Source organism: Lycium barbarum, chromosome 5 (genome assembly GCF_019175385.1).
Source record: "Lycium barbarum isolate Lr01 chromosome 5, ASM1917538v2, whole genome shotgun sequence".
NCBI classification, from domain to species: domain Eukaryota; kingdom Viridiplantae; phylum Streptophyta; class Magnoliopsida; order Solanales; family Solanaceae; genus Lycium; species Lycium barbarum.
Window position 1 is genome coordinate 61061521 of NC_083341.1, and position 72089 is coordinate 61133609.

General features: G+C 40.0%; 1 long non-coding RNA gene across 2 annotated transcripts; it reads right to left on the reverse strand.

Annotated features, from left to right (window-relative positions):
* Positions 1 to 31371: 31371 nt before the first annotated feature.
* Positions 31372 to 33184, reverse strand: LOC132640894 (uncharacterized). 2 transcript variants are annotated; one of them, XR_009582475.1, is made up of 2 exons: positions 32816 to 33184; positions 31372 to 31513 (listed from the first exon to the last, which is right to left on the reverse strand). It is a non-coding gene; the product is annotated as an uncharacterized LOC132640894 (long non-coding RNA). The 2 variants fall into 2 exon arrangements; XR_009582474.1 differs by having other exon boundaries at positions 31372 to 31518.
* Positions 33185 to 72089: the final 38905 nt, after the last annotated feature.

Here is a 72089-nt window from a genome sequence, read left to right on the forward strand (position 1 = left end):
TGCTTGGGAGACGGCCAATTGTATCGACGGTCTTTCTTCGGACCCTTGGCCAAGTGTTTGGGTCCCGGAGAGACGGAGTATGTGATGAGAGAGGTGCACGAAAGAACCTGCGGCAATCACTCCGGTGCCGATGCTCTGGTCCGAAAGATTATCAGGGTCGGTTATTATTGGTACCAGATGGAGGAAGACTCAAAGAATTTTGTTCGTAAATGCGACGGGTGTCAGAGACATGCTCCGATGATTCATCAGCCCGGGGAGTTGCTGCATTCGGTGGTGTCGCCCTGGCCTTTCATGAAGTGGGGAATGGACATCGTCGGTCCATTACCATAGGCACCAGGTAAATCCCGTTTTATTATGTTTATGACTGATTATTTCTCCAAATGGGTCGAAGCGCAGGCCTTTGAAAAAATCAGAGAGAAGGAAGTCATTGACTTCATATGGGACCCCGCTGAGATAACTTATGATAACGGGCCCCAGTTCGTGGGTGGCAAAGTCAACAAATTCCTCGAAGGGTTGAAAATCAAGAAAATTGTATCAACTCCGTATCACCCATGTGCGAACGGACAGGCGGAATCCACGAACAAGACAATAATAAAAAATCTGAGGAAAAGACTTGAAGCATCAAAGCATCATTGGAGAGAAATATTACCGGAGGTATTATGGGCTTACAGAACCACATCGAAATCAAGCACGGGGTAAACTCCTTTCTCGTTGGTCTACGGGGCTGAAGCCCTTATTCCTGTGGAAGTCGGAGAACCGACCCTCCGGTTCCAATATACAACCGAGGAGTCAAACGAGGAGGCCATGGCCATAAGACTCGACCTCACGGATAAACTTCGCGAAAGCGCGTCGGTCCGTATTGCAGCCCAGAAACAGAGGGTGGAAAGGTACTACAATCGGAGAACCAATTTTCGTCATTTCCAGGTTGGGGACTTGGTGCTTCGAAAAGTTACCTTGAACACCAAGAATCCCAACGAAGGAAAAATGGGTCCGAACTGGGAAGGACCGTACAAGATAACCGAGGTAACGGGTAAAGGATCATACTAGCTGGAGTCCATGGACGGGCAACAGTTGCGCAATAATTGGAATGTGGCTCATCTGAAAAGATACTACTGCTGAGGTATGAACTCCCCATGCTTTTCTATTTTGACCCTTCTTTTTTGCAGGAAACCGAGTACCGGGCAAAGAAAAGAACCTAATTCTGAAAACACGTGTTGCACTCTTTTCCTTAGTGCGGTTTTGTCCCAAAATGGGTTTCTCACAAGGTTTTTAATGAGGCAACAAGTACAACGTGTTACTTGACAAAGATAAAGGACAAACGTTCGGATTCTCGGGGTCACACCCAACGAATGGGGACTTAATAGCACTCACCCAATCTTGCAGCTCGGCTAAGAGCTAGGGGACTATCACACCCACTCCGGAGTTTGCCCCGGTTAGCCGAAACCGGAGGCCGCCCTCAACAAACAAAATCGGACCAAAACTGTTAGGTTCCGATGTAAGGACCAAACGATCAAAATGAATCGTGTCCAAGCAATATTTGATATGTCAAAACAAAGAACCGGACCTTCTGCATTAGGTTCCGATGTAAGGACCAAACGATCAGAATGAATCGTGTCCATTTAGTACTTGCTACGGCAAAGGCAGGAGGGAAAAGTTCGTTCTCATGTATATAAATACTTGCAATACAAAAATTATCGAAAGTTTGGATAATATTCTCGAAATGTCCTACTGGTAAAGCACTTTACCCCGAGGATTACTGCCGTATTTCGGCACTACTTCATTCATATGCCCGATACCGGGCGCTACGGTCGAAATTCGACAAAGGCAACAAGGTCATAGCGAACCGAGCCAAAATTGTTAACTCCACAAACGGGGACTTTTACATCAAAATCCAGCTAAGGCTAGGTTCAGGTGTTCGAAAAATATCAGCCCTAAAACGTAAAAATAGCCGAAAAATTCCGGCTCTAAAAAATGCCCGACGTGATTCGGAGACGTCCGAATTCATAAAGCATTAATAAGTCCCACGGGCAAAAACTCAATAAAATTGTCGGACAAAATGTACCGAATGAGGTAAAATGCAGATATATAGGCACAGTCAGAAACAATGACTCCTTAAAAACGAAACCGACAATTCGGGCGGGAACCATAACTAACATTCAAGCGAAGTGAAGAGACAAGGAAAATACATGTTCCATTTATACGAAGGATTTTTACATTGAAAATTCCTACAAAGGCAAAAAATAACAAAAGGCTAAGTACAGGCCCTTATCTATCTGGAATGGCTGGAGCCGGAGTGCTTGGACACTGTCCGCTCGGAGTCATCAGAGTCGGTTCCGAGGGCACCCTTTGCCTCTTCCTCGATTCTTTTAGTCTCGAGAATAAGGGTCGGCAGATCCGTAAAACCATGCTCGGCTTGCTCAAGGGTGATCCTCCGAGACTTCCATTTTTCGTATTCAGCGGCAATGGTAGCATGAGCCTCGGCGGCCTCGACGCTCTTCAAAGCTTCATACAAATTAGCCTCGGCCTGGGATAACTTCGCCGCTAGAGCATCCCGAGCCTCTCCAAGAACATTCTGCATTTGGATGGCCGATTGAAGCTCGGCCTGGAGAGTGTCATTTGCATTGGCCGTCTCCTTAAGCTCGTTTTTCGGATCATCACACCTCTGGGACCTCCCCTCCGCGCGAACACCCTTGCACGCTCTTGATATCGAGCGCTCTCAGATTCGAGCAGCCGATTCTTCTCGGCCAAGCGCGCAGCATCCGACTTCACTAAATCCAGTTCCCCCCGGAGTTGGGAGAAGGTAGTTTCGAGCTCACCAAGCCTCGAGGAAATTTGAGCGTTGTCTCGGCTAAGGCCGATCTTGTCAGCTTCGAGACTCTGATTATATTCGGCCATCGCGGCTAGCTCACTTTTTAACTGACGGTTTTCGGCCTTCGCTGCGTCAAGCTCAAGTCGGAGATTGGAAAGGGCGACTGCTCGGTTCAACTCCTCCTCCTTCTCCTGAAGAAGGTGCAGATATTTCTCTGTTTCCCGGCCCTGGGCACCCAATTGTCCCTTAAGATCGTCCATCTCTTGCTGGGCTCGGATAAAGGCTTCGTTGACGAGCACCACACTCTGCAAATGAAGCAAGTTAAAAACTTGAACAAAGCAAGGCTAGAATTCTCAGTAAAGTTATGCAAGGACGGCTAAAAATCTTACCCGATTGCCCGCATGCATACCCTCGTTAATGAGTCACTGCCAAGAGACCCCGTTCATCTTTCGCTTGTCCGAATCCGAGACAAGAGGCCTCAAATAGCTGGCCACGCCCACCGGGCGAGAAAGAAAGCTGCAATCCTCGGGGACGGTGACAGTAGTCGATCCTGTCCTCCTTAGCTCCACACTTGGGGCTGGAAAGATACGCACCAAGCTGTCCCTGGCACCGGATTCAGATGACCGGCTAGCCGTACTCGTGGCCCGAGGGATCTGGAGATACCCAAAAGCCGCGACTTCGCCGGTTGCAGGAGGAGTGCTCGAGAACATGTCCTAAAACTCGTCCGGCCTCGAAACCGGAGTTGGGGAACTCGGAAGGACTTCAGCTGCTTCTGCAAAAGCAGGGATCTCCGAAGAAGCAGCAGGCTCGTGCTCGGGCATCGGATGAATGACAAGGGGGATGTCACGACCCAGCCCCGTGGGCCGCGACTGGCACCCTACTTGGGCAGCCAGACCGATTCGCATATCCAGTTATCAAACCCAAACTTAGCTCAAATTTCATAATAGCCATTTTAAACATAATTTAAAACAAAACTTATCTTAAGCGGTCACGCGTACCAAAATATCATATCCGAACAGAAAGGAGCGGCGGAATGCACATCGCCGGTCATATGTACAAATATAAACATAAGGGCCATTTTGGCCACCAGAACAGAGACCGCATTAAGACACAGACCGTAACCCAAACAGACACATATAGGACCCTCGACCCACATATACGACTACAGGCCTCTACAAATTTAAAACGAAGACATATGGCGGGACAGGGCCCTGCCGTACCAAAATAGTCAGATATACAGAAGTATATGTACAGCGAAAGACATATATACCAAAATGTCGGCTCCGGATGAAAGGGAACACTCCGAAATAGCAGAAAGTGGAGCCTACGGTGGTGGATCACCGGTGTTTGTACCTGCGGGCATGAAACGCAGCCCCCGAAGAAAGGGGGTCAGTACGAAAGATGTACTGAGTATGTAAAGGATAGAGTATAGAAATATAAGCCACAACTAAAAACAAATAGGATACAAAAGGGGAAATACTGAACGGTATATCAAAATCTGTACTGAAAACATATATACATAATGCAGGTAAAATCATGCTAAAGCTCAGGAACGTGGTCACCACTCCGACGCTGGTGCCACACACAGCATAACACCAGAGGGTTCAAATCTCCGTACTCCCCGAACACACATATCATCATACATATCACCAGCCATATCACAGCATAACTCCAAACGGAACCCGGCCCTATGGCGAGGTCTCGGGAACCGTGACACAGCATACGGCCGAATGTATCATAGCGCGCACGAACCATAACCGGCCCGGGAACCGGTGAACGAAGTCATAATAAGGCACGAGCAGAATCGTGAGCAAATAATGCAATTTATTTATTAAAACACCTTTTGAAACTTGATAGAATCATATATTAACCCAATAGTCAATGCGGGGTTCATTTCACAATAGTACTTCCAAAATGGTATTTATAGTTCAAAATATAATTTAGAATATCGTGGCAATCAAAACATTATTTTATAATAGCCAAATTTATACACAAAGACTTCTTGCCGTCATTATACAAAAATGGCCCTAATAGAGCAAACAAAGGAGTCTCGGGGTTAGCGGGCCCACCTCGGATCAAGTCGAGGTGACGGGCATGAATCACGGACATTTGGGGTCTATGGGATCATACATTCGAAGCAATTCGATTACATTTGCATAAGTTTCGGACATTTGATTACTTTTCAGCCAAAATGAGAGCTTTAAGGTTCAATTCAATTGAATGAATAGTGCTCGATTTCCAATTCGGATTTCCAAGAACAGAATTGCCCCCGGGGCTCCGATATCAACCTAGTATACCTAAGACATGCCAAAAGAAGGAATAGGATAGCCTTACATACCTTGTAAGTGTCTTACGCTCGTCAAAACTCAAATCCTGTTTCGCTAAGAATCTACAAATGGTCAAAGTTACCAATTAGGAATTTCAAGACTTCAAGAATTCATTTAACTATGTATTTGTCTACCGAAATTTCGGCAGCACTTCCCCTATACATATAACATCCCCGAGATTCCAATTTAGTCAAAACATTAATCGAAATACCAACAACAACAATACCAACAATTTCATATCAACTAGAATTAAATCCATTCTTAAATCACTTTCCAAAACAGCCCAATATACATTCTTATACCGATGCTTATATATACTTCTTATTTTCGTATAGCAGCAAACACGACGACAACAACTACAGCCAATCTCACGATATTCTAGTCCACAAAACGATTCATGACAACCACCAAACAACCCATATGATAACCACAATAATTTATCCGATTTCCCGCAATTAATTTCGTAGTTCCCATGTCACAATTTAGCTATACCGGGATTAATTTAAATATATCTAGTAGAGTAGAATTATTACCTCATATGCCAAAAATTAATCTTCTTCGACCTTACTTCACTTCGAAGAAAGCCCGAATTTAGCACCATGACCCAAAGTGAAACAACGAGATCGAAGCGGTGAGCAACACCCGAATATTATTCTTGAAATGCAATATATTTTTCTTCCTTGAAAAGGAAATCACGTTGCTGCTACATTAATATAACATGGAAATAATGTTTTTCTTCCTTCAATCGAACCCCAAAGACCAAAATGTATGCTTGCTCTCTTCTCCCTCGTGAAAAGATTTGCTGTACGTTTTTCATTCTTGAAAAATAGAGGAGCTTTGTTGCTGTACGTTTTTGTTCCCCCCCCCCCCCCCCCCCCTTTTTTATTATTGACTAAACAACAAGATAAACTAAACAAATATATATATTGGCAACGTTATAAAACTAGTAGTATATATAGTTAACACGTATGCCTATACTATAGTCATTCACTTGTTTTAAGTCACTTGATGAGAGTTACACGTAGCTGGTCCTTTGACCATGCAATTTATTAACTTTGCTGCCACTTGTCCATAAAATACATGGACCATGTCCATATATTAATTACCCCACAATCTTCAATTAATTTCTTGATCTCAATTCACTTAAATATCGATCACCTTTAACATAATTCATATACTCATTATCATAATCATGTGATAGAATTCTAGTCCATAGCACCTTTGTACATGCACCAAGTATTATTCCCAATCACCATCGTCACACTTGTTAAGTCCTAAATTATTTCGGGACCTCAAACTCTTTGTGCACCGAGCTCTCGATTTTTATCCTTGAATGTAATCAAATTCTCTGGGCTCGGGTAAATTTGCTTATGTTGGATGATTAAATTTTATAGTCTAAAAATACGGAATATTATAGCTTGGACCGTATTCCATTCAAATAAATTTCAAACCTCGACGAAACTTATTTTCTTCGATTGGTTAAACCTTAAATCCTTACGGTACATGTGTACCATTACTTTAACCACCTATAAGCTTGGGGAATAACCTTATGTCTATTACTAACATCATTTAACTTGCACGCTTTCCGATGTACGAAAATACGGGATGTAACAGGGGACTTCGGTCTCTACGACCGGTTCGGTCCTTTGACCGGTTTCGGCAGCAACTGCCTCCTTGGATCTTCTTGTCCTTTGAAGGGGGGTCTCCTCGGAAAAAGCGTCGCCTGAAATATCGATGAATTCAATCAACCTTAGAGGAGTTGGGAAATGAATTTCTTCCTCACCTGTGTATAAGACGGGAGCCGAGGGTCCTTCCCCGGTCGAAGGATGGGAAGAAATAGTGACGACCCCTTCCGGAATAGGGGCCACGGAAGGGGCCGCACTGATACTTCGGACGAGGAGCTCGGGCTCTGCTTCGTCCCATAAAGTCCTAACGACGCTCCTCGCCCTTTTCTTAGCTTTCTGCCCTTTGTCCGAGGGCCTTTCTCTTTTGGCAGCAGCAGCAGCAAGGATGCGAGATGCACCTGCTGAATCAAACTCGGGTGCCGAAGTTGTGGGTTCGGCTGCCGTCTCCGGTCTGGGATCCACCGAGCCCTTGGGCAAACCTGAAAATCAAAGACATAATGAATACGGGTAGTAGAAGATACAGTGAACACAGGTAAAAGCAAAGTATTACCGCAGTTCTGGGCGACCCACCGGCCGCGTGACAGGTGGCCCCACGTCCGGTCGTCGTGGATATGTTGGCTAAGGATACGGTGACCCATTCGTTCAGATTCCGGACGACCGGAGGAATGTATCCATTGGCTAAATATAAACAAGAAAGGCGGTGAGAAAGTGGGATCGAAGTTTGACAAAACATACAAAGGCAATTACTTAGAGTTGAGGCTTACGCTTGTTGTTCCACGCTTTCGGAAAAGGCATGTGACTATCCGGAATGATATCCGAGGTCCTCACCTGGACATATCTCTCCAACCAGCCCCTGTCTCTATCCTCGTCCATTTTCGAGAAAAATGGATTTCGGCTGCGCTTGGCGAGTTTTATTACGCCACCCCGGAATACCCTCGAGGAATATAAGCGTATCAAATAGGCTAGCGTGAGCTCCTTCCCGGCATTGTTGGCCAACAACCGGAGGCATGCCACGACCCTTCAAACGATTGGACCAATCTGTGCCAAGGTCACGTCGTAGGTCCGGCACATGTCCAAGATGACCGGATCGATCGGGGGGTCGAGCTTAAGGGTGAAAGGATAAGTGTACACGTACAAAAAACCTTCCCGGTGGTTGGTGACTGACTCACTTGGCCCGGGGGCAAAAACTTGGACCGAACGGGTGTCCCACCCGCAATCAGCCCGGACTAAGTCGAGCTTTTCCTCAGTAATGGATAAGGGATATCGCCTCACATCGAACCCCCTATCGGATACCGAAGAAGGTTTTTCGACCTCGAGGTCTTTGTTGAAGTTGGGCTTGGCCGGTATAATATCCGAGGCAGTGGGCTCGAAGGTGCTCTTTGATTTAGCTGGAGATGAAGGCTCGGTTCCTTGAGATGAAACCGAGGGAATATCGTGGGAAGTGGTTTCAGACATTTGAAAGTATGAAGGGAAGAAGTTGAGTGGATTAGGAAAGGAGGTGAAAAAAGAGTAAGGAAACAGATGGTTCGAGAAATGGCAGAATAAGAAGCAGCAACACTCAAACAAGAACGACGAGTGGGGAAATTGGCAGTGTCATTTCTGCAGTGCATGCAGCAGATCAGCAAGAAATGTGGGTTCTTCAAATGATTATGAGTGAAGTTTATGGAATGTGTAAAGAGGCGAAAGACTTGAGGCAGAGAGTTTGGTTGAAGAGGTAAAGCGTTCAAATGAGGGGTAAAAGACCGTATATAGGCATGGGGCTGTGACGGTTACAATTCCCCAGCCAACCGGGGAGTGCCATGTGTCCCCGTAATTAATGAGGAATGACTTGAAACGACGTGCGTGCGACGGTTGTCAGAGCGGACCATCCGGGATGAGACACGTGGCCGACGGCAGAAGAATGTGGCGTAACTGTTCCCGCTAAAAATGAAAAGATAACAACGGGCGAATGGAGTCACCGGTTTCGTGATTCATCCACTCCCCGTCACTCCGACAAATCTACGATCCGGGAAGTGTGGGGACTATCTGTATACGGTAAAAATCGGATATATGTTAAACCGATGATATCAAAGACTGAAGGAAGAAAAGAACAAGAACGTGCATGAAGGCTTCCATTCTAAACCGGAGGAATGTTTGGACCGGAGCAAAGGAAGGGCGTCATTTGGTCCGGTTCCCCCATGACGGGTCGATCGTTGCCATTGGTCGGTTTGGTCGAGGCCGTTAGCCCGTTTGATCATGGCCGGTGGTCCGGGAGATCCGTTGCGCGGTTGCCACGCGTCGATAGCGTTCTGCCATGTTCAACTGTCAATCGTACGGGTGTCAGATCGTACGGTCAACCTAATCCAACCTAACCCAACTCAGAGCTTTTTCATTATTATTTTATTGTTCATGTTGTATGAAGCCCATAGGGCACTACTATAAATAAGGGGCATTGTCCTCCTCTTAAGGGGTTGGCTCCTTGATATCAAGAACTCTTGTAATAGCAAAATATATATAAATCTTCCTCTCGAACATCAGATTCGATCCACATTTGTTGTGCTTATTTCTTACGTTTCTTAAGTCAAATAACGCTTATGCATTAGTAGATACACGAGTCTATAGCAAAACCGTTGATTATCAGTTTTTTCTCTACAGCGTATTCATACACTTCTTCTCTCTATCAAATAAGTTCAAGATATAACCACATATGCTATACATCACCTACAATTTTAATTGATTATCCAAAATGGGGGAAAACAATAGGTGAACCAGCTGTAGAAATCTGTCGGTGATTGCAATCATTTTCTTACAACTCCGCCACAGCATGATTTAGATTAGCCGCAAATCATAAGAAAATGACTAAACTAAATAGTATCCTCAAACAGATTCCAAAGCCGTAGCTAGTTTTTGCGCGTCAACTAGCACTGGGCCCATGCACTTATTCAATAACGGCTGCCCATAATATACTGTTCCATTTTCACGCTTCTTTGGATTCAAGATTTAAATTATATAAATTAAATTTTAAAAAATTTAATATTAAATTCATTATATTTTTAATATTATGCGTACATATCTATTATTTATTTTAATTTTAATAACTTTTATTACAAAAATTTATGTTCCGTATTGAAAATCATGTGTTCAATTGAACCTATATCTACTAGTACTAGATATGCCTTTGCTATTCCCTAATTTCCTTTATATACGAACCACCAATTCTTATTTCTTTCTTCCTCAATATTCTATTCAAAATTTTCCTCTCTTTTAAAAACCCCACGAATTTTATTAGCAATGGCCAAAGACTCCAAAGCTCAAATCAGTATTGAAAAAAATGCAATCTCTCAAACTAGGCCGTACTTCCAACGTAATGGCCATCAACAATTCTTGCTCGGATGATGATTCATATTCCTACGAAAGCAATTGCTCCAACAATAAAGACCTACATCCAGTCTACGTTGGTAAATCACGCCGACATTACCTTGTTAGCTCCAACGTTGTCTGCAATCCACTCTTCATGGAACTTGTCGAAAGGTCAGGCGATTCGGAAGACTCCATCGCCATTGCCCGTGAAGTTGTTCTTTTCTAACAATTGCTTTGGATGCTCGAAAATGCTGATCCACAACTCAAGTCATTGTTTGAGCTCGTCGAGTTTTACTCTTTCTGAAGTATTTTTTGTAATAACTGCTAAAAAGAAAACAAAGAACAACCTCTTACATGGTTGGAGTGATCAGCCACCATGTGGTATATAGTAGTCAATCTTTTCCTAGAATAGTTAAAATTTGATAAGGTAGAAATCCACCGGTGAATTCAGAATTGAGAGTCACTGAATTCAAAATGAACATGATTTTATTATATAAGTATAATTTGTTTTTCTTATGTATACATGATTTGAATCCTCCACATTCATCGTGGTTCTTTCAAGAATTTCGTTCAGGGGCAGAGCTAGAATCGGGAATATGTTAGAATCATAAGATGAATCAATTTGCAGAAATAAAAAAGGATGAAACCCTAAATTGGGAGAAATAGGAGAGAGAACAGACGGTTCCTTTTACTTCACACAAAAATGAATTCTCATTATTGTTCAATCCGGAATGTTCCAATGACTCTATATAAAAGTAAACTTTCTAAACTAGAGGGACTAACTAGCAATATATGAGAAATGTTATTGGATCCGGGTCACATATTTGGGTCTGTGTATGAATTGGGCCTAAGTCAACACCCCCCCCCCCCCCCCCTCTTAAAGCTAGAGGGTGCAAACACACCATGCTTGCCCAATAATGAATGGTAAAGTGGCCCAGGCAGCACCTAGGTCATGATTGTTATACCCCTTTTTAACCCGGGTTAAATTAGAAGTACGACATATTGGAGATTCCTGTTTTTTATTTATTTGTTTTAAGGAGTCGCCACCTAATTATTTATGGTGAATTAGGACACCTAAAGTTTAAAGTTATGTTTAAAGTTAGTTCTGTTTAAGGTCTGCGAAACTTAAGATTCTAGGTAAGGGTTCAATTAGTCTAAAGGGAAGGTATTAGGCACCCTTTAAGACCCATTAACAATGGTTAACCGGCCGGACTTGCGATTAGTTAGGCTAAGTGTAAATAAAGTATTATTAAAAAGAACATAGCTTTGTAAATAGGGCTAAAGTTATAGATAGACATGTAAGAATGTTATTTAAAATAGGACTTGTAGAAAAATGATAATTTGTATAAAAGAGTACTTCTAATGCTATTTTGAAAATACGACTTATAAATATTGTTAAGGTTTTAAACGAAAGTATAATAGTGTTGTTTAAAATAATACTTGTAGAGGAGATTCAACAAACGTGAACTTTAGATGAAAATATTGTAGGAATATGGCTATGTAGAAAAAAGTTTAGACTTGTTTTATAAATACGATGTAAAAGAGGTGAGTTTTCTTTCTCTTTCATTAGCTTATTTAACTAAAATATGCATAATTCTTGAAAATGTATTCATAAAATTACTCGAATTCGCATTTGTGTGTTAGTGAATATTATAAATCGTTTAGAACGTAAATAGGTAATGAAACCCACGGAACTAATTGTTGGTTCTCCCTAAGTTAACTAACCATGACTTCTAAAACTATCCATACTAATTCCTACAATTCTTTTAAGCTAAGGAAAAACAACAACAAATAAAAAATAAAAAATAAAAAAAAAGAGTGTTAGTCAAATAATACAATTTAGGCATAAAATAAAGCTGAAGCACAAAATAAAATAAAATGGTTTTAACCCATTTTTTCATGGACTGCTGCTACAGTCTGTTTTGCTGGTGGGCTTTGGCCCAAATTTCATGTATTGCTGCTGTTCGCTACTGTAGGGGGCTGACTCGATAGAGAAAGTGTGTTGGGCTTTTAGCCCAACATCGAATGTGGGAGATGACGAGTCCCTTGGACTCGTATGCGAGATATCATGCATAAAAAATGAAAGAAAGGATTAGTATATATAATTAATAACGAGACTAAAGGTATGTAATGTAAAAGAAATAGACCAATGAACTGGGCGTATATCATGTATATTCAAACAGATTCATTATCTAAGCAGTGTCAACATTTAGCAATTAGGCCGAATCATTGGGCATCACGTCCAGATCATAGAACACAAAAGCAGAGGGATGAAAGAAAGAGTTTAGAAAAGGACAAAAAAAAAAAGCAAAAGAAGAAAGCAGCAAGCGTCATGGAAGCAGGTTTGGCAATAGGTGAATATATTGGATTCAAGTCATAGTAAAGGTAACGGAATAGTGTTGTATGCATTTACTCCATTTATCCAAGTCTACAGAACATACCAAGAAACAGGGAACGATACAAAGAGAGAAGAAAGAAAGGCCTATAGGGTTTTGATGTAAACGAAAGAGACAGTATTATAGAAATGATGCATAATTTTCCTGACAGGTTACATATATCATGAAGGTGTGATAAATATAGCATCCGAGGAAACGAAGCATAGAGCAACAAAGTTAGAATTAATAGGAAATAGCCCGAACAATATGAAGCAAGAAGAGATGTGTTGTGACTCAAGGGAACCAGATTTTAGATCTGGGGACAGTTTAATGTAAGCAGTGCAAGATCAACATTTTGGTTTATGACAAACATTTCATTCACAACTATGAAGAATGCAGAAATGGGTGGTCTTAAGCACAGAATCTAGACAACCAAACAACCTCTCCAGGCACTAGTTAACGCATAAGCCTAAATCCAGTGCTACTGTATGCATATATGATCCCATATGAGTCAAATTGAGGGAGCAACAAAATCATGACATGCTACAAGAGAAATGTTTCGGGTGGACAGATTGACAATGGGGTTACCAGAGAGATATCATACATTTAAGTAGCCCAGATAATCGTACAATGAGCATGAGACATGAATGTCTTGTTAACAGGAAATATAAACTTAGTGAATGAAACCTGAAATATGAATAATGACATACAAGGTGATACACATAGAATGCAGATAGAGTAAGATGTTTTAAACAATGCAAGGGTTGAATCAAGATATATCTTCAGGTATGCTGCCTAAGTGTTCTCAGCAACTCTGATTAACAAGATATCCAGACCAACACAATGCAATCAAACTAATCACTTATACAAGTAGGCAGATTCCTGATGGACATTATTCATGAAGAAACAGATACAACATGTTTTCCCACACATTCCTGAGTTTATACGACATACGAATCTACACATCTAACAGCTATATATGTTGAGTTTAGTCCATTAATATTACTAGATAATCGCACATACAGGGCAAATCCAGGCAACTCAAAAGCAGGGCTATAAATCGTGCATGAGTCTTTATTATAGGTTGTATCTCAATCCTATTTAAACCATATAACAAGTATTTTAAATGCCAAGCCCAGTGCTCAAGTAACAGATAGGCAGACCTATGCTTGGCTGGAAGTTAACTAATGGACATACTAACCCTATAATTAATAAACTAAACCCACAGTCAGATCCAAATAGCGAACTAATCGACTAAAACAGAACTGGATTTGGTCACATTACGCACTCCTACTAATAGTAATAATGTCACTGCTACTGTTTTTATATTAGCGTTAACCAAAACAGAAAATTTAAACCTACAGATGAAAGACAATCATAGAGATGATTCAGTGTCGGTCTGTTTTAATCATATAATTAATATACCTAAGATATACGCACCATGGTGTGTGTATCAGATGTATATCGAATGTATATCTTCTTCTTATCTTGATACCCCACTGTATATCCTATGTATATTCGGTTTTACATACGTCCTAAGTCCTGGAAATTCAGTCTTAAGCGTCCGAACTACAATAGACACCTTTCAAATTCAATTAACGATTAATATCCTATCCTAACAGCTCCCAAACATCAAACAAATAACGCGACGACAAAGAAACTACATAATCACTAAACATACTGCAGAATAAACTAAAATCTTAACCAAAACAGAAACTAAGGACCATGAGTAATAAAGGTATCGAAGTTTACCTCTTGCAAGTGCAGTGAAGTGAGGCATTGACGGCGTCGAATATACTCTCTCGTTATGAGTAGACCCGAACCTTGAGCCAAACGAGTTCGAATGAAAGTATTGCGGATTTTTTGTGAACTAAAGTTTTGTATTCACTTTTGGGCGAATTGAATGAAAATGCTAGAAAGGCCCTTTATGAACTAAAGTTTTGTATTTGTGTTTTGGGCCATTAATTTGACTGAAAATTGTTGATACTTCCTCCTCTATTTGATTATTTTTGGATTTCTAATTAAATAACTAGTACAACATATACTATGTAAAGACAATTAATAATTAATATATAGAAAAAATGAAGATTTTATAAAGTGTTGTCTTGTAATTAATTTAACTATTCCAAACCCGAAAATGAAACGAGGGCGAACATTTAAAATTTGTGATAAAGTAATGCTCGTAATGTTGAAAAATAAAAGTAGTGGAAATAATAGTAGTGAAAATAAAGTATTTAGCTCGTCGATAAATTTAGACGCCTGAGTGAATAAAATTAAGTAAAGGCGGGACAAAATTGGGTGTCAACAATGATATCAGCTAACTGGTCAGCACTGCGCACATGATGAAGAGAAATAGGATCAGCCAACAAACAATCACGCGCATAGTGACAATCAATCTCGATGTGTTTTGTGCGTTCATGAAATACGGAATTTTTGGCTATGTGTAAAGCAGCCTGGCTATCACAAAATATTTGCACTGGTGCAATAATGGAATGGCCAATATCACCATGAAGTCGAACCAACAATAAAACCTTAGTAACAACTTTTCTCAATGATCTATACTCAGCCTCGGCAGATGAAAGTGAGATGGTGGGTTGTTTCTTACTCTCCCAAGATATAGGAGAAACACCCAAAGTCATAAAAAAAACGGTTATTGATCATCTAGAAATGGGACAGGCAGCCCAATCAGAGTCAGAGAAGGCAATGAGAGACAAATCAGGGGATGAAGAGAGTAAAATTCCTTGATAAAGTGCATTGAGGAGATATCTTAGTACATGTAAAGCTTCAATCATATGGGGAACTCTTGGAGTGGTAAGAAATTGGTTCAGGTGTTGGACTGAGAAAGAAATGTCAGGCCTAGTATGTTGACGAAAATTAAGTTTACCAGTGAGATGTCAATATATGGTAGGGTCAGGAATAGGACCACCAATGTTAGGAGACAACTTAGTAGAAGTATCTAAAGGGGCAGTTACAGGGGAAAATTGAGAACAATGGAATTCCTCTAGAAGATCAGAAGTGTATTTGTGTTGGTTCATGAGATAACCAGAAGGATGTGGAGTGATTTCTAATCCGAGAAAATAGTGAACAAAGCCCAAGTCTTTAATCTTAAACTGAGTGTCCAAAAAGGACTTCAAGCTAGACATTTCAATGAGATCATTCCAGCCAAAAAAATATCATCAACATATACTACCAAAACCACCAAAGAAATACCAAAACCCTTTGTAAATAAAAAGTAATCATTTTTACTTGGATTGTAGCCTCTGGAGAATAAAGCTTCAGACAGTTTAGAAAACCACTGCCTGGAAGCTTGTTTGAGGCCATATAAAGGCTTTTTGAGTTTGCAAACAAATTGAGAGGAACCAGATAAAGATAGAGAAGATACCAGAAAGCCAGGAGGAACTTTCATGTACACATCTTCACGGAGTTCACCATGAAGAAAAGCATTATTGACATCAAGTTGGAAAACAATCCAATTTCTCTTAACAGCTAAAGATAAAAGGCACTTGACAGTAGTGAGTTTAATGACTGGAGAAAAGGTCTCATTATAATCAACCCCTTCCTTTTGCGTATCACCCCTAATGAGAAGTCTAGCCTTGTACCTTTCAATAGAACTATCTGATTTATGCTTGATCTTGTATACCCATTTACAGAGAATGACCTTCTTATGGGCAGGAAGGGGAACAATGTCCCAAGTATGGTTTGCCTCAAGTGCTTTAAATTTTTGTAGCATGGCTTCTTGCCAAGCAGGATGAGAAACAACCTGTTGATAAAACTGAGGCTCATACAAATGCAAATCAGCAGTAGAAACCTTAGCATTGATAGAAGGAGGGATGGATGAAGAGGCAACAGAGGAACAGATATAATCTGCAAGATAGATTAGTTGATGTCTTTGTCTAGTAGGAACAAGTGGAGGTAGAGGTGAATCAATAGAAGGGATAGGTGATAACACAGGAGAAGGTAAAATGGGAGAAGAAACTGACACAGGGGATAAAACTGGAAATAAAACAGAAGGAGGAACAGGAGGTGGAGAAGGAGAAAAATCCAAATATTCAGAAGTAGGAGGTAGGAAAACAGTGTCACTAGGAGAACTATAAAGGAAAAAGTGCTCATAGGATACTACATCCTGGGAGAAAAAAATAGATTGAGTACACAAATTAAGCAATTTGTATCCCTTTTTACCATAAGGATAACCTATGAAAATACATGGGATGGATCTTGGTTGCAATTTGTCTCTGCCAGGTCTAGGTGTGACTGCATAACAAAAACATCCAAAAGACCTCAAATTATCATAACTAGGGGGAGAACCATGCAGTTTTTCTAAAGGAGATATTGTTCAAAACTACAGAAGGAAATATATTGATTAAGTAAGTAGCAGTGAGGACACAGTCACCCCAATATTTCAAAGGAAGATTGGACTGGTAAAGAAGAGCCCTGGATACTTCTAATAGGTGTTTATGTTTTCTTTCCACTACCCCATTTTGTTGAGGGGTATGAGGGATTATGGTTTGGTGAAAAGTGCCATTATCAGAGAAATATTGTTGAAAAACAGAACTACTGCCCAATTCATAAGCATTATCAGACCTAAAACATTGAATATGAGACTGAAATTGAACTTTGACCATTGCCACAAAAGCTTTGAGTACTGGAATAGCATTGGATTTGGAAGCTAATAAATGTGTCCAGGTTACCCTGGAAAAGTCATCAACTAGAGTTAAAACATACCTAAAACCATTATATGTTTGAGTATTATAAGGTCCTTAGTTCTCAATGTGTGTAAGTTTAAAATGATCTGCGGAGTGAATGTTGCTATTAGAAAAGGGAAGTTTTTGTTGTCTGGCCTTTGGACAAACATCACATAAAAAACTTTATTTGGAAGAAAGTTTACCAGATAAAAATGGTATAGAATGCATTCTATGAAAAGGCATGTGTCCCAATCTTTGATGCCAAAAAATATCAGTCTTATTAGTTATAATAGTGGAATTACAGGGAGAACTATGAGAAAAAGTAGAAGTTGCAGAAGTGGAAATATTACAATGAACAGAAGGAAAAAACAAGAATGGAATTAGATGACTGATGAGCATTAGAATTCAGAAAATAAAGCCCATTTGTTGTTTTACCAATTCCCAGTTGCTTCTTCAGAGAAGGACCCTGTAAGATGCAATTAGATTTAGTGAATAGAGCATCACAGTCAAATTGGATTAGTAGTTTGTGCACAGAGATGAGATTGAAATGAAATGATGGTACTAATAGAACATTGTGAAGAATTATGTCCTGTCTGGGAATAAAAGACCCAGTGGATATGACTTTCACTTTGTATCCATTTGGTAAGACAATTAGGAATGGTGAACTTAAAGAAGTGAGGTTTTGAAGGAGATGTTTATGTGATGTATATGATTTGTGGCACCAGAATCAATGATCCAAGGGTTTAAACCTAAATTTGATACTGCACATGCATGAAAAACAACAGAATTAACCTCAGGATGATGAAACACACCTGCAAAATGGGCAAATCCTGTTGTCTCAACATTATGTGCCTCAGTAAAGTGTGGGGATAGACGAGTCTGCTGGAAGTTCAGGACTTGGAGAAGACTTGCTGGTTGAGGAAAGAAACCCATCTGTTTGAACACATGAAGCAGATTTCTTGTTCTTGATGAACTTGAAATCTGCTGGAAACCTATGGAGTCTATAGCATTTTCAATTGTATGGTTAGTTCTCTTGCAATACTTGCAAAAGAGAGATGAAATAGTGCAACTGTTGGGATCAAATTGAATCTTTTGAGTGAAGTTCCTGTTGTTGGAGGAACTTGAGAAAGCACTAGTACCAACATGGAAGGAAGCAAATTCATTTGAGAAACTTGGAATAGGTGCAGAAACCTCTTTTTTTTCTCATCATACTGGAGCATGAAGTAAGTATTAATCAGGGATGGAAGATTAGACATCATCAAAATGTTGGTTTTACAAGTGGAATAAGAGTCATTCAGGCCACCTAAAAATTGGTATAGTTTTTGTTATTCAACAAATTTGGGAAGGGCACCACAAGTACAAACAGGTCTTACATATACTGTGGAAAGTTCATCCCACAAGCTTCTCATCTTTGTAAAGTAAGAGGCAATGTTAGAGGAACCTTGGGAAGTAACACTAATTTCCCTTTGAAATTGAATGTATTTGATATTTGACTGCCCAACCTATCATTTATGTCTAACCTTATCTTTTTTGCTGTGTCAAAACTCATAACACTAATAGCTATGTCTGGGGAAAGGGAGTTAGTTATCCAAGCTACAACTATATCATTACACCTCTCCCAGAAAGGATACAATGGTGAATCAACTGTGGGTTGGTCAACCTTTCCAAGTGTTGACACCTAATTCTGACCTCCCATAATTTTATTGAATAACCCAGAATTCTTGGATCTCGAACGGAGTGAAATATGTATTTTATGAGCCAAAATGATTTTTACAAAATTATTTCGATAATATTTTTTCATTTTTTTATTGGGCAAAATAAATGCAATATATATATTGTAAGTCATTTAAAATAATTTACATATTTTTACTATTAATATTAAAGTACTTGTCAAATTAATCAGAAAATAACTCAAAACAATTATTCAATTAATTGGTTAAATTATCAAGTGTCAAATTGACAAATGTTTTACTCCGTTTAATTCAAGAAATTTGATTAATTGAGTAAATAATCATTTTAACTCTCAAATTTTAAATTTGGATAATCAATATGCATTGGTAATTTTTGAATTAATCATAATTGGTTAGATGTTTAATTTTGATTATATTTCGAAATTATTTTTGTGTGACTAGTTGCAGTACAATTGAAATAATCAATTGTTAGTCAATTATGGCCATAATTGAAATAGCCGATTTCTTGACTTAAATCAATTAAGGCCATTATTGCAATAATTAGTCAATTTATGCAAATCCATTAAGGGTTAATTGGTTACTTAACATTAATCTGGCCATCTTTGAAATGTTCAATTAAGTGTCACTCTTGCAATTAGGGCTATTTAACAAATGTTTATTATATGCCCTTTATTTATGAACGTGTGTATACGGGATATACACATATATACATGTATATCACATATACATATGTATATTTGGGTCATATTCCCCTTACCCTTCTTTGTTAAACCGAGCCCAGTCCATTTAAGGACTAGACGCGGCCCACTATGCGTACATGCATATATGGCCACACAAACAGACCTTTGAGGTCTTATTTTGTGAAGAGCCAAGTTTTGAGAGGCAAACCCTAGCGCCGCCCCCCACCCTCTCTTCTTCTCTCTCCTTGTCACGTTGCCAGAATGGCAACCTCATGGGTCCACGTTGATGATACGACTTTTGTAAGGCTGAGAATGGCAAGAGCATTGCTCTACCATTTCTCAGCCATTTCCACCGAATCTCGACCCAAACACGGTATTACTTCATCTCTTTTTTACCTTTTCTGCATTTCACAACGTTCATGGACTGAAATCCTTAATTGCTTTCATTGTTATTCATTTGAAATCCACAATCCCCATTGGTTCGTGAAGAAATGAGAGGATTGACCCTTTGCTCGGTCAAATCAGATAGTTTATTTGTATTTTTAGTCGAATCTCATCCCTTAAGTAAGATGGGAGGAACCAATTCTGAGCAGTTGGTATTTGTCCCACATCAGCTAAGTTAGGGTTTTGGGAATTTTTGGGGTTCTATATTAAGAACCCTCAATTCACATTGTTGAATAACTTTTGGCATATTGAGATACCACTATACTAAAAAAGGCTCAAATACCTAGGGTTTTCAGCATAAAAATTGCAAGAACCTTTAATTTTTGAGTTAAGATTAAGTTTTAAAAATTTGATTGCTTGTGTTGTGTGTGGCTGAGGTGATTTGGGAGCAAGGAGAATCTCTAAGTTCAACATCGACTTGGCTGCACAAGCAAAAGGTATTTTTATCCTTTTATTTAATTTAGTTCTGTTATATGATTTCTCTTATGTGATTATGTGGTAGTTTAGCTTAGTTTAAAGTAGTCTTGATTAATTTATACTTCTTCTACTATGCATTTGTTAGTGTAGTTTAGTATTGATCTCTGCTCACTTGATAGTATCTTAACTAATTTGAGATTGCTTATGTTATACGCCACCCTCTTGGAGCATGAGCACGCCATGTATTTCACCATATTAATGGAATATTGGAGACGTTCCGTGAAGTCTTGAAAGGTACAAGCCATTGGAAGTACGCAACAATGAAGTAAAGGATGAATTATGATCTAGTAAGTCATAATCGAGAAGGACAACCTTGGAACTAGGGGACATGGCCCTTATCAAGTATAATTAATGATAAATATCATGTATGGGAAGTTTCAGGATCAAGCGGATAGAAGAAAAGAAAGTTAATGGGACTTTGGAAGAAGTTGGTGAAATTTCGGAAACAAATTTTGGTCCAACTAGATGGGAGTGTAACTATTAGCATACAAGGTGTTTTGAGGTGATTCAAGATCCTAACATAAAGTTCGCCGAGTCTAGTTTTCAATGCGACAAACCGTTCGCCAATACAACATCAGAGTAGGAAGTTATGAGTATTTTAAACCGAACTGCCAGAAGCCCACGAACCTACGCGGAAATTCCAGAAACCACTTAAAAGCCCACTAACTTCAGCCCATTAAGCCAAACCTGATCCACACACATATAAATACCCCACTAACTCACCATTTCACCCATTTCACCCCCAAAACATCAGATTTACATCTATAAGCAAACCTTAGAGAGATTAGGGGTATTTTGGCACAAATTTTGGTAAGATCTAGTGGAGATTAAGGCTCGGGAGGTGCGTAACGCTTCGTAGACCTCGATTGTTTCATCGTGGCGTCGTAGGAGGAGGCGGAACCCCTCAATGCAATCTGGTCTTTGAAGTTTCCAAGACAAATTAAGGTAAATTCCTGTCCTTCTTTGGTAATTGAGTTAATCCGTAGTAATACTCGCTAGATTATCGCATATTAAGTTGAATTGATTGGAAAAGTGAGATTTATCCTCGTTGTGGGTGTTACGGGTGGATTGATATGAATATTCGTTTGAATGGAGGTTGTGGATGTTGATTCTTGAGTATTGTTGTTGTTGTTGATGGTTGTTGTTGTTATTGATATTACGGCTATCTAACACATGCCGAGATATAACAAAAAACAGAGGAAGTGCTGCCGAATTTTCCGTAAATCGAACTCTTCAAGACTATAGGATTTGGATAAGTTAAATCTACGGAATCTACGAAATTGAATAAAGGAAGTATTTGTCGATATAGGTTTCACCTTATCAGGAAAGTGACCTCAGGATTCTGGGATCTGCAACTCTACCAGGCAGTAGGGACATATTAGTAAGCATTGGGGGAAGACCCAAGGAACCAGATGACAAATTCAGATCAATAAGGTGTATTGAGTGTAGACAGTGTTAAGTAAAGCGAAGATCATGTGCAGGCATGCATTCGTCTTAGTAAAGCCCAAGTAATGTATATGAATGAAGTGCAAGGATACGAGGATCTTAACCACCTTAGACCCGCCTCAGAGAATTCTGGGAATTGACCAACATGAAGAGGGACGGAGTTCCACAATTTGGAGAAAAGAACGAAATGTATGGAAGGCTAGATGGAAACGAGATATTGGACGTGGATAACCGGATAACGGAACACTCTAAAACCCAGAGCATGAGAGTAAAACAGCGGAGAAGGGATTGAGTTGAGAGAGTTGATGTCAGAAGGCAAAGTAGAAGGACTTCCGGGTCAACCGCGCTCTGAGAAAGCGCCAGCTTCGAACAAGCATCTTGGAAATAACGGGACAGGACCAGGATTATCGCGAAGGGAATCAAGTATGGATCAGCAACAAGGTAAGACGCTTTAACCCGAGGAGTATTCAACCATAGATCTGACTATAACAAGTGTATTAGAGACCGCCAACCTAAGAATTAAGGTCACAATGAGGAGAAAGCTAAAAAGGCCACACCAGGAAAACACAATGGGAATTCTACGGACAAGACCCTAATCGGGTCAGGGGGGAAACTATGGACAAATGTAATAAAGGTCGAAGTTAATTAAGAGAACCGCTCAAGCTATTCCAAACATAAGGTGTTATACGACGTTGGTAGCAGAGAGGCTAAGTGTAAGGAAGCATTACTTGACATTTTTGGAAAATATTGGTCAAGGACTATATTACAGGTAGCAATACGAATAGGAGTGTGACTCAATACATTTGTTTTTCTAAAGAATCTTTGAAGCGACTCAACATATTTCAGCCACAGTAAGGGATACGAATATTGCCAAGGGCAAGTAAGTAACATGCAAATGGAATCTAACTTCTACTCTCAAACAAGGTGGAGAACCCCAACCAGCCAATCAGGAATGAAGAAAGGACTCAAACATGTGACAAAGGCTTCGACATTCCTCGATTTCTATTCTTTGTTAAAGAAGATTCGAGATGGAGATGGAAGTAAATGACGCGTTCTCAGAACACAAATAACGTATAGGTTGAAAGAGAGGGTCAGCATAGTTGGATGAGATTGGAAGGTCCTTAATACGATGCGCTGGCTTAGGTAATACCCCTGTTTGCTACAAGGTATCGCACCCGTCGACTGGGACTTGATTAGTGGTATGTCAGTTTGTCGCCACGGGAGCAACGGACAAGCTAAGTGCAGCAGGTAATGAGCGCCCTATGCGAGGGTAAGCCACATAGGTAGTTTTGGTTAGCTGGTGGAATTCAAGTATCGATTAGTAAAGAAAGGCAAGGACACCCCTATAAAGGGGGGAGGGGTTGAGAAAGGAATAGGAAAGGAAGAATATAAAGGTAAGGTAACCGCCCGGAAGAGACGCAATATGGATAATGGAAGTAGAACGGATATCGGGAAAGGACTTAGACATAGTCAAAAGATAGAGAGGTATCTCCCGAAATTAAGAGGTAGAGACACAATCCGGAAACATCATGAGCAGCAGATAGTGGAGACATGTATGATGCGATTGCAATGTGATCTTATAAATGACCATGGACACAGGTATAAGTTACTGTACAGATTACCGAATACCAAGACAAGCAAGGATGAGTAAGGTATAAGACATAGGAAGTACGACTAATCGCTGTCAAGAGCAGTGGCAGTAGGACGATTAGGATAGCAATGGAATTCACCCCCGACTCCCAAGTAACACCATCTCCTAAGAATTGAGATCACTCTAGGAATAGTATAGTAAGGACCAATGATCAGATAAGGGGAAGCGGGCAATGATAAAATAACCAAAGATTGAGACATCAGAGTAAGACAGATACTAAGTCGAAGTCCATAACCGCAAGGAATGGGGTAAGCGTAAAACCTATGGCCATTAAAAAGGTGTCACACGAAGGAAGATTAATGTGAAAAGGACCTAAGATGAGAACAACAGTAAGTAGATGCCATCAACAGCCAAAGGACTGGAAGAACCAGAAACAAAATTTCTCAAGTATTAACCAGATCCAAGGAGCATATCGTAACTTTGTCACTAAGAGTAGGCCAAGCATTGTCGGCAGCCCCGAGGGCAGATATTAGATAAAGGATGAGGGAAGAAACTTTTTGAGTAAAGACGCAAGATTGATGTAAAGGTATGAAAGTTGGGAACGTTATTGAAAGAATTAAGGATAGTCATGAGGACTCCGAAGGCAGCCAAGAGGCAAATGCACCAAAGAAAGAGTACCCCGTACCACGCTAACTCAATGACAATAGGCAGTAATGAAGGATTAAAAGGTAAAAATAAGGACAAAGGAAGACTGGGGAAGACTCTGAGGATAACCTAGTAAGTCCATTGATCATCAGCCTTTTTCCATCTATGCGCAAGGGTGCAGACAAGAAAGAAAGGGACTCTTGGAGCTAGATTATCAACAAGATAGATAGAGGAATTAGTGGAAACTAAATACAAGTTCAGAAGACAAAGATAAGAAGGACGCCAGGTTCAAGTATATAGAGGTACCCCGTAGTTAGTTAACAAAAAGGAAAAGAAGAGTTAGTATATGTAAGATAAATCGTCGAGCTGTAAAGGCCTTGCTCGCAAAGATAACTTGGGTGGCAATGAAGACAAGAACGGATGTTTGGGGGCAGGCGAAGCAAATACGGACACTATCAATAGTATGCCATAGTACGACGGACTGTAATAAGAGGAGACCCTATACTTTCAAGGGCTTATGAAAGTACATGTATACATCGCACAACATGCCATGTGCATGACAGATCCAAGCAAATCAGGAAGGTCAAAAATGACAAAGAAGGTGCTTATGCGGACAGAGAAAGAAAGGTTGGTTCAGGACATCCGAAGGTACTTGAGGCCATCCACACTAGACAACAAAGTAGACTCAGTGGTTATAGCTGGTTGGAAGGTAGTAGCTAGATGAAAAGACGTAGGATGTAAGGAGTAATGAAAGGAGGATCTAGATTTAAGAGATAATCGGCTGAGGAAGCCTTCAGGAGAAGTGTTGGTGTATACAAGCATGCTTAAGTCCAATATAGCTTCTAAGTTGTGGAGTGATATCGAAATTCTGGGAGAACAGACCCGACAAGTGAGGAAACCCTTCGACTGTTACCATTCGAGGACGAATGTTCTTAAGGGGGGAAGAATGTTACACCCTTCCCTCTTGGAGCATAAGTACACCATGTATTTCACCATATTAATGGAATATCAGAGACTTCCCATGAAGTCTTGAAAGGTACAAGCCATGAGAAGTACGTAACAATAAAGTAAAGGATGAATTATGATCTCGTAAGTCGTAACCGGGAAGGACAGCCTTGGAACCAGGGGACATAACCCTTATCAAGTATAATTTCTGGTAAATATCATGTATGGGAAGTTTTGGAAGGTTTCGGGATCAAGCGGATAGAAGAAAAGAAAGTTAATGGGACTTTGGAAGAAGTTGGTGAAATTTCGGAAACAAATTTTGGTCCAACTAGATGGGAGTGTAACTTTTGGAATACAAGGAGTTTTGAGGTGATTCAAGAGCCTAAAATGAAGTTTGTCGAGTCTAGTTTCCAATACAACAAACTTCTCATCAATATAACATTAGAGTAGGAAGCTATGAGCATTTTAAAATGAACTGCCAGAAGCCCGCGAACCTACGCGAAAATTCCAGAAACCACTTAAAAGCCGACTAACTTCGGCCCATTAAGCCAAACCCGATCCACACACATATAAATACCCTACTAACTAACTATTTCACCCATTTCACCCCCAAAACATCAGATTTACATCCATAAGCAAACCTTAGAGAGATTAGGGGTATTTTGGCACTAATTTTGGTAAGATCTAGTGGAGATTAAGGCTCGGGAGGTGCATAACGCTTCATAGACCTCAATTTTTCCATCATGGCGTCATAGGAGGAGGTAGAACCCCTCCATGCAATATGGTCTTTGAAGTTTGCAAGACAAATTAAGGTAAATCCCGCTCCTTCTTTGGTAATTGAGTGAATCCGTAATAATACTCGCTAGATTATCGCATATTAAGTTGAATTGATCGAAAAAGTGAGATTTATCCTCGTTGTGGGTGTTACGGGTGTATTGATATGAATATTGGTTTGAATGGAGGTTGTGGATGTTGATTCTTGAGTATTATTGTTGTTGTTGATTGATGGTTGTTATTGTTATTGATATTACGGCTATCTGGCACATACCGGGATATAACAAAAATAGAGGAAGTGCTGCAAAATTTTTGGTAAATCGAACTCTTCAAGACTATAGGATTTGGATTAGTTGAATCTACGGAATCTACGAAATTGACAAAAGGAAGTATCTATCGATAGAGGTTTCGGGACGAAGGGACGAGTGGTGGAGTAAGGGAGCAAGTCAGGATTAGCAAGGCAGCAGAGACAGGTACGTAAGGTTTAGCTGTCCTCATTTCCTTGGCACGAGTCATAGAGCTATTTAGCGTGCATGATCCTCCATGCGAACCGTCCGAAGTTTTACAAAGAAAGGATACGTTTTTATAAGAAAGCTGGATTTTGAGAAAAAGCCATGTTTTACGAGATTTACCGATTTTATGTAAAAGTATATTTTATACGATTTTCTCTAAAAGAGCTTATTGATTATGACTAAAAGTCCGTTAGTACGCATTCCTTGACCCTTGTTAAATTCCACAAAATGTCACGTATACTCCTTATACTTGTTTATTGATATCATAACTATTATTGATTGTCCTTTTGGCCTCAATATACATTCCATAACTAATTCCGAGGTCACGACCTTACGTCACTCCGAAAGGCCCATATCTATTTCTTGAACTCTACATGCATTTATATATATATATACACTCTATTTGCACTATTTTACTTACCGAGCCGCGCTATAGTCGGCCGGGTACGACACATAGATGTGCAACCACTGATCAGTTGGGTATGTTTATCGAGTCCCGAAAAGGGTCGGGTACGTTATGATGATGATGCTTATTTATCGAGTCTCGAAAGGGCCGGGTACGAAATCTCATCGAGTCCCACTAGGGTCGAGTACGTTATATATATACACACTATATTGCATATGAAAAATGGTTTTATCATGCATTGCATATTAACTGCTTTCAGATTATGTCCTTCGTTTTTCTTATCTTATGGTTATGTCTTGTTTCATTACCGTATTTATCCTACCTTACATACTTAGTATATATTTTTCGTACTGACTGTTCCATTTTGGGACCTGCATCTCGTGCTGCAGGTCAGGACAGGTTCACTGAAGGCGCGCCTTGATAGGAGCATCGTCAGTGGGTTAGCAAGTGGCATTCATCCGGACTTGCCTACTTTGGTATATGATTATGACTACATGGTTACTGTGTATGTTTTGGATACGTCGGTAGATGTGTAGTCTCGACCTTTTATGAGGATGATGTTTCCTACTCTTAGATGCTCATAGACCCTGTGTAGTGTGTTGGTGTTGGTCATGAGAATTATGTTCTGTTAAATTGACCTACTGACTTATGATATTGTTTAGTGGCGGCCTTGTCGGTACGCGTACTATGATTATGTGTATATGTAGGTGATGTTGTCCACTATTCAGTTTGGGTTTTGCTGAATGCAGGTGCCGCTAAGGCTTTATGCTAAGTTATTCCAAGTCCATTATGATTATGTTATCTAGTTCGGGTTAGCTCAGCCGGCATTCCGGTCGAGGGGTCAGGTGCCCTGTCACGCCTCCCGACGGGGGTGTGACAGCTTAGCATTAGTGTTTGGCGTATGATCATTTTAAATTAGTGTAGCTTTTATCCTTAGCTTAGAATGATTGTGTGATTTATTCTTATGGTATAGTTTTGTTGGTGCTTGGCCAGTGTTAAGTTTGCTTACAAATCAAGTTTGGTTTCTTTGTAATCCAAAACCTTTGTGCATTATTTGGCTTAAGTTTTAGTCTAGATTGGTTATCATGTGGCAGTTTGCTTTGGTTTAATACTGAGACATAGTCATGTGGTTTGATTAGTAGTCCATAAGTCATTTTGAACATGAGTGGTTAATATAATGCAATCATATATCAAGAATGGTTTTGAATATGAGCTGATGATCTAGTATTAGATAATAGATGCTTGTTTGTGTTTTGTTGAAGCCCATACACTTGCGAAGAGTTCCAGTTTTCTAAAAAAGGGTTGTAGTAAAGTGGTTTAACCAAACTGTTTAGGGTCTGTATTTTTAGACCACCCTTAAAAGCTATGAGTTGCCATCGTGTGTCAAAGGTTGTTTCTCTTGTTTGTGGTTTAAACCTTTTTTTGTCAAAAAGATTTTAAGTGAAAACACTGAGTTTAGACTGTAGCCCATGGTCTACTCTGCTTTCCACACTTTGTCTAAACATAGTTAAAGTACGTATACTTGTTCAACTGAGTTAGTTTGGTTCTCATGATTCTTATATATGTGCTTGCTATCTAAAAAAGGGGGGAATTTAGATTCTTGATCTCATCTTGGAGGTCTTGTTTGTCTTCATAAACTATCTACACACTTATATTGTTTACTTAGGCTTTAAAGAAAGATTGTTCTTGTTTTGTATATGTCTTAGTGTCTTGTGTAATCTTGAGTCCTATTTGGGACTATTTGATCACTAGTTTACTATGGTAACTATCATAATGGGTGAATCCCACCTTTGATAATATGAAGCTTAGTTAACTGATTAGGTGAACAAGCTTAAAAACAATTGAACTAATTTCCTTAAAGTCAGTTAAGTCTCTTAGGTTTACAGATTAAGAGTTGAGTAAACATGATCATGGTTTATGTCTTATTTCCTCTAGTTTGTCCTATATGCTCCTAAATGTCAAACACATCAACTGCTACTGCCTGTGTCCTGTGTTGTTTTATGGGTTTTTAATATTAAGTTGGGTTCAAAGACAGGACCTGAACTTTCTTGTCACTAATTTGTCATCTGGCCAAACTGAGTAGTCATTTCGACCTATTTTAATGAGTAGGATATAAATGTATATGTACTTTAAAGGACTGAAAAATAGAAGGTAAAAATTTGAGGTTGAATTACTTGTGTCCTGTTCTGTTGAAACTTTTAATGTTAAGGTGATTTCTTTGTCCTTGCATGCTCTGTTTGAATAAGACGACTTTAGGTAGAAATATTGAACTATGTATACCCCCTCCTCTTTCCCTTTATCTGTTTTTGAACTAAATATTAGCTATATACAATGGATATACATAGAATATACAAATCCAGTATACATTCTGATAGACATAGAGTTGTATACATTGTATATCACCTGAATTTCTCTTAAAATAAGCTTGAAACATGGCATAATGGGCTTGTCTGATCCCATCTGTTTGTCCACACGTGAACCTTATGGGCTTGAGTCTAATTTGAACCATCAGGCCTTGGTATAATTTCTTTGAAACTATTTGCATTCCTTTATGTCTGGGCCTGTGTTTGTGTATCCTTAGGCTTTGAAGTGTTCATGTCTCATCCAAATTTGTTGAAGTGTGTGTCTGAATTAGATCTATTTAGTATATGTACGTTTGGACATTTGCGTATTTTAATTTCTGTTTAAATTGCTGTGTATAAGTCGGGTGCGTTGTAACCCCAGTTCTCTTTTTCCCCTTTTTCTTTGCATGGGATACTACCTGGGCACTCATCTTTTTTTCATATACCATGTTGGGCCTGAGGCCCAATTCTCTTGATCGAGTCCGCATGATTATAGAAAGGGAAGCTAATATATTGAAGACCCAACCATGGGTGAAAATGGTCACTGGTTGTCTTAGGTAGGCCCACCAGTCTTAAAATCTCGTTCCTTGGTCTCTTTTATATATTGATTGTATATATTGTATGTATAACAATGTATGAATATTGAAACCCTTTATATGCTTAGGATTTAGGAAATACGCTAGTATTATTAGGAAGTCGCCAAAACCGTTTTCAAACTTGCCTATTTCTCTAATACATGCAAGAAATCAGACTAACTACAAGATTCCTTAAGACTAAAACTTGTTTGGATGTATGGTTGAGCCTAAACGATTTAAAAAAAAAATGAGGATAAGTGGTATTTTGGGCCTTCTGCCCCTTTTAAGAACCTGGAAACATAACGAGTGCTGTTTTGGGCCTCAAGCCCACTTTGAGATCAAAAAGACCATCTTGGACTCAATTAAATCAAATTTGAACTAATTCTTGAATCTCTTTTAAGTCGAAACATTATCAAATTGAACTGGGACTTGATTTTCTTACGAAAAGATTCAAAGTATTTTGGGCCATAAGCCCAACCTAAAAGGATAAAGATAAGAGGACATATATTTGGACAGATTTGATAGTGAGATGGATTTGGTATGGACTATGTTTGACATATTGAGCTTCAATGGGACTGAAACTGGACTTAATAAAACTTTTTCCACTTTCCTACTATACACTTATATATATTATAAAAATAGGAGATATACTCCATATGTTCTTGTATATATGTAATTAAAACCTATAGGAACTAAACTCATATCAGTAGGACCAAAATAGCAGTGACTCTAATTGAGAGAAATCCCAAATATGTCTTGATCTGGAGATGAAGTGAGTTGAACACCTATATGGATTTTTAAAACCCAAAACCCTCCTTTTAAGGGGGGCTTTTTGCCAAATTTTTCTTGAGTTTATGATACAAATGAATGACATTTTGCGGAAAACTAAACACTTTTAAGCAAATAATACATTAATCACACATTGAAACTCGTAGGTCAACTGTATCCTACGGATCTTTAATACTAGGGGGCGTAAAACTTTCCCTAGGTGATCCCCAAAACCCTTACCTCGAACTTTGGTACCAAAAATATTTTTCTCTTGCTTGAAAAATCTTTTACTTGGTTTTCCCAGTTTTCATTTAATAAATTAGGTGGTGACTCTAAAATTACTAAAGTCCAATTAGAGCACCAACAACCTCGTAGACTTTTATGCCTTAACCCGCGTAAAAGTGATCTGTAACACCAAGTACTAACCCTAACTTGTTCTTAGCATAAAAAGCAGTAAGCATATTTTTTCTCCAAATAACAAATCCATTACCATCAAATTTAGGAGAAACTAGATGAGTTCTCGGACTATCAGACGGGTGAACATAGAAAGTGTGAGTGGGTGAAACAGTGAATTCCTCAAAACCTTCAATATTGCTAGTACTCATGATCACGTTTAGCAATATGATGATAGACAACAAGTTTCCAGGTAAAATGTCTATTAAAACAGTCATAAATGAAATATCGAACCCTTGATTTTTAACCCAGAATGTAAATAATGAGTTAACTGTTTTACCGCCCTTCTTTGCAACCTGAAGAAGTAAGGCCTTGACAATACACTTCACCAATCGGAATTTTCTCGAGAAAATCTCAAACAAATCTCGAATAGAAACTCGAACCAAAAGCTTCAAACAAATCTCGAACACTAGAAGTTTCGAGCCTTTAACGGATTGCAACAATATCAATTTCACCATAAACAAATTGCAACAATCTCAATTTCACATTGAACAGCTCCAAAAAGTCAAAATTTTGACAAGAAAACCAAATATCGAAGAAAAAACATAAACGAAACCCTTCAAGGGTAAGATCGATCGATAGAGGGCTTCAAGAAGATCTCAAAAACCTGCTCTGATACCATGTTAGAATCATTAAGATAAATCAATTTGCGGAAATAAAAAAGAATAAAACCCTAAATTGGGAGAAAGAGGAGAGAGAACAAACGATTCCTTTTACTTCACACAAAAATGAATTCTCATTATTGTTCAATCCGGAATGTTCCAATGACTATATATACAAGTAAACTTTCTATACTAGAGGGACTAACTAGCGATATATGAAAAATGTTAAGTTGGATCCGGGTCACATATTTGTGCCTGTGTATGATGCAGTTTATGAATTAGGCCTAAGTCAACAGAATACGGGTTTGGCCAAATCCAACAGATTTTGCTTAAACAGATGTATTTGTATTAAAGTATTTATTGCATATGTATTAAATTCAAGCAGCTTCCTTATACCCAAATCTGTAGACCAGATAATATGTTAAATTTTTTTGTAAAGATTATCAGTGTCGTAGGAACATCCTATAACTTTTTGATCAACAACTCATGTTGGATTCATAATTTTCTTTGAGTCTAATAAGATAGCCCCGTGATACATAAGAATGGCTAAGAGCCTGTTGGGATGGGCTTAAAATAAGAAACTTATAAGCTCTTATAAGCCAAAAAAAATAAGTTGGGGTAGGCTAATTTTTTTTTTTTTGGCTTATAAGCTATTTTCAGCTTATAAGCTGCTTTAGACAAACTAAGTCAAATGGGTCTAATTATTTTTTTGAGCTTATTTTATGCACAAAATAACTTTAAACTGGCCAACCAAACACTCAAAAAAGCTGAAAACAGCTTATAAGCAACTTATAAGCCAATCCAAACGGGCTCTAAAGTCATCTTACACAAAAACCAAAAACTTCTTACTATCTCAATAGAAATACCCAGTGAGTGATCGCTTTTATAAGCTACTGTTCACTTCTAAAATTGTTCAACATCAGCTTTATTTCTTAAAAAGAAGAAAAAGGAATAGCTCCACACATCAAAATCATGACAACTAATTTTAACATGACGAAAAGCCATGTTGAAAGTGTTAACAATTAAGTTACCTCTAAAATGATCTATCTACTTGGAGCAAAATTATCTTATTTTATATATCAGCTAGTATCCGTTGTCGTCCTACTTCAGCGTATTCTTTTCCTTATCTTTGCTGATTTATGCTCCTTTTGCGCTCAGTGGAAGAAGGCAAAGGTTGAAAAAAGATACTAAAATTAGAGAGAAATTCTTTTCGAAAAAGATATGGAACAAACACACCAAAGAGCAAAGCATAAAGAAATTTTAAGAGAAACATTGTAAGAGACAGACAGAGAAGGGAGAAGACTAACAAAGTTCAGAGCACGGTGCAGACAAGCCAACTTCCGCCGCTCATGATTGCTTACATCCAAAACATAGGATCATTCCTTGTCCCTACATGTTACCAGCTCGTCGTTGGCCAATAGTTAGAGGGCAAAATGTGTTGCTTATTCAATGGAAGATTGGAATTGGAACATGCTTCCTCAATGTTCCTCTTCACGTTACTATTATTTTTTTTGCGGCTTGCGTAAATAATCCTCATAGTCATAGATATCCAATAGCACCAAAAAACCCTGCAACATCAGTAGGTATTTTAAGAAATAACAGGGATAGCAAATAAAGTAAAGATAGGTGAACCAGCTATAAAAATCTGTAAATGATTGCAATCATTTTCTTACAACTTCGATACCAATTGTAAAGCAATTAGGACACCACATAACAGACGATTAGATAAGCCGCAAATCATGAGAAAAGGACAAAAGTAAACGAAAGAAATATCCTCAAACAGGTGCATAGCCGCAACTGGTTTTCGGCGCATCAACGCCAAGTGGTTATTCTATTCAATGTGTCACGGCTGCCCATCGGATAAGTATTCCATTTTCACTCTTCCCTAATTCCCTTTATATACGAACCTTACTATCTCTATCTCTCAAACACCAATTCTTATTTCCTTCAAACTTTTTTCCTCTTTTCCAATCTTCTAAAACCCCCACAAAAAGTATTAATTAGCCATGGCCAAAGGACTCACGAAGCTCAAACCAGTGTTGAATAAAGTGCAATCTATCAAACTAGGTCGTACTACCAATGTAATGGCCACCAACCAGGGGCGGATGCAGCCATTGCTCAGGGGGTTCACCTGAACACTCTGGGCAAAAAATTACAGTGTATATTTAGAGTAAATTTTCTGTGTTTATGTACATATATTAACTTTTGAAAATCCTGAACAAATACAAAAGACTAGCTCAAGTGATTCAGTTGTTTTTTCCGAATAACCTGAATGAAAATCCTAGATCCGCCACTGCCACCAACAAGTCTTGCTCGGATGATGATTCATATTCCTAAGAAAGCAATTGCTCCAACAAGGACCTACATCCAGTCTACGTTGGTAAATCACGCCGACAATACCTCGTTAGCTCCAACGTTGTCTGCCATACACTCTTCAGGGAACTTGTCGAAAGGTCAGGTGATTCAGAAGACTCCATCGCCATCGCTTGTGAAGTTGTTCTTTTCCAACACTTTCTTTGGATGCTCGAAAATACTGATCCCCAGCCTGACTCCTTGGATGAGCTCATCGAGTTTTACTATTTTTGTGTATTGCCAGTACATTACATGCTAGTTGATTAAGTTTGATGGTTCTTTAATCTCCTGGAAATCCGAGAAACAAGTCACCATTTCCAAGAGTTCTGCTAAGGCAAAATACAAAAGCTTAGCCTCAGCAATGCCAAAGGTTGTTTGGTTTGTAGCTGCCTGTTCCTGTTTATTGTGATAGTAAACCAGCTATATAATCCATTTATTTATGAACGTACTAAGCACGTTGACATTGATATAGTTTTTGGGATCAAAATAACTGGCGTCATGCGGAAGCTTACAATTGCAAACATTGAACAACGATAAATAAAACTATACTAAAAGAAACATAATATTTTGATATGATTTGGCCAACTGGCGTACGTATGAAAAAACTAATATAAAAGTATTAAAACTATTGAGAGAATAATATCACCCTAAACAGGACTATCTTAAACGACTACATTGTAGATGCTATTGTGTTATTGAATGAGAAGAAAAGATTTTCTATTTATAGTCCGAGAAAATAAAAAACCCAAGAAAATTCGAGTTTTTGAATAACCCGACTTTTATTGATTTGATTTGGTTTATAAATTTAATAGCCTGATAGAAAATGATTTGGTTTGATATTTGTAAAACCAGAACGAACCAGACATATGTAAAACCCCTAGTTCCCTTCTCTTTGCTGCCTTCGATTTTCAGAGCTTCTATGCGTTCCTTGCTCTTTTTACAATAGGAGAACTGTAAAAAGATTCTATTTCCGGCCCTGGAATATAAATGCTGCCTTAGCAGTATTATGACACTTTTTAAAAATAAAAAATTGGCAAAAAACCACAAACCCAGACTAATGAAGTTATTACTAAGTTTAGATTAATTTGGTTTAACTATTTAAAAGATCGACTTAATTCATTTTATTAAGTTTTAGGTAAAAGTCAACTCAAGTGAGCCTTGAGCACACCTATGTGCATTTCACATAACAGTAATAATTAAAAGGAACAATTTTAATTATTTAAAAAAGAAACAAACAAGGAATAGCGAGCTTTGACTTAATACAAAATTTCAGAAAGAAATAAAGGTTTTTAATGCATACTATGTAGGGGTTTGACCATGCGATATGAAATCATGATTTCACATTTTGATTTCAAATCTGTGTTTATTTATGATATTCGCACAAAAATTCAACTTCAATTCCATTTCATGATTTCAAATCTCAAATTCTCCAAAAAGTAGGATTTGAGATTCCAAATATTTTTAAATGTAAAACTTGACCTATATATAAGTTTATGTTTTGTGAAAAAAGTTCCATAGTTGGTAGATATATTTTTAAATGTAAAACTTGTCTCAAAGTAACAATGTTGGTTTCTTCTTCTCGATCATCTGATCGGAAATGCATGCTCGACATGAAGAGATTGTTAGCACCATGATGGAGGATTATATATATATTAAAGAGTAGTTAGACTACAACTCATGTTCAATTTTCTTTTTTATTGAACTAAAGTTCGATATATAAATGTTGTATTTTTTAAAAATGGTCTCTTGGTAGCATATTAACTTTGTTATGACCTATGATTTGCTCATTTCGTAAGATTGTATAAGAGGTGGGGAAGTTTTGATAGTTTTCATAACTTGTGGGGTTTTTCAAGTTTGAGAAAAAATACAACCTAAGGAATCCAAATTGTATGTCAAGACAAAATTTCAACTTCAAATCAACTTGATTTCAATTTTCTGAGTTCAATCATGACTAAAATCATGTCCAAATGGACGAAAAAGTTCCCTTTATGTGATTTTAATCATGTTATGATATCAACCCACCTCTTAAGAAGACCTGTCAAGTGGGCCGGACCTCGCCGGGTAGGGCCGGGCCGTAGTTGAGGGGCCGGGCTTGGGGAGGGAAAGGGGTGTCCGACCCAGCCCCTTCTAGGATAGGGGGTACACAAGGGGCTAATCGGGCAGGGTTGGGTTATATATATATATATATATATATATTTTAAATTCTAGTACTAAAATAGATATTTACATTTACTAATAATAATAATAATAAAATTAACATTTACATCTAATGATAAATTTGCTAAACTTAAAAAAAATAAAAATTAGTCTTTGTCCAATTAAAGAAGCTAGCTGTTGTAAATTTAAGAAGCTAGTCGTTGCCAATTTTATTTGAACCCCTAATAAGGGGGTGTTGACCGGGTAGTAAGGGCTAGCTGGGTAATTAGGGGGTGTTGACACCTAATTTTTGACCTCCCATAATTTATTTTAATTACTCAAAGTCCTTGGATGAAAAACAAAGTCAATCATGCATTTATAAGGGTCAAAATGATTTTTATAAAATTATTTGGGTCAATATTCACCCCTTTCAACTGGTGACATAATTTCTATAATATTATAAATCATGTGAAAGTTAATTGGTATATTTTATGACATTTATGAGATATGTATTAGATTTAATCAAAGAAAAGAAGTTTCAAAATAATCATTTATTTAATTGATTAAATTGTCAAAAATCAAATTAGCAGATACATTATTCCCTTTAATCCAAGGAGTTCGAGTAATTAAAAGAATTGATCATTTTACCCCGCAATTCCTAATTTTGAATATTCAATATGCATTTGTACATATTATTGCCATAATTGAAATAACCAATCCATGGTTCATGACAATTAAGGTCATTGTTGCAAACTCTGCTTGTTAATGGTATTAATCGTTTAATGATGTCTTAATTCGATTTATAATTAAAATAGCACAACTAATAATTGATATTTTAATTTTCGCCTACTTAATGGACTGCCCATTTTGCGCTTTATACACATATATACATTGTGTGTATATATATGAGAAAAGGGCCCATTTCATTTCTTTTTATGGCTGGCTGAGCCCAGTCCACAACGCATTTGACCTGGCCCAACCCGTAAAATATATATACTCCCTCTTCACAAAATCAGACCCCCAAAGGGGGAGGGGGGGGGGTGCGGTCTTTTGTCATCTGCGGCTAGGGTTCTATAACCTAGCTTCGCCACCCTATCCCCTCCCCCCCCCCCCCCCTCCCTTTTTTTTCTCTTTCATGTCCCATCGCTATTTAGGCCAATCTGTAGAGGAGTAGGTGTGTAAGGTATCAACATGGCAGAAGAAGGACAAAGCATTTATGGCTTCGTCCTTGTTCGCAGCTTTCTACCAAAAAAAACTACCCAAAACACGCCTTAAGAGGCACAATCTACCCTTTTCTTGCTATTATTCCTTTATTTTGTTGTATTGCAAGTGGATTGAGTGAATTCGGCTCAAATCAAGCCACTGATTGTAACCTCTTCTCATCCTGTTCGTTCATTTGATGAGTCAAGTAAAGATTTGTAAAAAATCACAACTCCCACATTGGTATTTCTAAATTTTAGGATCATTTTGGGGTTCTATAAATAGAACCCAACCCTCACACTCAAAGAAGTTTGTTTTAGAATCCTAAGCCTAAATACTAAGTACTATACTCAAGATTTAGGCTCTTTTAGTAAAAAAAATTTAGATTCAAACTCTTTAAGTTTGAGTCTATAGTTCCAAAACTTACTTTTTTTTTTGCGCGGTTGAGTTTGGGATTTGGAAGCACAAGGGCTTCAAATTCATTCTTGATTCACGGCTGCGCCAATAAAAGGTAACACTTTAATCTTGCTGCTTATCTTTAGTTATCTTCCAGTTATTTTTATGATAATGCCTTTCTATCAAGTGTTTTTAGCTTAATTAGTAATAGTATGGCTTAGTTTATTAGCTCATCATATAGTTAGACTTGTTATGAGTTTGAACTGGGTCTCCCTGAACCTTATATTGGAGTTAAATCATATGCCTAATCTAGTTATAATCATTTATTTGATTTAGACAAACATACACATATAATCATTTATATGTGTATGTTTGAACAAAATTTCTAATGGTGTTTTATTAGTAAGGATATTATACACCTGGAAGTTTATGAATGATGCTTGGACCGCTGCTTAACTGTTTATCTTTTAGTATGATGGTATAAAGTTGTTTGACACAAATGGCTTGAGCGATCCTATAATGACACTGCTTGATCCTGTTTGAATATGTAAGACTATCAATAAATGATGATGATTACCTTAAGTTGACTGTAGCATGCCATTTTGAAATCTTAAACTTGTTTTCTGAGTCAAAATTATTTGCTTATGTTACAATTGGTTGCATAGGTCATGATCAGGCTAAGTAAAGAGTCATAGTTGGTCTAAACAAAGTCTAGTGGGGTAAGCATACTCATACAAGTCTTTAAATGTGATCAAGGCATTAGAATGTATTTAAATGGGGTTTGACTACTTCTAGATGTGTGCAAGCCTAACTGAGTATTGTGAAACATGATCCAAGCATCTGAGGGAGTCTGAATAGGCTGGACTTGTACACAAGTGTGCTTAAGTCTGCTTAGGCTCTCTGGAATGGCATAAGTGTGGTTGTGGTATAATCTAACTATTATGCACTAAGAATGAAACAAGTAAAGTATCCCAATGGGACCGTGTGAGTTAAGAATTGAAAGGCAAAGTGGTTTTTATCTCAAATTATAAAGCCTAAATTAACAAGGTGTATTAACTGCTAAGCGTCCATGTTCAAAAGAGAAATACATAGCTACCATAGAGAAATAAATGAACCTAAAGAGGGTGGTCTGGGCTTTGGGATTGTCAAGATACCTTGTCTGACCTTGCCATGTCCTGTTGTGCCTAGATCATTCTAGAATGGAAAGAGAGGGGGTGGGGTGGGGTTCTAGTAGGCTTATAAGCATGATAATATGTTGTATATGTGGTTTCATCCCAGACTGACCATGGGACCATGGGAAATTGCCTTGGCTGTCATTCTGTCTATTCAAATAAGACTTGCATGATATCCCCTAAAAGATGATTTGAATACTTGTTAATACCTGGAAGCCTCTATGTGATTGCATGTTTTTTTTTTTTAGTTGTGCTTGATAATCTGATTGGATATGCCCAAAAAGGTTTGGTAAATGCAAGTGCATTTGAATAAAGTTCAAAAACCTATTCTTTATTTTGAAACACTTGTAAAGATTCAGGTAGACTCAACTATTCTTGGTTTAGTTTAAATTTTTCTACGTATGACTGGAGTCTTCATTTGGCTGAATATGTCTAAATGTATGTTTGAAGTGACCTAGTTATGATTGTGGAATGGTTTGCTGTCATAAATTTAAGTAAAAGAATGTGATATAGGTATGACGGTTTGCTTTTTCACGCGGGTTTAGGGCGTAAAAAGGCTACTATGAACTCGTTGACGCTCTTTCGGACTTGTTTTGAAAAAGAGTCGCCACCTAATTTTTAGGAAATTAGGAAAACCGGTTTTGAAGGGTTTATTCAAATACCGTGAAAAAACCTTCGTAATCCAGAGTTCTAGGTAAGGGTTCTGATGATCCCCAAGGGAAGGTGTTAGGCACCCCAGTATTAAGGATATATACTATACGGTTGACCTTCGAATTCCAGGGTATGAGTATTTTCTTAAACTGTTTATTTTGTGTGTATTTTCCCGCGAAAGAACTATCATCAATAAATTGCATATTATATGTTTTGAGAAAAAAATTGAATATATTCCCTTTATATATAGCGTATCGTAGTTCCGGAGTTATAACATCCGTGTATAAATAGACTCCTTTTATGTATAAGGAGCATATGTGTTTATAAAAGAAAGTGTAAAGAAAAGTCTTGGTATATAAATTAAGTCCATACTTATACACTTGTCTTGGGAGAGATAGACTAGGGGTGTACCAAGCCCCTAGTGTTATACCTTGGAAATTTCCCGTTAACGTACAGCAAATAGGATAGCGAAGGGCACGACGTATACGATGTTGTGATAAGAAAGAAATAGCATTTGATGATCCTAATCGAGATTCAAAGACATTTGACGTAATGGAAGAAGGTTGTTAAGGTAAGTAAAGAATATGTTGCGTGTCGGGTAACAATTATGAGCGACGAGTTAGCGATGGCGTAAAGATGTTTTAGAGACGAGTGATAACGCCCCTTAGATTGGTACTGAGGTGTTAAACAAGTGTCAAGAAGGTTCCGTAAGGATTGGAGATCAAACGAGTTGACGAGAACGAAATCGAAACAGCTGGGCATTATACGGCCCAACATACTGGTCGTAAAAATTATACTGGCCGGATGTTAGGCCGTATATTTAGCCAAGAGGGGCATCATTCACTGGACCAAACATACAGCCATACATACGGCCCATATAAAATGTACGGACCGTATGTTGGTCCGTATATCTTGGTCGGGACAGATTTCAAGATTTAATATAAGGACCCCTCTCTCATTTTATTTCATCTCATTTCCACTCTCCTCTCTTTAAGAAACCTCTATAACCCTCTCTATTATTCATCCACAAGAAACCAAGGGAAAACCATGATCAACTATACCAAATCCATGAAATCAAGTGTATGAAACCTAATAAAAGTTCATCCACATCAAGAAATCTCAAGGGAAGTGAGTTAGGGTTTTGTACAAGAAGAGAAATTCCCACTCAAGGTTTATTCATCCATTGTATAAGGTGAGTTTTATGATCATTCTTGGTTGTTTAAGGTGTTGAAAGTTAAAAACACATGGATTGTAGAAAAATATAGGAAATGGGTCATGAATGTGTGAATAGTGACATTGTTGGGTAAAGGTTTGGATTGAATTATGAATAATGGTATGTTGTGGCTGTAAGTATGTTGTGAATGACATTTAGACCATGGAATAAGTATTGTATATGAGAAAACGCGATAGTGAACTATAACCACAATTATGGAGAAATTGAAGAGGAATTATGAAATGCGGATAATGTAGATGAGCGATGATTGTTGTCTATTATATTGTGAATGTTGTTATGAACGTTTGGGAGTTGATGTAGAATATGGGGAAAGTAGTATAAACAAAGGAAATGTTGCCCAATTTTCTTTAGCCTTAGTAAGCACGTTTAAGTAATCGATTAGCTAATGTTCATGCGACTTCTCTTGAAGGTAGAAACGTGGGCATCAAAGGAGAACAAGCAAGTGATATATTAGTTAAACGTAAAAGGTATGTGAGGCTAGTCCTTTATTTCAGTGGCATGAATCCGATGGCATGATTCTTCTTTCTTCTTCATGAATCTTCCACATTCCGGAAAACTAATAGCCTATGTTCATGAGTAGCCATATGAGATGAGAAATATATTATGAGTTCAGTAATGATGATAATGAGTTAAGTATAAAGATTCTAGAGTTTATGATATGATGTTCCTATAACGCTAATGATGTCAATTATTGTATACACTCACTTTATATGTATTTCCTTCAAGGTGAGGCAGAATGCTTATAAATGCTCCATAATGGAATCGGGGGTTCACGACCTTATGTCACCCCGATAGGATATAATTGTCTTAAACTCCCAGTCATGCATTATGGCAATAGTATAATGAGAATATGATAAGTCTATGATATGTACATGATGTTATCATACTGCGCCTACATGGCCCGGCAGACACCGCTAAGGCGGGCAGCGTATACACCATGTCTAGATGGCATGGGCAGACACCACTAGTGGGTGGCATGAGATGATACCCCGGACGCGGGAGGCCTGGACGCAGGCTAATGATTATCACACCGTACCTATATGGACGGGCAGCTTATATATTTATGCATATATGATATTATGATGATTATGAGTAAGACAACATGTATTATTTCTTTTATAAATGACAGTCAGATATAGATGTTCCTTATTGATGCTTCCTTTATCTCATTGACGTATCATTATTGTTTATGCCTCTCATACTCAGTACAATGTTCGTACTGACGTCCGTTTTCTTTGGACGCTGTGTTCATGCCCACAGGTGGACAGAGAGGTGAGCTTGATCCAGACTTGTAGGGGCTGTTAGCTGACTTGAGAGCACTCCATTGTTCTGGAGGTGCCGTGATTATTCTTTTGTGTATATATATGTATATTTTGGGAACGACGGGGACGACGGGGTCCTGTCCCGTCCCTATGTCTAGCACTCTAGTAAAGGCTCGTAGATACGCATTGTGGGTTATATGGTCTCACGAGGTTGCTATTATGTATATACATCTATTATTTTGTTAGCTGAAAGGCTTATGTATACAAAAGTATTTATGTTTCCAAAAGAAAAATGATTATTCTTATGATTTGAGTATGAATTTGGTAAAAGGGCGTTTAATAAGTATGATGAGTAGTAGAATGAGTGGTGCTAGGTAGTTAGCTCCGGGTACCCGTCACGATCCCTAGTCGGGTCATGAAAAAAGTGGTATCAGAGCGGTTCAGTCCTAAGAAGTGTCTACGAGCCGTGTCTAGTAGAGTCTTGTTTATGGTGTGTTGCGCGCCACACAAATAAATAGGAGGCTACAGGGCATTTAGGAAAAATGACCATCTTTCATCTTAAGAGAGCGTGCGATAGAGCTGTGTTATAAGATTTTCCCCTCTAAATAGTGTGTTATGATTTCAGAAATGCCGCCAAAGGGAAAAGCTACAGCCGCCCAGAAGGGCAAGACTACGACGAAAAGGCGGGTGGAAAGAGAGCCGCCAATGAATGGAGAAGAGGGCGAATCACATAATGAGGCCCCATCTAATACTTACTCTACCCCGCCCAATGTAGAAGAACAAGGAGGAGCTTCAGCTCCAGTTCCTCCACCGGTTGCTTCGGGTCAACAGGTGACCGAGGCTATTCATCCACTGACACAGTTGGTTGCCGCCCAGGCATAGCGGCAGAATATGAGTTCAAGTGATCGGGCAGCTAGCACCAGAGCCCGTGACTTTATGAGTTTGAATCCTCCGGAGTTTTTCGGGTCAAAGTCGGATGAAGACCCGCAAGGTTTTATTGATGAGATGCTGAGAACATTGAGGATTATTCATGCCTCCGAAACTGAATCTGTGGAGTTGGCATCTTATAGACTCCGAGATGTGGCGGTGTCGTGGTAATAATTGGCTAGCATCAAGGAAGGAAAATGCACCTCCTCCCGTGTGGCAAGAATTTGTAGATGCTTTTATCCGTCACTATTTGCCACCCGAGGTCCGCCAAACTAGAGCGGATAGGTTCTTAAATTTAAAGCAAGGAAATATGAGTGCCCGGGAGTATAGCCTTCAATTCAATTCATTGGCTAGGTATGCTCCAACTATGGTGGCCGATATGGGAGATAGAGTGCATCGCTTTGTGAGTGGCTTAGGGCCACATTTATTTAAAGATTGCTTAACGGCTTCATTGCAAGATGGGATGGATATTTCCCGAATACAATCCCATGCCCAGAACTTAGAGGGACGACAGCAACAACAAAGGGGTGATCGTGATATTGATAGAAGGCAAACCAAGAGGGCAAGATCTATGGGGGCAGACAGTGATTATAGAGGGGGATCAAGGCAGACACATTCTAGATACTCAGGCCAGTCGGTGACTAGTGCACCTCCTCAATTTACAGGTAGGAGAGTTGATCGCTCATTTCGTCCAGGATAGGGTCAGAGTTCGAGGGCCTGAGATTCTCAGTTTGGGGGAGATTATAGTCAGAGGAGGCCCCCAGTACCGCGATGCAGCCAGTGCAGTAGATTGCATTCCGGACAGTGTCGTCAAGGTTCAGATGCTTGCTATGCCTGTGGCCAGGTTTGGCACATGATGCGAAATTTCCCGTCAATGAGTGGTAGAGTTGGGGTTCAGCCCATAGGATCAGTGGCCGATTCATCTTCAGCGCGCCCGGTAGGGCAGACTCCCCAGATATTAGCAGGTCGAGGTGGAGGCAGAGGGGTAACATCTACTTCAGGTGCCACTCAGCCTCGTGTGTATGCTTTAGCCGGACGATAGGATCTTGAGTCCTCCCCGGATGTAGTTACAGGTACATTGCCCATATTTTCCCATGATGTATATGCATTGATAGATCCGGGTTCTACTCTCTCTTATATTACTTCGTATGTTGCTGGTCGTATCGGGGTGAAACCTGAGCCAATTAAACCTTTTGAGGTATCTACTCCGGTTGGTGATTCCGTGATAGCTAGACAGGTGTATAAAAATTGTGTACTTGTGATATGCAGTCGCCAGACCAAAGCTGATTTAATTGAGCTGGAAATGTTAGATTTCGATGTGATTATGGGTATGGATTGGTTAGCCTCATGTTATGCTAATGTTGATTGTCGAATGAAAATAGTTCGATTTCAATTTCCGGGAGAGCCCGTACTTGAGTGGAAGGGTAATACAGCATCTCCAAAAGGTAGGTTTATTTCCTACCTTAAGGCAAGGAAAATGATAGCTAAGGGCTATATTTATCACTTAGTCCGAGTACATGACACCGAAGCAACGTCGCCAACTTTCCAATTCGTTCCGGTATTGAATGAATTTCCGGATGTATTTCCAGATGAACTTCCAGGCCGTCCCCTAGAAAGAGAGATTGATTTCGCCATTGATGTGTTGCCGGACACCAAGCCTATTTCTTTTCCTCCTTATCGAATGGCTCCGGCAGAATTGAAAGAGCTAAAGGCATAGTTGAAAGATTTGCTTGAGAAGGGGTCTATTAGACCCAGTTCATCACCGTGGGGAGCACCAGTCTTGTTTGTGAGAAAGAAAGACGGTTCCCTACGAATGTGCATTGATTATAGGCAATTGAACAAGGTGACAATAAAGAATAAATATCCTCTGCCAAGAATTGATGATTTATTTGATCAACTACAGGGTGCCAAGTGGTTTTCTAAAATAGACTTGAGGTCGGGTTATCATCAAGTGAGTGTTAGAGAAGAAGATATTCCCAAAACAGCCTTCAAAACGAGATATGGCCATTACAAATTCCGGGTGATGTCGTTTGGATTGACTAATGCTCCGACAGAGTTCATGAACTTGATGAATAATGTATTCAAGCCACTCTTGGATTTGTTTGTGGTAGTATTCATTGACGATATTCTGGTGTACTCTGACACAGAATCAGAGCATGCAGATCATTTATGTATTGTTCTTGGAATTCTTTGAGCCCGAGAATTATATGCAAAATTTTCGAAGTGCGAATTTTGTCTGAATTCTGTAACATTTATGGGCCATGTTATTTCAGATGATGGCATTCGAGTCGACACTCAGAAAATTGAAGTGATGAAGACTTGGCCAAGGCCTACGACGCCTATAGAAGTTCGTAGTTTTCTGGGATTGGCAGGTTACTATAGAAGGTTCGTAGAGGGATTTTCCTCTATTTCAGCCCAATTGACAAAGCTAACCCAGAAGTCAGTTAAATTTCAGTGGGATGATGCTTGTGAATGCAACTTCCAGGAGTTGAAGGACAGATTAACCTCAGCTCCGGTCTTAACACTTCCAGAAGGGTCCGATGGTTATGTGGTGTACTGTGATGCTTCCGGCGTTGGGTTAGGATGCGTGTTAATGCAGCACGGTAGAGTCATTGCTTATGCTTCGAGACAGTTGCGGAAACATGAAAAGAACTATCCAACTCATGACCTCGAATTAGCTGCAGTTATTCATGCATTAAAGATGTGGAGACATTACTTGTATGGTGTGCATGATGATATCTATACAGATCACAAGAGTCTTCAGTGCATTTTCAAGCAGAAAGAGTTAAATCTGCGGCAGTGTCGGTGGTTAGAATTATTGAAAGATTATGATGTGAATATTTTGTACCACACCGGAAAAGCAAATGTAGTGGCTGATGCGCTTAGTCGCTGATCAATGGGTAGCCTATGTGAAGTTCCTCCGGAAAAGAAAGAGATGGTTCATGAGCTCCGCCAATTAGCTAGTCTTGGAGTGCGTGTAATTGATTCGGGTAGTGCAGGGATTGGTATTAATGATCCCACAGTTTCATCCCTGAATATAGAAGTGAAAGAGCGTCAGTATGAAGATCCTCACTTGTGCCATTACAGAGACATATCTCATGAAAAAGAGAAGTCCCTATTTGAAGTTTCCATGGATGGAATTCTTAGATATCAAGGCAGGCTATGTGTTCCGAGTGTCGCAGAATTGCGCCGTCGAATTCTAGAAGAAGCCTATTATTCTCGGTATTCTATTCATCTAGGTGCAACCAAGATGTATCATGATATCAAATCAATATATTGGTGGGATGGCATGAAGAGAGACATAGGAGAATTTGTAGCACAGTGTCCAAATTGATTTCGAAATATCATCGGAATAAGCCCTGCAACAACGATGCCGAAATAAATCATCGGACATCGGCCATCTCACAATCACTCAAGTAAAAGAGTCTGTCAAATATCAGTTTCACAGAATCAATGATTCTGGAATTGAACCTCGGACATCGACCTTCTCACAATCACTCAAGTAAAAGAGTTTGTCAAATATCAGTTTCACACAATCAACGATATCGCATCATCACCGAGTATCGGTCATGCATCATGAATGAGTGAAAATGTGTGTATTAACATCAACAATCAAGTTCAATATCACAAGTACCATAAATGGGGTACGCCAACGATGTATCACATCATAATACCAACAGTGGGTATGCCAACAATATATCAATATCACAATACCAATAGTGGGTATGCCAACAAAATAGCCAAATCAAGATGAATAACAGGATCTAATATCTACCAACAACTCATGGCTTCAAGCTAATACAATAGAACAATCAAGCACAACACAACGGGTGGCTAGTCCCAACACACAACAGGGCCCAGCCTAAGGCAATATTCAACCCAACTTCATACCCGAAGGTTCACATGTTGTTTCCGACAATATAATCTAAATATGTGCTTGGGTATACGAAATCTTACCAAGGGTAAGAAATAACCTACTTGGATGGCCAAACCGTAAAACCAACAACTCACTCCTTTGCCTTGCCTTTTCGCTGAACCTCGGAACCAAAGTAGTCTAAGCATAATAAAATTCTATATTAGAAATCAGGAAGAATGATACTAATATTTCCATAATTCAAATAGGTCAATTCCTAACCTCAAAAATTGAGGGAAACGGGCTCACAAAGACAAAACGGGAAATTCGGAAGTAAAATACCTAATTAAGTACTAGGTGATCATAATCCAACCACTAATTATTTATTTAACTCAAGGATTAGCCTAATTTCTGATTTCAAGCAAAACCCCCCAAATTGGGTATAAATCCTAAGTCTTTGATATCGAAATTCAACGCTAAAAGTGGAAGATAAATGATTGATAAGCTTAGATTATTCAATATCTAACATAAAAATCACCATTTTATCATTAATAAGCCTAGGGACAATGTTCTTCCAAGACCCTCTTTCAACTCCCATCACCATGGGTTTATTAAGGAAAAGGGGAAACTAACATGATTATGGTTAAAGGAAGAGTGAAGAAATAAGCAAGATTTACCTCCAAGATTCTCGTCCCAATAACCTGAAGAACAGTTCCCTCAAGCTCAAGTATCGAAAATGGGACATAATGAGCACCTAAGGGTTTTTAACACTTTATTAATGTTACTAACTGCCTGTCACCCGCCTTAGCGATGCCTCCCAGTGGTCACCTGACCGCTTCAGCGGTCAAGCCTGAAATGCTTGTACCGCTTCGGCGGCCGGGTTACCGCCCCAGCGGTACCGCTGCTGCGGTGCTGGTGAAGCCAAAGCGTGCACCAGACACAAGAAAACATTCCAAGTTTCACAATTCGATCCAATTTTCCGACTAGTTCCTGAGACCATCTTCTCGCATACCATATACATAGACACACCTAAAAATGCCCTACGAACGAGCCCATGGCCCCGAAATTCCCAACGGAGGTCTTGTTGACCAAGTTAAGCCCCGATGCCTTAATTTTAATTTTTCAACCCAAGTCTCGAAATGCATCCAAGTGCATTGGGAAAAGAACCAAATATGCACCCAGGTACTAAATGACCATCCGGACCTCTTTGGAATTGACGAAATTTCGAAAAGGGTCTGTTTAACCGAAAGTCAACTTCGGGTCAAATATTTTTCACTTTAAGCCTATATTTCCCAAAAGATGCCCGAATTCAGTCCAAACACCTCCAGAAGCAAGTCAACAGCCCCCTCGAGTAAAAAAATAGCTAATCAAGGCTCGCGAACGGGCAAAAATATCGAAAAGACTATAACGACCAGACGGGTCGTTACATCAGATACCAATTGAACCGGCGCTCGTCCTCGAGCAAAGAAAAGAAGGAAAGTACGGAAGTACCTGAATCAGTGAACAACTGGGGATATCGGCTATGCATGTCGGACTTGGTCTCCGAAGTAGCCTCTTGCACAGGACGCTACTTTCATTGCACCTTCACAGAAGCAATTTCCTTTGACCTCAACTTCCTAACCTACCTATCCAAGATCGTGATAGGCTCCTCCTCATAATTCAAATTCTCATCAAGCAATATAGAATCCCAACGGACAATGTAGGTACCGTCGGCATGGTACTTCTTCAGCATCAAAACATGAAAGACCGGATGAACTCCCGCCAAGCCTAGTGGCACTGCTAACTCATAAGCTCCATCACCGATACAATCCACAATCTCAAATAGACCAATGTACCTGGGGGTTAACTTGCCCCTCTTACCAAACCTCATAACACCCTTCATGGGTGAAACCTTTAAAAGAACCTGATCACCAATAGCAAACTTCACATCCCGGACCTTCCGGTCAGCATACATCTTTTGGCGACTCTAAGCTGATAAAAAAGTTTGGCCGGAATAACTCTCACCCTATCAAGGGACTCTCTCAATAGGTTCGTGCTCCAAGGTCGAGCCTCGAACCCATCAAACCAACTAATCGGAGATCTATATCTCCGACCATATAAGGCCTCAAAAGGCGCCATACTAATACTCGAATGATATCTATTATTGTACGCAAACTCTACCAAGGGCAAGTGATGATCCCAATGACCACCGAAATTAATAACACATGCTCTCAATATGTTCTCGAGCACCTGAATGGTCTGCTCGGACTGGCCATCGGTCTGGGGATGGAAGGTTGTATTAAGATCCAATCGAGTACCCAACTCCTCATGAAATGCCCTCCAAAATCGGGAGGTGAAAATAGTACCCGATCAGATACCACAGAATTAGGAACCCCATGTAATCTCACAATATCCCGAATATATATCTTAGCTAACTTTTCTGTGGTATAGGAGACCTGAACTGGAACAAAGTAAGCAGACTTCGTCAACCGATCCACTATCACCCAAATAGAATAAAACTTTCCAGGGGTCTTCGGAAGACCCGTGATGAAATCCATGGTAATCCTCTCCCACTTCAACTCGGAAATGGGCATCCTCTACAGCACCCCACCGGATCACTGGTGCTCATACTTTGCCTGCTGAAAATTTCCACACTTAGTCACAAAATCAAATATATCTCTCTTCATAGGACACCACCAATTGTGCTGTCTCAAATCACGGTACATCTTAGTCGCGCTTGGATGAATGGAATAGCGAGAGCTATGAGCCTCAGATAAAATCAACCCAACCAAATCACCAACACGAGGAACGCACACGCGTCCTGTAATCCTCAGAATGCCCTCAGAGTCAATCATGGCCTCCTTGGCCTCACCTATTAAAACCCTATCTCGGATCTTGCTCAACTGAGCATCCTCAAATTGATGATCCCTGATCCGATCCAATAAAGATGACCTCGCCTCTATACGAACAAAAATCCTGCTCGGGGCTGAAATATCAAATAGACGAAGCTGTTGGCAAGATTCTGAACCTCCATGGCCAACAGACGCTCGAAAACAATCAATCAAGCTAAACTCCCCATACTCACTGCCTTAGGACTAAAGGCATCAGTGTTACACCTCGGAAAATTTTCCGTTAATGTACAGTGGATAGATTAACGAAGGGTACGAAGTATACGATGTCTCAATAAGTAAGAAATAGCAGTTGATGACCCTAATTGAGATTTCAAAGACATTCGAGGAAAGAGAAGAAAGTTTGCCCAGAAAGGCAAGGTATATGTTATGCATCAGAAAATATTTATGTTTAACAAGTTAATGGTGACTTAATGATGTCTTGAAAAAGAGTTATAACCTCCCTTAGATTGTTAATGAGGTGTTAAAAAAGTGTTAAGACGGTTCCATAAGGATTGGAGATCAAATGAGTCGACGAGAATGAATTTCGGAAAGCTAGGCAATATACGGACCAACATACGGACCGTATAAAACATACTAGCCGTATGTTAGGCCGATGTTCTGACCTGAATGGCAGCCTCACTGGACCAAAGATACGGCCAGACATACGGTCCATAAAAAAGATACGGACCGTATGTTGGTCCGTAAAACCGAGTCGGGACAGATTTTAAAATTGATATAAGGGACCTCAACCTCATTTATTTCATTTCATTTTCTCACTCCACTTCAAGAACTCTCTAGAAAGCTATCCACATTTCTTCCATAAGAACTCAAGAGAAATTTATGATCAACTTCATGAAACCAGGGAAATCAAGTGTAAGAAACTCATTAGAGTTCATCCAAGTCAATTAGTGTAAGAAATTTTCTCTAGCTTTTATTGAGCATGTTCATGTAATCGATTATCTATCGATAATACGAACTCTCTTGAAGGTAGAAACGTGAGCGTTGAAGGAGAACGATCAGACGATAGAATAGCTAAACGAAAAGGTATGTAAGGCTAGTTCTTTCCTTCTAAGGCATGACTCCAATGGCATGAATTCTCCTATTTTCCCATGATTTTCTTACATTCCGGTAATTATGAGTCTATGATTATATAGAGCATCACATGAGGTAGAGAAATGAGATATGTTATGAGCATGATAGTGATGATAATGAGTTAAGTCTAAAGATCCTCAAGCTAATGATTCTAACTGTGATCCATTGATGTTGTTCGTTGTATACATTCACCTTACATGCTAATTCCTTCAAGGTGAGGCAGAATGCTTATGAATGCTCTATAACGGAATCGGGGGTTCACGACCTTATGTCACTCCGATAAAGTATAGTTGTCTTTGAGTCTCTATGCTTGCATTATGATGAGTACATGAGGATGACATTACACCGCGCCTATATGGCCGGGCAGACACCACTAAGGTAGGCAGCATATACACCATGTCTAGATGGCATGGGTAGACACCACTAGTGGGTGGCATGAGATGGTTACCCCGGATGCGGGAGCCCTGGACGCGAGCTAATGATGATCACACCGTACCTATATGGTCGGGCAGCTTATACATGATATGATGACGATGTTTATGAAGTAAGTCAGCATGTGTTATTCCTATTAAGACTGATAGTCAGTTACAGATTGTTCTTCATTTGATATCCCCTCCTGTTTCATTGATGTATTGTTATTGTTTATGCCTTACATACTCAGTACAATATTCATACTGACGTCCTTTTCTTTGGATGCTGTGCTCATGCCCACAGGTAGACAGGGAGTTGATCCATTTTCATAGGAGCTATCAGCAGACTTTGAGAGCACTCCATTATTCCGGAGGTGCCATTGCTTATTATTTTGTGTACATACTTTTGGGAACGGCAGGGTCCTGTCCCGTCCATATGTCTAGTACTCTAGTAGAGGCTCGTAGATACATATGTGTGGGTAGTATGGTCTCACGATGTCTTTATGGTATGTATATTATTTTGATAACCGAAGGGCTTATGTATATAAAGGTAAATATGTTTCAAAATAGAAATGGTTTTCCTATGATTATAAGTATGAGAATAATGAATGAACGCAGGATGAGTATGATGAGTAATAGTATGAGTGGTGATCGGTGGTTAGCTCCGGGTACCCGTCATGGCCCCTAGTTAGGTCGTGACAAAAGTGTTATTCAGAGCAGTTCAGTCCTAGGAAGTGTCTACGAGCCGTGCCTAGTAGAGTCTTGTTTATGGTGTGTTGCGCGCCACACTAATAAACATGTGGTTGCAGGGCACTTAGGAAAAATGACAATTCTTCTTCTTATGAGATCGTGCGATAGAGCCGTGTCATGAGATTTTCTCCTCCCTAATAGTGTGTTGTGATTTCAGAGATGCCGGTAAAGAGAAAAGCTACAGCCGCCTAGAAGGGCAAGACTACGATAGAAAGATGGGTAGAAAGGGAGTTACCCATGAATGTAGAAGAGGGTCAATTACATATTGAGGCTCCATCTAATACTTCTCCCACTCCGCCTAATTTATAAGATCAAGAGGGAGCTTCAGCTCCAGCTCCTATGCCTACCGTTCCTCCACCGGTTACTTCGGGTCAATAAATGACCGAGACTATTCATCTATTGATGCAGTTAGTTGACGCCCAGGCACAACGGCAGGGTACAGGTTCAAGTGACAGGGCAGTTAGTACTAGAGCCCGTGATTTCATAAGTTTGAATCCTCCGGAGTTTTTCGGGTCAAAGCCGGATGAAGACTCGCAAAGTTTTATTGATGAAATGTTGAGAACATTGAAAATTATTCATGCCTCCGAAATTGAATCTGTGCAGTTGGCATCTTATAGACTCCGGGATGTGGCGGTCTTATGGTATAATAATTGGATATCGTCAAGAAAAGAGAATGCACCTCCTCCAGTTTGGCAAGAATTCGTGGATGCCTTTATCCGCTACTATTTGCCACCTGAGGTCCGCCGGGCTAGAGCGGATAGACTCTTAAATTTGAAACAAGGAAATATGAGTGCCTGAGAGTATAGCCTTCAGTTCAATTCATTGGCTAGATATGTTCCGACTATGGTGGCCGACATGGGAGATAGAGTGCACAGATTTATGAGTGGCTTAGGGCCACATTTGTTTAAGGACTGCTTGACGGCTTCATTGCAAGAAAGGATGGTTATTTCCCGCATTCAGGCCCATGCCCAGAACTTAGAAGGACAACAACATCCGCAAAAGGGTGAGCGTGATATTGATAGAGGGCAAAGCAAGAGAGCCAGATCTATAGGGGCAGGTAGCGATTATAGAGGGGGATCGAGGCAGTCATACCCTAGACACGCAGGCTAGTCGATGACTAGTGCACCTCCACGATTTGCAGGTAGGATATTTGACAGCTCAATTCCTTCAGGGCAGGTTTAGAGCTCGAGAGCTTCAGGTTCCCAGTTTGGGGGTGATTATAGCCAGAGGAGACCATCAGTACCGCGATGTAGTCAGTGCGGTAAGTTACATTCTGGTTAGTGTCACCGAGGTTCAGATGCTTGCTATGCCTGTGGCCAGGTTGGGCACATGATGCGAGATCGCTCGTCGATGAGTGGTAGAGTTGGGGTTCAGCCCACAGGATCAGCAGCTGGTCCTTCTTCTGTGCGCCCGACAGGATAGACTCCCCAGATTCCAGCAGGTCGAGGTAGAGGCAGAGGGGGAGCATCTACTTCAGGAGCTACTCAGCCCTGTGTCTATGCTTTAGCCGAACGATAAGATCTTGAGTCCTCCCAGGATGTGGTTACAGGTATATTGTCCGTATTTTCCCATGACGTATATGCATTGATAGATCCGGGTTCTACACTATCTTGTATTACTTCGTATATTGCTGATCGTATTGGGGTGAAACCCGAGCAATTAAACCTTTTGAGGCATCTACACCGATTGGTGATCCCGTGATAGCTAGACAAGTGCATAAAAATTGTGTAATTGTGATATGTGACTACAAGACTAAAGTTGATTTAGTTGAGCTGGAAATGCTAGACTTCGATGTGATTATGGGTATGGATTGGTTAGCCTCATGTTATGCTAATGTTGATTGCCGAGTGAAAGTAGTTCGATTTCAATTTCCGAGAGAACCCGTGCTTGAATGGAAGGGTAATACAACATATCCAAGGGGTAGGTTTATTTCCTACCTTAAGGCAAGGAAGATGATAGCTAAAGGCTATATTTATCACTTAGTCCGAGTTCATGTCACCGAAGAAAAGTCGTCAACTTTCCAATCCATTCCAATAGTGAATGAATTTCCAAATGTTTTTCCAGATGAACTCCTAGGCCTTCCTCCGGAAAGATAGATTGACTTTGCCATTGATGTGTTGCCAAACACCCATCCTATTTCTATTCCTCCTTACCACATGGCTCCTGCAGAATTGAAAGAGCTAAAGGTACAATTAAAGGATTTACTTGAAAAAGGATTCATTAGGCCTAGTTCATCACCTTGGGGAGCACCAGTCCTATTTGCGAGGAAGAAAGATGGTTCTTTAAGGATGTGTATCAATTATAGGCAGTTGAATAAGGTGACAATAAAGAATAAATATCCTCTTCCGAGAATGATGATTTGTTTGATCAATTACAGGGTGCCAAGTGGTTTTCCAAAATAGACCTAAGGTCAGTTTATCATTAAGTGAGAGTTAAAGAAAAAGATATTCCCAAAACCGCCTTCCGAACGAGATATGGCCATTATGAATTCCGAGTGATGTCATTTGTGTTAACTAATGCTCCGGCAGTGTTCATGAATCTGATAAATAATGTATTCAGGCATTTCTTAGATCTGTTCGTGATCGTGTTCATTGATGATATTCTGGTACATTCTCAAACAGAATCCGAGCATGCAGACCATGTACATATTGTTCTTGGAATTCTTTGGACTCGAGAATTGTACGCAAAATTTTCAAAATGCGAGTTTTGGCTAAATTCTGTGGCATTTTTGGGTCATGTTATTACAGATGATGGCATTCGAGTGAATACTCAGAAAATCGAAGTTGTGAAAACTTGGCCAAGGCCTACAACGCCCACGAAATTTTGTAGTTTTCTGGGATTGGCAGGTTATTATAGAAGATTCGTGGAAGGGTTTTCCTCCATTTCAGCCCCATTGACGAAGCTAACCCAGAAGTCAGCTAAATTTTAGTGGAATGACGCTTGTGAACGCAGTTTCCAAAAGTTGAAGGATGGATTATTTTCAGCCCCTGTCTTGACACTCCCAGAAGGGCCAGATGGTTATGTTGTATATTATGATGCTTCTGGCGTTGGGTTAGGATGTGTATTGATGCAGCACGGTAAAGTCATTACTTATGCTTCGAGACAGATGCGGAAACATGAAAAGAACTACCCAACTCATGATCTTGAATTAGCTGCAGTTATGTATGCATTAAAGATGTGGAGACATTACTTGTATAGTGTTCATGTTAATATCTATACAGATCACAAGAGTCTTCAATATATTTTGAAACAGAAGGAGTTAAATCTGCGGCAGAGGCGGTGGCTAGAATTATTGAAAGATTATGATGTGAGTATTTTATACCACCCAGGGAAGGCAAATGTAGTAGCTGATGCGATTAGTCGCAGATCAATGGGTAGCCTATGTGAAGCTCCTCCGGAGAAGAAAGAGTTAATTCGTGAACTCCACCAGCTAGCTAATCTTAGAGTTCGTTTAATTGACTCAGGCAGTGAAAGAATTGGTATTAATAATCCAACTGTCTCATCCCTAGATATGGAGATGAAAGAGCGTCAATATGAAGATCCACAGTTGAGCCATTATAGAGACACATTTCATGAAAAAGAGAAGTCTCCATTTGAAGCTTCTATAGATGGAATTCTTAGATACTGAGGCAGGATATGTGTTCCGAAAGTTGCAGAATTACGTCGTCGAATTCTAGAAGAAACTCATTATTCTCGGTATTCTATTCGTCCAGGTGCAACAAAGATGTATCATGATCTCAAGTTAATGTATTGGTGGGATGGAATGAAGAAAGACATATTAGAATTTGTAGCTCAATGTCCAGACTTTCAGCAAGTGAAAATCGAGCATCAAAAGCCAAGAGGGTTATTGCAAGCAATGGGAATCCCTACTTGGAAATGGGAAGTGATCAACATGGATTTTGTTAACGGGCTACCTCGTTCCCGAAGTAAATATGATTCCATAAGGGTGATCGTGGACAGACTCACGAAAGCAGCTCATTTTCTTCCAGTCAGAACCACGTACTCTTAAGGAGATTATGCAAGGTTATACCTTAAGGAGATTGTACGACTTCATGGTGTCCCGGTGTCCATTATTACTGACAAAGGAGCACAATTTATAGCTAAGTTCTGGAAATCATTCCAAGAAGGTTTGGGTACTCAAATAAAGCTTAGCACGGGATTTCATCCACAAACTGATAGGAAAGACAAACGTACCATTCAGACCTTAGAGGATATGCTAAGAGCATGTGTTCTAGATTTCGGTGGTAGTTGGGATGACCACTTACCACTTATTGAGTTTGCATACAACAATAACTACCATTCCAGTATTCAAATGGCTACGTATAAATCTTTATATGGAAGGAAGTGTAGATCCCCAATTGGGTGGTTTGAAGTAGGAGAAGTACAACTAATAGTCCCTGAGTTGATTCAACAAGCAGTGGAAAACGTCAAGGTCATCTGAGATCGATTGTTGACAGCCCAATGACTGGGTATTCTTAAAGGTGTCGCCAATGAAAGGAGTGATGAGATTTGTTAAGAAGGGGAAGTTGAGTCCTCGATATATAGGACCTTATAAGATTGTCCGCAAGGTGGGCCAAATAGCCTATGAATTAGACTTACCCTCTGAACTTGAATCAGCCCATCCAGTTTTTCATGTCTTAATGCTCCGTAAGTGTGTGGGAGATCCTACGAGGATTGTTCCAGTGGATGATGTTCAAGTGACAGAAAGGTTGGCTTATGAAAAAATACCTGTTGCCATACTAGATAGACAAGTACGGAGACTTAGAAATAAAGAAGTAGCCTCAGTTAAGGTCTTATGGAGAAATAACAACCGAGAATACATGACTTGGGAAGCGGAAGAGAATATGAAGTCCAAGTACCCACACTTATTTCATCCCCCGGAAGAGATCCAAGATGAAACATAAGGATTATGAGGTATGTATGTTTTCTTTTTGTGCATATGGGTCGTGTGTGGCCAAACTATATTGCTATTATGTTGTGGCTCTGTGAGGCATTGTTATTATGGGCTGTTGTGACAGGATGGTAGTGCCATGCTACAGGGGAAACTTTGGCGAAATTTTCGTAGAATTTCCGAGAACTTAACATTCGAGGACGAATGTTCTAAAAGGGGGGGAAGAATATTACACCTCAAAATTTTTTTCGTTAATGTACAGTGGATAGATTAACGAAGCGTACGAAGTATACGATGTCTCAATAACAAGAAATAGCAGTTGATGACCCTAATTGAGATTTCAAAGACATTCGAGGCAAGGGAAGAAAGTTTGCCAAGAAAGGCAAGGTATACGTTATGTATCGGAAAAGATTTATGAGTAACAAATTAATGGTGACTTAATGATGTCTTGGATAATATTTATAATGTCTCTTAGATTGTTAATGAGTTGTTAAACAAGTGTTAAGAAGGTTCCATAAGGATTGGAGATCAAATGAGTCGACGAGAACAAATTTCGGAAAGCTGGACAATATACGGACCAACATACGGACCGTATAAAACATACTGGCCGTACGTTAGGCCGTATGTTCTGCCTAGAATGGCAGCCCTCACTGGACCAAAGATATGGCCAGACATACGGTCCATATAAAAGATACGGACCATATGTTGGTCCGTAACACCGAGTCGGGACAAATTTTAAAATTGATATAAGGGACCTTAACCTCATTTATTTCATTTCATTTTCTCACTCCACTTCAAGAACTCTCTAGAAAGCTCTCCATATTTCTTCCATAAGAACTCAAGAGAAATTTATGATCAACTTCATGAAACCAGGGAAATCAAGTGTAAGAAACTCATTAGAGTTCATCCAAGTCAAGAAATCCCATTGGAAGTGAACTAGGGTTTTGGCTCAAGTGAAGTATTTCCACTCAAGGCTCATTCCCACACTATCCAAGGTAAGTTTTATGATCACTCCATGTTGTTTAAGGTATTGAGAGGCTGAAATACTTGGATTGTAGAAGGAGATAGGAAATGGGTCATGAATATGAGAATAGTGGCATTTTTGAGTAGTAATTTGAAATGAGTCATGATTGTTTATATGTTGTGACTATAAGTATGTTATAAATGACATTAAGGACATGGGATAAGCATTATATGTGAGAAAACATACTAGTGTACTACGACCATGATTAAGGATCAATTGAAGTGAAATTGTGAAATGTGGATAATGTAGGTGTATGAAGATTGTTGCTTGTGGTGTTGTGAATGTAATTATAGATGTTTGGGAGTTGATATGTAATATGGGGAAAGTTGAATAAACAAAGCAAATACTGCCCAATTTTCTCTAGCTTTAATTGAGCATGTTCATGTAATCGATTAGCTAACGATAATACGAACTCTCTTGAAGGTAGAAACGTGAGATTTGAAGGAGAACGATCAAGCGATAGAATAGCTAAATGAAAAGGTATGTAAGGCTAGTACTTTCCTTTCTAAGGCATAACTCCAATGGCATGAATTCTCCTATTTTCCCATGACTTTCTTACATTCCGGTAATTATGAGTCTGTGATTATATAGAGCTTGGTAGAGAAACGAGATATGTTATGAGCATGATAGTGATGATAATGAGTTAAGTCTAAAGATCCTCAAGCTAATGATTCTAACTATGATCCATTGATGTTGTTCATTGTATACACTTACCTTATATGCCAATTCCTTCAAGGTGAGCCAAAATGCTTATGAATGCTCCATAACGGAATCGGGGGTTCACGACCTTATGTCACCCTGATAAAGTATAGTTGTCTTTGAGTCTCTATGCATGCATTATGATGAGTAAATTTGGATGACATTACACCGCGCCTATATGGCCGAGCAGACACTGCTAAGGCGGGTAGCGTATACACCATGTCTAGATGGCATAGGTAGACACCACTAGTGGGCTGCATGAGATGGTTACCCCGGACACGGGAGGCCTGGACGTGGGCTAATGATGATCACTCCGTACCTATATGGTCGGGCAGCTTATACATATATATGCATACATGATATGATGACGTTGTTTATGAAGTAAGTCAGCATGTGTTATTCCTATTAAGACTGACAGTCAGTTACAGATTGTTCTTCATTTAATATCCCCTCCTGTTTCATTGATGTATTATTGTTGTTTATGCCTTACATACCTAGTACAATATTCGTACTGGCGTCCTTTTCTTTGGACGCTGTTCTCATGCCCACAGGTAGACAGGGAGGTGATCCAGATTCATAGGAGCTATCAGCAGACTTTGAGAGCACTCCATTGTTTCGGAGGTGCCATTGCTTATTATTTTGTGTGCATACTTTTGGGCACGACGGGGTCCTGTCCCGTCCATATGTCTAGTACTCTAGTAGTGGCTCGTAGATACGTATGTATGGGTAGTATGGTCTCACGATGTCCTTATGGTATGTATATTATTTTGATAGCCGAAGGGCTTCTGTACATAAAGGTAAATATGTTTCAAAATGGAAATGGTTTTCCTATGATTATTAGTATGAGAATAATGAATGAACGCAGGATGAGTACGATGAGTAATAGTATGAGTGGTGCTCGGTGGTTAGTTCTGGGTACCCGTCATGGCCCCTAGTTGGGTCGTGACAATCAGCCACCACATTGGCCTTCCCGGGATGATACAAAATAGAGATGTCATAGTCCTTCAGGAGCTCCATCCATCGACGCTGCTTGGAATTAAGATCTCTCTGGGTAAACACATGCTGAAGGCTACGTTGATCGATGAAAACCTCACAATGGACACTTCACAAATAATGCCTCTACAACTTCAGAGCGAAGATTACGGCCAATAACTCCAAATCATGGGTAGGGTAAATCTTTTCATGAACTTTCCACTGATGGGAAGCATAAGCTATCACTCTATCCTGCTGCATCAACAGCGCACCCAAGCCCATACGGGAGGCATCACAATAGACAGCAAAATCCTCACCTTCCACAGGTAAGGCTAAGATCGGGGTTGTAGCCAAAAGAAGCTTGAGCTTTTGAAAGCTTTCCTCGCAATCATCTGTCCATTGGAAGGGAATATCTTTCTGGGTCAATCTGGTCAAAGATGTAGCAATGGCAGCAAAACCCTTCACAAAGCAATGGTAATAACTGGCCAAACCCACAAAGCTACGCCTCGCCCAACCTCTCATACCCTCAATCTTTTGTAGATCAACCATAATCCTATCCTTAGACACCGCATGGCCCAAGAATGCTACAAGCGCCAATCAGAACTCACACTTAGAAAATTTAGCAAATAGGCTATGTTTCTTCAACAACCCAAGAACAGTACGGAGATGGCTCTCATGCTCCTCTCTACTCTTGGAATACACCAAGATGTCATCAATAAATACAATCACAAAGGAATCAAGGAACGGCCTAAAGATTCCATTAATCAAAGTCATAAATGCAGCCGGGGTATTGTTAAGCCCGAAAGACATCACTGGAAACTCATAGTGGCCATATCTCGTCCGAAAGGCTATCTTCGGAATATCCTCTGCCCTGATCTTCAACTGGTGATAGCCAGAATACAAATCAATCTTCAAAAACACCGAAGCACCCTGAAGCTGGTCAAATAGATCATCAATACGAGGCATAGGGTAATTGTTTCGAATAGTGACCTTGTTCAACTTGCGGTAATCAATACACATCCTTAAAGTCCCATCTTTCTACTTCACAAATAACATAGGATCACCCCAAGGGGAGACGCTAGGTCTAATGAACCCCTTGCTCAATAAATCCTGCAATTGTTCCTTAAGATCCCTCAACTCGCAGGTGCCATCCAATATGGTGGGAGGGAAATAAGACGAGTGCCCGGGTCCAAGCCGATACAAAAATCAATGTCGCGATCGGGTGGCATACCCAGAAAATCCGACGGGAATACCTTCGTGAACTCCTCACAATAGGGATAGACTCAAGGGGTGGAGATACAATAGTCGTATCACGAACATGCTCCAAATACGCTAAACACCCCTACTGAATAACTTCTTCGCCCAAAGGAAGGAAATGATCTTCTTTAGGGCGGGACTAGGAGTACCTCTCCACTTAAGCCTAGGAATGCCCGACATGGTTGAGGTGACTGTCTTAGCGTGACAGTCCAATGTCGCATGATAGGGAAAAATCCAGGCCATACCCAATATAATATCAAAGTCCACTATATCAAGAATCATAAAATTTACCCAAGTGTCGTACCCTATAAAAGTAACCAAACAAGATCGGTAGACTCGATCAACAACCACATAATCTCCGATCGGAGTAGACACATAAACATGTATATCTATGTTATCACAAGGAAAATCCCTACCAACGGCATTAAATGCAGATACATACGAAAAAAAGTAGATCCAGAATCAAATAACACAGATGCTGCTCTATGACAGACAAAAATGATACCAGAGATCACAGCATTTGAGGCCTCTGCCTCGGGCCTACCAGAAAATGAGTAAAAGTAGGCTCCACCATGCCCAGTATGAATCCCCCTCTCACACTCTGAGTACCACCTCTAGCTGGCTGGGACCCATCTCTAGAACCATAAGAAGCACCGCGGCCTGACTGAGCACCGCCTCTCAGAGAAGTCCCACCTTGACTACCAGAGGATACAGGAGTCCTCGGCGGCTGATGATCCCGCCTAGGTCGGGGAAATATTCTAGCAACATGCCCAACCTCTCCACAAGAGTAACAGGTAAGAGAAGTCGAGTACTGAAACACGGAAGCTAAAGACTCGGATGAAGCAGCCCTATCCACTGGTCTGGAGAACGAACTCTGAGGAGCTCTCTGCCTAGGTGGCTTACTAGAGGAAGCCGGTAACACTGAATGCACGGGACGACCGGAATAGGGCTGAGGTGGCCTAAAAAACTCACAGGCGGCCCTCGTACCAGAACCCCCAAAACTGCTAGTCTGACGTGGCCTCTTGTCACCACCACCAAAAGCAAGGGCCTTAGCGCCCTCAACCATATAAACATGCTCAATAATGGACTTGAAGAAAAGCCCTCATAGACTCCATTTGAAGACAAGGAATCTGTAGAGAGCCCACTAGTCCTCCAATAAAGCGCATGATCCTATCGTCCTCGGTAGGGATCAACAGAGTAGAATAACAGGCCAAATAGAGGAAACGGGTCACATAGGACTCCAAGGACATGCCCCTCTACTCAAAGTGTAAAAACTACTCCCTACGGGCCTCTCTCAAAGACCGGGGCACATACTTCTCAAAGAAGGCCCGATAGAACTGAGTCCAAGTCAAAGGAGGAGAACCCTCTGGTCTGCACGCTACGAAATACCTTCACCACATCTTCACGTCGCTGCGAAACTGATAGGACACATAATCAATATCGTGGGTCCCCACTATCCCCCATACGGTGCAGCAACTCACGCTTATCAAGAATAAACTCATAGGCATCCTAGGAAGAAGTACCAAAGAACCTCGGTGGCTCTAACTTCCTGAATCTCCCCACCAGGTCCTAATCAGCAGTCATAATGGTGCCCTCCATGGGCCTAGTATCCTCACCAGGGGTGGGTATCGCATCAATGCGAGGAGCTATAGCTGCTGCGGGATGTGCTTCCCGTGTAGGCCCCTGCTTAGGGATTTGCGCCTCACCCCTAGTCTGTGAACCCTCGTTGGGAGTAGTAACACTGGCGGCCTCCTGTTGGGCATCACGTTGAAGTAGAATCCTGGCTATAGTGTCATATATGGCCTGGTCAGAAGTAACCTCAGGCTGTGTCTGTGCTAGAGCCACACCATCCTCTGTGGCCTGTCTCTACCCGGCTGATACTCTAGCTCGGGAGATGGAGACCTCTCTCGTCGCTGGCCCCTACTGCGTTCTCTGGCTGTAGCACGATCTCGAGTACTAGCCGTAGCTGTGGGCTCTGGTATCTGACCTCGGGCCATAGTAGCTCGAGTTCTGACCATCGGTGTAAGAGAGACAAGAGTCAAATACCAATTTGAATAAAGTAGCATGACGGGAAGAAAGGAGGTGAGATTTTTGAAATATTCTATAGCCTCCCGCAGATATGTACGGAGCTTATCGTACCGATCCGCGAGACTCTACTAGATACATTTTTGTATTAAAGATCGAGTAACCTACGACTCTGATACTAATTCTGTCACGACCCATTTATCCTAGACCTTGCGGGCACTTACCTTTCCACCTTGCTAAGTGAACCATCACCCAACAATGAACCAATACATAAAAGGATGAAAATTAAGTAACGGAATAGAATAAATACGGAAGACAATAAACACCCCAGGGTCTAGTCTGAATAATACAAGAGCATCTAAGGGGAATAATACAATCTGGAATACTAATACAGAAAATGTCTATGTCTCAAAAATAAATAGGACATATGATAAGAATGTCTTCAAGGTCAGCGGATGACCATGCTCACCCTGGAAACCTGAGAGAAAGCTGAATGCGTCTATCAACCACGGGTCACGGAAGTTGATCCGACTTGATAGTCTGTATTCATAAAAGAATGCAGCAAGTGCAGGGCAGTACAAACAATAGTACAGGTAGGCATCATTGGCCGACTAAGCATAGCTAACACAATTCAGATAATAAAGTAGACAAGCAAATCAACCTACCAAGCATAAGACAATATAATCACAACTGACTATCCATCATCGCCTATTTAGGCATCTAATCCTAAATATGGTAAGTCTGAATATATCCGATCCAATCCAGCACCACAATCCAATCATCAAACATCTCAATCAAATCATAATGCAATGCAATGCCATGCAAATGAGGTGTACACATGTACTTCGGACGGAAATATTGATGTCTCAGCAGCCTAACCTAGCGTGGCTCGCGGAGTCTAAGTGCCACCTATCCCGGATCTTTGCCCAACAGACAGACGGGACCCCAGATCTTTGCCCACGGGGGGTTCTCACCGGCACCACCCTGGGGGACCCACAGAGTCCATGCACTAACAATGATTCTAGAATATCATCGGAATCAGCCATGCAACAATGATGCCGGAATAGATCATCGGACATTGGCCATCTCACAATCACTCAAATAAAAGAGTCTGTCAAATATCAGTTTCACACAATCAATGATTCTGGAATTAAACCTTGGACATCGGCCTTCTCACAATCACTCAAGTAAAAGAGTTTGTCAAATATCAGTTTCACACAATCAATGATACTGAATCATCACTGGATATCGGCCATGTATCATAAATGAGTGAAAATGCGTACAATGCGTGTATCAACATCAACAATCAAGTCCAGTATCACAAGTACCAACAATGGAGTACGCCAACAATGTATCACATCAAAATACCAACAGTGGGTATGCCAACAATATATCAATATCAAAATACCAATAGTGGGTACGCCAACAATATATCAATATCACAATACCAATAGTGGGTATGCTAACAATATAGCCAAATCATGATGAATAACAGGATCTAATATCTACCAACAACTTATGGCTTCAAGCTAATACAATAGAACAGTCAAGCACAACACAATGGGGTGGCTAGTCCCAACACACAACGGGGCCTAGCCTAAGGCAATATCCAACCCAACTTCATACCCGAAGGTTCACATACTGTCTCTGACAATATAATCTAAATATGTGCTTCGCTATACGAAGTCTCACCAAGGGTAAGTCATAACCTACCTGGATGGCTGAACCACAAGACCAACAACTCACTCATTTGCCCTGCCTTTTCGCTGAACCTCAGAACCAAAGTAGTCCAAGCATAATCGAATTCTATATTAGAAATCATAAAGAATGATACTAATATTGCCATAATTCAAATAGGTCAATTCCTAACCCTAGAAATTGAGGGAAACATGCCCACAAAGGAAAAAAAAAAAAAAAAGGAAAATCGGAAGCAAAATACCAAATTAAGTACTAGTTGATCACAACCCAACCACTAATTGTTCATTTAACTCAAGGATTTGCCTAATTTATGATTTCAAGCAAAACCCCCAAATTAGGTATAACCCCTAAGGCTTTGATTCTGAAATTCAACGCTAAAAGTGGAAGATAAATGATTGATAAGCTTAGATTATCCAATATCTAACATAAATCACCAATTTATCATTAATAAGCCTAGGGACAATGTTCTTCCAAGACCCTCTTTCAACTCTCATCACCAAGGGTTTATTAAGGAAAACGGGGAATCTAACATGATTATGGTTAAATGAAGAGTGAAGAAATAAGCAAGATTTACCTCCAAGATTCTCGTCCCAATATCCTTAAAAACAGTTCCCTCCAACTCAAATATCGAAATGAGACATAATAAGGGTCAACCCCCGATGCCTTAATTCCAATTTTCCAACCCAAGTCCCGAAACTCATGCAAGTGCATTGGGAAATGAACAAAATACACACCCAAGTACTAAATGACCATCTGAACCTCTCAGAATTGATGGAATTCCGAAAAGGGCCCGTTTACCCTAAAGTAAACTTCGGGTCAAACATTTTTCACTTTAAGCCTATATTTTCCAAAAGTTGCCCGAATTCGGTCCAGACACCTCGGGATGCATGTCAACGGTCCCCTCGAGTCAAAAGTGTGCTAATCATGGCTTGAAAATAGGAAAAAAAAAATACCGAAATGACTATAACGACCAGACGGGGCATTACATCATGCAATTATGCAAAATTAAAGTTTAAGGGATGAAATGGTTAATTATTTAAATTACTCAAATTCCTTGAATTTAAGGAATAAATTATAACTGATTATTATGTTTAAACAAAATGACCTCTTTTCTTTGATTAAATCTAATAAATATCTCATAAATGTCATAAAAATACCAATTAATTTCTAAATAATTTTTGATGTCATGAAAAATCTTTTTCACCAATTTAAAGGAGTAAAATTGTTTAAACCCTTCAAGGTGGATAGCTCATTTTATTTATTATCTAGGACTTTGAGTGATTAAAATAAATTATGGGAGGTCAAAAATTAGGTGTCAACAACTGCCCTTTCTATGTTTGGGGATGGCGGGACCATCCCTGAGCAACGAAATTTGTTTGACTAACCGAATATTTCTTTGTCTTCATGATTTTCACATATGTGGCCGGACCTTAGCTTTTGGGTTTCCTATATATCTTAGGTTATATGAAAATTCAGGCCACTTGTAGTTTGACTCAACTAAAGACTTTTAAATGATTTGGAAGGAAAGTCCTGAGATTCCTAGTGTTGTGACTAGGGTTCCTCTGAACGACTGTTAGAATGTGACCAACTTTCTAGTCTTAAGCCTGCTTACATATCCCTGGTTTTAGGGAATCAAGTCACATGTAGTTTGACTTGCTGGAGAAGATTATGTCCCTTATGCGGGAATAGCTTTATATTCTCCGGTGTGTGTCTGACCGGTCAAGATTTTTAGCAAAGAAAATAAAAACAAGACCAGTTGTGGCTGAGTCTTAGATTGGATGGCCTCCAAATCCTAGCTGAAGAGCTTGATTCTCATGGGCACCCTATCTTGACCGGCTGCATAAGAAAAAGTTCCACGTTTGCTCTATAATTTGTTTGGATCTGGTTTAGTAAGCCGGCTTCTTTCTGGCGGTTGCGTGCCTATCTTCTAGATGTGACAATATATAGATATTCTTCGTGGAATTTAGATGAATGGCCCTCTCAGCTGTTTGAATGAATGTCCCTTTTGGTTGTTTGTATGAATGGTCGTCTCCGCAATTTGTATGAATGGCCCTCTCGACAGTTAGTATGAATGGATCTCTCAACAGTTTGTATGAATGACCCTCTCGGCAATTTGTATGAATAGCCCTCTCGGCAATTTATACGAATAGCCCTTTTGACAGTTTGTAGGAATGACCCTCTTGGATTATTTGAATGAGTGGCCCTCTTGGCTTGTTTGAATGAATAGCCCTCTCGGCGCCTTGTATGAATTAATGACACTCTTGGTAATTAAATAAATAAATGGTCCTCTTGGTAATTAAATAAATGAATGGCTCTCTTAGCAATTAAATAAATGAATGGCCTTCTTGGCATGAAAATGACAGCTATGGCCCTTGTGCTAGGATAATCTTTCTGTCGTCCATTGTATTGGATGTTGAGCCTTATGGTTGGATAGGCCCTTTCGTCCTTGTCATGACCCTTTTGGTCATATGTATCTTTATGCTCATTCGTTGTGACCCTCTTTGTCTGGTATATCTTTGTCGTTCACTCTTTGTTTGACCCTTTTGGTCAGATTTGATTTTACGCTCATTTACTTCATGACCCTTGCAGCCAGATGTGTCTTTACTACCTTTTTTTTTTTGTGACCTTTTTGGTCCTTCTCCGCTGGGCTGAGTTTTGCCTTTCGCCTTTGCTGTGAGCAAACCGGTTGGTGGCGTGCCTACTGTCCTGTCAAAAACCTACGTCCACAGAAAAATTGTGAGTTTCCTAAGAGACTGATTAGCGTCGTTGTCTTCCCGTCTAGTGTCTTCTTTTAATGCTCCTTTGAATCCTCTTGGGCTCGGTATTTCAAGAGATGTTTCTAGGATGTAATTATGCTTTTTCTTAAAAAATTCAGAGTAGAAATTTTATAAAATGCACATTGTTTTTTTGTTTTTTCTTAAAAATAAATGTCTGTTTCATTTATATGTGTCATGACGTGCATTTTCTTCGAACGAGGTTTTTCGATTCTTCCTGAAGACGCGATTGTTGACTTCTGTACTGGTAAAACATTTGAGATCTTTTTGAAAATTCTGCCCCCGTTTTATGTCTAGCTCTGATCAACTCTTTTTATTGTTTTGTCATGTCGGAATTTTTTAGGGGACCTCAAACATTCTGCCCCAGTGTATGGTTTTGCTTTGCCCTCTTCTTTATTGATCCCCGATAGGAAGTTTTGAGGTTTCCTAAAAATTCTACCACAGTGTAGGGCTAATGCCGGCTGATCTTCGCGCTGACCCTTGTTGTTGGATCTTGTGATTTTTCTTGCCTTATCGTCTCTGATGTTTATTAAGGGTTTCTTGAGTTTTTCTTTTATGACGATCAAGCTCGAAAGCGCCTATGTATCCTATCGTAGCAGGAATTCAGGTCGAATGTAGTTTGGAAAAAAATAATTGAGTTTTGATTTTACTAATAATCTGACCGGGTCCGATATGGACTGCCTACATATCCCACAATGGGGATGTCAGGTCATTGCGTAGTTCATTACATAGATGATTTATGTTTTCCTATTCTATTACAAAGTATAATTAGAAGAAAAAGGTACGATTACAAGAAAATAATAACGCGATTACAAGCAAACGGAATCTAAATGCAGTATCTCTTGAGCGTGTATGCATTGATGGCTTTAGGCCACACTTATCTATCCATCTCGGCTAGGACTACGACTCCTCCTGAGAGTACTTTCCAGACCATGTATGGTCCTTGCCCGTATGACGTGAATTTTCCTTTATATTCCTCTTGGTAAGGGAAGACTCACTTGAGCATGATCTGTCTGATCTGCAAGAGTCGGGTTCTGACCCGCTTGTTGAAGGCTCGAGACATCAATTGTCTATACAGTTATCCATGGCATACCACCACCATTCTCTTTTCATCTATCAAGGAAAATTATTCATACCAGTTTCTGACCCATTCTGCGTTATTTAGTTCCGCCTCATGGATGATCCTGAGTGAAGGGATTTCCACTTCTATAGGTATGACCGCTTCTACCGTAGACCAAGAGGTATGGGATTGATCTGATAGAAATTCAGGCTGTCGTTCTGTACTCCAACAATGCATAAAGCAGCAGATCGTGCCAATTCTTATAGTTGTTGTTTTTGATGTTCTTGTTGGAAGCTTACGGCTCCATTCATCTGTGTCCGGTTGTGGGTGATCTTGAATTGTTCACAGATGTCCTTCATCAAATGGCTGTTCAGGTTGGCACCATTGTGTGATCATGGATTCTGGCACACCGAAATGACATATCAAATTATTTTTGATGAAATCGGCCACGACATTCTTTGTCATTGATTTATGGGAAGTCGCCTCCACCCATTTAGTAAAGTAGTCGATGGCGACTAAGATGAAACGATATCCGTTGGAGGCTGGCAGATCGACGGGTCCTATGACGTCCATTCCCCATTCCACAAATGGCCAAGGCAAGCTCATTGCATGTAATTCTATTAGGGGGGGGGGGGGGGACCTTGTTCATATCCCCGTGTGTCTGACACTGATGGCACTTTTGTACGAATTTATAGGAGTCGTTCTCCATGGTCATCAAGTAATATCCTATTCTCAGGATCTTTTTACCAAGGATGAATCCATTTATGTAGGGTCAGCATGCCCCTGCATGCACCTCTTTTAGAAATTTCATAGCTTCTTCGGCATCCACACACCTGAGCAATCCAATGTCAGGGGTCCTTTTGTATAACAATCCTTTGTTTAAGAAGTAACAACCTCCTGATGGTCTTCTTTTGATTTGTTAAACTCTCTGGGGATACTCTCCTTTCTCTAGGTAGTCCTTAATGTCGGCATACCAGGGTTGGCCATCTGGCTCGGCCTTGACATGGGCACAATGAGCCTGTTCTTTTCTCAGTGATCTCTAGCGGATCAAATGTGAGTGTTCTCAGGGTACTGGATCATAGACGCTATCATAGCCAATGCATCTGCAAACTTATTTTAAGCCCTTGGAGTATGCATGAAGTCGATACTCTTGAATCTCCCGCACAATCTTTGTACCAGATTCACATATGGGAGTATCTTATCATTTTTGGTTGCCCAATTTCTTTTCACTTGGTTTATGAGCAAATCGGAGTCCCCGATTACCAACAGGTCTTGTATGTTCATGTCTAACGCCACCTTGAGGCCGAGGACACGTGCTTCATATTTTGCCATATTATTGGTGCATCTGAAGTTGAGCTTTGCGGCCATCAGATAGTGTTATGCTGTTTCTGATATTAGCACTGCCCCGATGCCTGATCCTTTGCAATTGACTGCTCGATGGAAGAATAGTCTCCAACCTGAGTATGCTCCTGCCACCTCTTCTTCCTTCCATTGCCATCCCTTTCTCATCTGGAAAGAAAGTCCAAAATGGTTCAAGCTCGTCATCGAGGGGAAATTCTGCCAGCAGGTCAGCTAGGGCTTGTCCTTTGATTGCATTTGGTGTTACGTATATGATGTCGAATTCACTCTGTAATATCTGCCATTTACCCAAATTTCCTACAGGCATCGGCTGCCGGAAAATATATCTCAGTGGATATATTCTGGATATGAGGTTAGCGGCGAACACCGATAGGTAGTGCCTTAGCTTTTGAGTAGTCCAGGTCAGAGCACAACAGGTTTTTTCTATGAGCATATATATCGCACCTCGCAGGATGTGAACTTCTTGCTCAAATAGTAGATGGCATGTTTCGTTTTGCCCTCTTCATCTTGCTAGGCGAGCATGCACCCGAAAGCATTTTCTGATACTGACAGGTACAGTAACAGAGGACTCCCTTGCCTGGGCGACACCAAGACGGGATGATTTAAAATATATATCTTGATTTTGTCAAATGCCTATTGGCATTCTTCCGTCCAATTTGTAGTAGCGTCTTTCTTGAGTAGTTTAAGGATTGGCTACATAATCATAGTTGACTGGGTTATGAACCGTCCGATATAGTTTAACCTTCCAAAGAAGCTCATGACTTCTTTCTTGGTCTTAGGAGGCGGTAACTCCTGAATCGCTTTGATTTTTGTAGGAACCAGTTCAATACCCCTGTGGCTAACTACGAATCCTATCAACTTACACACATGCACTCTAAACGCGCACTTTGCATGGTTCAGCCTTAGATTGAATTTGTGAAGTCTGTCAAAGAACTTGCGCTAGTGCACGGTGTGTTTTGAGCTTTCTCTTAATTTTATGATGACATCGTCCTCATAGACTTCAATTTCTCGATGCATCATATCATGGAACAGGGTAGTCATTGCTCTCATGTATGTGGCACCGACATTTTTGAGGCCGAACGGCATTACCCTATAAGGATAGACTAACCAAAGGGTGATGAAGGCTATTTTTTTTGCATTTTCTTTGCTCATGAGTATTTGATAGTACCCGGCGAAACAATCCACGAATGACTACAACTCGTGCTTGGCGCAATTGTCTATTAGAATGTGGATATTTGGGAGAGAAAAGTTATCCTTTGGACTGGCCCAGTTATGATCTCGCTAGTCCACACAGATCTAAATCTTTCAGTACTTTTGGGTACTGGCACTATGTTGGCCACCTAAGTGGGGTAGGACGTCACCTCCACTATTCTAGAATTGATCTGTTTTTCTATTTCGTCCCTTATCCTGATACTTAAATCTAGCTTAAACATTCTCATTTTTTTCTTGATAGGGGAAACACCCACCTTGATAGGGGCAAAACCCACCTTAAACATCACGAAGTATTTAGAAAAGGCGATCATTCGGGCCTCAGCCGATGTCGCCGCTTTTGACAAAAGATTTTAAGAAAAATTCATCTCTCTACCGAGGGGCCAAGAGAGGAATAGTTGTCCAATTGTTCAAGCGCTCTCTTAGCCACAGACTACATATGGTGAGCATCTCCTGACTTTATTCAATAATCACGTACATCCCTCTTGTTGGAACAGTGACTCGAACCCCCTTCAGCTTCTTCTTCATTCAGCATCTGTATCTTTCTGCGAAATGACTGGTACAGACACAAAATCGGACGAGGCAGATTCCTTGTTCTGGGTTCTTTATTAATAGCCTTTGTAAGCTCGTCTTCGCTAAGAGTGTACCCTAGACCAAAGTGGTAATTTTCTTTTGGGATAGGCATAGGTTCTGTTATCCCTTCGAGGTCCCTTTCCAGGCCCTTTCCTGTTTCAAAACCAATTCTCAGCATGGTGGAAGCAATTATTTTGTAGACTGCTGGCATAGGTTTATTGACCTTTTCTTCCGCATGGGTAGCCCCAATGTATTTGACCACATGAAAGTTTGATATGTTGGGACTCCTCTCGATCGCAGGTATGATGTTGTAAAGATACTTCTGAATATCCTTCTCAGCTGCAACTATAATTTCCCGTCCCTGCCATTCCAATTTTATGGCTTGGTGTATAGTTGGCAGGACTGTGCCGGCGGAGTGTATCTAAGGTCTTCCCAAGAGCATGTTATAGTTGGCTGTGATTGCCATGACTTGGAATTCTGCTGTGAAAGAGGAAGACTTAATTTGGATTTTTAGATCTACTTCTCCAAAGGAATTACTTTGGGATCCATCAAAGCCTCTGACGTTGGTCCCGATCTGACTGATTTTGCTCATGTCATAGTTGAGTTGAGTTTAATGTAGTGATGTTACACCCCGTATCTTCAAAGAAGCACTTATCAAATTTGAAACATAAGTACGTTGAGTTATATTTAAGTAAAACCACTTTGGAATATAAGGAGCAAGCATTATTAAGTATA